Source organism: Argentina anserina, chromosome 2 (genome assembly GCF_933775445.1).
Source record: "Argentina anserina chromosome 2, drPotAnse1.1, whole genome shotgun sequence".
NCBI classification, from domain to species: domain Eukaryota; kingdom Viridiplantae; phylum Streptophyta; class Magnoliopsida; order Rosales; family Rosaceae; genus Argentina; species Argentina anserina.
In genome coordinates, this window is record NC_065873.1 from 15,188,845 (window position 1) to 15,246,573 (window position 57,729).

The window sequence follows — 57,729 nt, forward strand, 5'->3', positions numbered from 1 at the left end:
CTGTAAGGAATTAGTTATGTGAATAGGTGACCCAGAATCAATCCACCAAGATTGTGGATTGATATTAACAAGATTAACTTCTAAAGAAAAAACTGTATTAGAAATAATCTTACCCTTTTTAGCTAGCCAAGCCTTATAGTCAGTACAATCCTTTTTCATGTGTCCTACTTTCTTACAAAAGTAGCACTTGAATCTGAATGGTTTGTTATCCTTTGGCCATGTGGTTGCTGATGTCTTAGAGATAATCTTGTTAGGGTTAAGCTTGTTCTGTGGATGTGACTTCCTTTTCTTAGGCTTTTCAAGCAGGTAAATAGTTGGAGTTTGCTTCTTAATCCTCTCCTCCTCATCAGAACAGATGGCTATTAGTTCATCTAGAGTCCAGTTTTCCTTTTGAGCATTATAGCTAGTCCTGAGATGGTCAAAACTGCTTGGGAGTGTGTCCAGTGCATGATGCACCAGCAAGGTGTCTTGTACTCCCACCATCATCTCTTTAAGCCTATTGTTGATATTAATCAACTTTAATAAATGCTCACTGACTCCTCCAGTTCCTGAGTATTGCAGGCTATGATATTGCTTGTTTAGCCTAGCTATCTCAACTTTCTCACTCTCCTTGAACTTAGCTGACACGGCCTCCAGGAAATCAGTAGCAAATTCCGGCTCAGCCACACATCCTCTAATGCTTTTAGACATAGACTGCCTAATAACATTCTTAGCCATCATGTTTGAATGCATCTACTTCTTATAGTTAGCTTTGACTGTGGTTTTATCATCTTCTGCTGGGGTTTCAGGTCTATCCTCTTGAAAACAATAGCCTATCTTATCATTCATGGTGATATAGGTTTCTACAGAATCCTTTCAAGCTCTAAAGTTTGACCCAGTAAGCATTAAAACACTGTTGAAGGTGAGGTGTGTGCTACCTAAAGAGCAAAAGAAAATTTTGTGAGTTCTTAGCTTTTAGTGTTTGATGTTTTGTCCTACAATGCCAATCAAGACAAGCATAAAACAAAAATACCATAAAACAACACAGTCATATACTGGCATGTAATTCAATCCATAACTTTAATCAACATTAAGCAATACCTTTTGAGCAATTACTTAACATTCTGTAATTCTTTTCAATAAGCCACACAAGATAAAAACATGTTATCCAAAGAATCAAATCAACATCTTTAGACAAAAGATCTAATTCCAAGTATCCGAATTTATTTTCATCAAATATGCTTATTGTTGTCTGTATTCTAAAATCATATTTTAACCACTTCTTTGGAAGAATAAAATATGAATTTAAAAACACATAACACAACTTTTCAGTTTGTTATCTTGAAAATTCCCTGCAGATATAAAAGAAGAATGCTTTGTGCAATATGTTCAATTATACCAACAGGAAACCACAAACCAATTTTGAGCTTAGAACTTTGTTTTCAACCCAGATAATCTTTATAAGAAAACTAAGCTCTGTGCCATGTAAACCTTTTACAATGTATAAAATTGGGAGATTTTAAACTTCTGCATACATTGTCCATCAATTACAGCACACACATAGAATGCAATCATTCAATTCATTCAATTCAACCATAGAGTATATATTTGCATAGAAAATTAAATTTCTAAGCCATACAGGAACCACACGTCAACCACAATCCAAGTCTCTAAGCTACTCTTATATGCACGCTGGGTGTGCTCTAGGGTTCTTATGTATATTCATATACATATATAAATATATACTTCATATAATCTGCTTAAATTGAAATAAGAAAACCTTTAAGAAAAACCTGTTTTGCTTTTTCCCCAAATTTGCTGCAGTTTTTGAGCGGAAGCATAGAACAAATTTTTGAATCAGCAGCAATTCCCTTTGGGTTATGGATCCAGTAAGAGACGTAGAGGCCTCAATCGCTTCCGATCCAGTCGTCTTCCCAAATTCAGAAACTCAACGTTGTGAAAAACACAACGGCTAAAAATTTTCTGGGTTGTTGTTCTTGAGTTCGGATTTGGTTGAGACCGGATCCGTGTGTTTGCAACCGGTTCGACCCGTAAAGCAAAATTCCTCAGTAGTAACACTCGCGACCAGCAGTAACGCTCGCGACCCTTCGTGACGCTCGCGATCCTCAGTGACGCTCGCGATCATCAGTGATGCTTGCGACCATCAAGTAACGCTCGCGACCATCAAGTACACTACTTTTTTTTGTTAAAATCTAAAACCGATTTTTAGTTATGCAAAACTGAAATTTTTTGTGCTCATAATTGCTCTGATACCATATGTAAATTAAATTACATGATATGAGTACACAACCAAAGATCATATACATAACAACTAATCGTTAATTTAGTGAATGAGATTATCTTACCATCTTCATGAACAACGACACCATGATCCATTGTGCCTTAATCCGAAGTCACAAGGTACTAGGCAAGGTCTTCCGTTAGTCACTACTCTTTGCTTTCTCAATGGACAGAAACTCACACAAATAACTCGTAGTGATAACATGGACGTTTACCATCTATATATAGAGAATCTTTAACTCTTAAGAGTCCTTCCATTAAAGACATCTTGTAAGTTAAGTCATCTTATTTAGATTCCTGATTCAATACTGATTTGTAGTCTTGCTTCTAAACTTAAATTAGGATTCCTTACCATAATGATATAATACACGAAATCCTTAGGAACTAGATTTGATACTATCTTTGTTTCCATGTAGAAATAGATTATGACATTAAACATGATAATCATATAATATATGATATGTCCAAAATTGATCTAACAGAAAACTGGAGAAAAACGACTCTAATTTTTACTTATGTTTACTTTGTTGCATCAGGATTATGGTTCATAGGTTAGTTTAGCTGTATTTGCTATAAATATGTTGGTCCAAACTGAGTATTGATCAGAGTTGAACGAAGCTTGTGATATTTTTCATAGGGATCTTCCTTAAAAGTGTGGACAAGTTTGAAGAAGATGATGAAGATGGTGAAGTCTCTACAATAGTGCAAACCAACAAAGAACCCTTGTTTGAAGAGCACACAAGTAAGGGCGGGCTAGACTCTGGTGAACTATGATAATTAAGTTTTCGTTAGTCTATGCCTTCAGGTATTTTGCTTCATCTCTGAGGTGATACCGATTAAATAACTTGTTTGCATGTTTGTTTTACTGCTCATTTAAGCTGGAAGTTCCTAGTTTACAGTTGCATGTTTGTCGGGTTGCTTCAGTGAAAAAAGAAAGAAAAAAGATTTAAATTACATTTTCCAGCTTATTTCAGTCAAACAGACATGCAAGCAATTTATGAAAATCAGCACCAGAGAGCACAGAATCGTTACATGTTGTTAATGTTAGGATGCGATTTCAAATTTCCAACAGTATAGTGTTGTACAGCGATGTATATAGTTGTTCCCAAAATGTCTAATGGAAAATTTAGGCCAGATTTCCATATCTCTCTCTCTCTCTCTGAATCGAACATGCTTTAAATCCTATTTGGCTACGCAACTCTTGATCAGCTGTTCTTTTCCCTGGAATCAAAACCCCTTAGAATCTGATGTATAGAAGGGATAGATATATTATATTTGATTTCTCATGTATTGCCTCAAAATTGCAATCCAGTTTTTATTGGCAAACTAGATGGAAAGAAGTTGGTCATGCCGGAATCTGGAGATGAATCTAGTTATTTTACCTGCAGAATGACTACAGTTTTACTTTGTCATTTCTCTTTGTTTTATCAATTCTTAGGAGAAGTGCTCTAGAACTAACCGCCGGATAGCTTCATATTGAAGGGCTCATCATCTTAAGACCCTTCCTATTAGCTATAGAGCGCTTCTCCAACTGTTTCAAGTTCCAGTTCATCCCTTCGAATTTCTCCAAGATTGTAAGAATACTTTACAAACCACTCGCAACAATAAAACTGTACGTAACTGGAAATCAGACTTTTCTGGACAGCTAAAAACCTGTCTATGATAACAAGACGTAGCTTTCTTGAGCCAAAAGTCAAGTATAATTCACTACACGTGTCCCACCCCTTCACCTCAAAATTAGACACGTAGAAAAATCAAACTGGATAAGCATAGTTGTAATCTTGGTGTGCTAAGGAACAGACATCAGGTCATAGAGTTCGGCAATGGCTAGTAGTGGTGAAGAGGAGGTGAGGAACAAGCAGGTGATATTCAGGGACTATGTGACCGGCAACCCGAAAGAGTCGGACATGTATGTGACAACCAGTAGTACCATCAAGCTCAAGGTTCCACAAGGCTCAGCTGCAGTGCTGATCAAGAACCTCTACTTGTCCTGTGATCCTTATTTGAGGATCCGGATGGGGCGAATTGAGGGATCTAATAATGTCTTCACTTCCTTCACCCCTGGCTCTGTAAGTTCTGATACCCTTACCATGCTTTGGATTTCTCCAGCTTTTCTTAGTCTCCAGCTAGGAATATCCATGAAATTGGGGTCTTCTTCCGCTGTCTAAACGCTCTTCGTCTTTGTATATATTTTGGTGATAAATTGTAGTTTCCGTAAAGATCTAATCATTATATGTATGGTGTAAAAAGAATTACTTATTGACTGAACAGTACCTAAGAGTTTTTCTTCATCAAGCACATTTTACGTGACTGAAAAGGGTTTGATACACTTTTTAGTGTATCATCTATTGAGAGAATGAAAGAATGTTAATCTAGTAGTAAAGTTGGATACCGAAGCTTGAACACAGTAATTACTGATGCACTAATTTCTGCAGCCATTGAGTGGGATTGGAGTGGCAAAAATTTTGGATTCGGGGCATCCTGAGTTTAAGGAAGGTGACTTTGTTTGGGGAACAACCGGATGGGAAGAGTATAGTCTCATCACAGAACCAGAACAACTCTTCAAGATCCATAACACCGATGTGCCCCTTTCCTACTACACTGGACTTCTTGGTAACTTAATATACACTGTTGGATTCAGGATCATTAGACATTACCGTGTGTTTCACTGTGAATAACTCTAAGCATTTTCCTTATCTGATTAGGAACGCCGGGTATGACTGCCTATGCTGGTCTCCATGAAGTGTGCTCGCCTAAAACTGGTGATTATGTGTTCATTTCATCAGCAGCTGGTGCAGTTGGTCAGCTTGTTGGGCAATTTGCAAAGATGATGGGGTGCTATGTTGTTGGGAGTGTTGGAAGCAAAGAGAAGGTGATCCTAGCTCCAATATCAACTACTTTGAGATATATATGTGTGTGTGATCTTATACAATAAAGTACATTTTAGCTTTTATATATTTGCCTTTTGTGATTGTTTTCAGAGCCAGAGTGACTTTTCAAGGTTTCATTATGGTTTCGGTTATTATAGGTCGATCTATTAAAGAACAAGCTAGGGTTTGATGAGGCTTTCAACTATAAGGAAGAGCATGATCTTGATGCTGCTTTAAAAAGGTCGGTATTTCCCTACACCCCGGCCCAAAGCGACAAAGTTCGATCTATTTGGAGATAATAGTCTTGCTTGATCAATTGTGACCCTGCAGGTACTTCCCAAAAGGCATTGATATTTACTTCGAAAATGTTGGAGGGAAAATGCTGGATGCAGTGCTTCTTAACATGAAACCTCATGGCCATATTGCTGTGTGTGGAATGACCTCACATTACAATCTGAGTCAACCACAAGGGTTTAGCAATCTCATATCTCTCATCTACAATCGAATTCGTATGGAAGGCTTCAATGTTTTCGACTACTTCCATCTCTATCCCAAGTTCTTCGAAATGATGTTAGCTTACATCAAGGAAGGAAAAATAGTGTATCCGGAAGATATAGTCGAAGGCCTCGAGAGTGCTCCGGCTGCTCTAGTAGGGCTTTTTAGTGGTCGTAATGTCGGGAAACAAGTAATTTTGGTTGCTCCGGCCAGTTGAATGAGTTTGATGTATCGTCTTTTCAGGGTGGCTTGTTCATCGTATTCTCCTTGTGCCTATAGTGCCGGACGGCGGCATATATAATTGGCGATTACGCGTGTAGTTAGGATTGAATCTTGTGTTCAATGTGACAATTAATGTTTTGGATTTCATGATTGAAGCTGTATATGTGCTTAACTGCAACTCAAAGAATATGATGAGCGTGTACTAGTTAATGATTACCGTATACTTACAATAGTATAGTAATTAAAGGTGTTATAGTAAACCACTTGTCTAAAACTCATAAACTCAAATTTGTGAACTGAGTAATGTGCTTAGTTCTTCGTGTTTTTTTTTATGATAGTTTATTAACTTGGAATGAGATAGAAGAATTGACATATAAACTCACTTTCACATGTCATTATTAGACTGTATAAGAGACTAACTTTCAACTTTATATACTTTCTCACCTACATTAGGTTCTTTATGGCTAGTATCTTATTATTTGGTAAAATTTCGTAATATTTCGTAGAGTTTCGTAATGTTTTGTAGCATTTTGTAGTGTTTCGTAACGTTGCGCAAAAATTATTATAATTTGTATACTAGGACTAACTTTTGAGTTTTATACACTTTATGACTTAGAGTATGTTCATTTTGGGTATTGTCGTACTATTTTGTATAATTTCATAACATTTTGTAGAATTTCGTAGTAATATTTTATAATGTTTCGTAATATTTTACGCAAAGATTCTAGTATTTTGTACACCAAGACTATTTTAAGACTTTTAAAACACTTTCTCACCTACATAAGGTAGGTTCATTATGACTACTATTGTATTATTTGGTTGAATTTCGTTAGAATTTTCCCCGAAGGACTAATAAGTTAGGATTTTGCTTAACATATTCTCTCGTTACTTTTGTTCTAGAATTATGGTAATTTTGTGCGGTTCACTACTTATGTAGTCTGGCATTTCAATGGCTCAAAAGCCCCTTAAAAAAAAATTGCTCGATACAGTTAAAAACGCCTTTCAAAAAAGCTTAATAAACGTTATTAACCCATAAAAACTAGTTTTCCACTTTTCCTAGCGATGGGTTGGGTACTTAATCTAAACGGTGCACGTAAGCTAGATAACTGAGAACCGTAACCGCATCTATTTATTTATTCTCTAGTCCGATTAAAAACACATCCTTCCTTATTGAAAGAGCACACAGAGAGAAACGGCGAATATCACCACCGTTGGAACCCCAATATGCCGCCGAAGAAGATGGGAGTGAACAGCAAGGCGGAGGCCGCTAGGGCACGGCGGAGCGCCACTGAAGCCGAGCGGAAAGAGACCGATGCTCGCCAGAAGGAGGAGCAGTACTGGCGCGAAGCCGAGGGCAGCAAATCACGCGCCGCCAAGAAGAGGGAGGAAGAGGCCGAGAAGCGAGCCGAGGCCGCCACTCGCAAGGCCGAAGCGCGGCGGCTGGCCGAGCTGGAGGAGAAGGAGCTGGAGAAGATGGCGAAGAAGCCGGACAAGAAGGTCAGCCGCGTCGCGATCCCGGTGCCGAAGGTGACGGAGGCCGAGCTGAGGAAGCGGCGGGAGGAGGAGGGGGCGGCGATGGAGAAGAAGTCGGAGGAGTCGAAGAAGAAGCAGACGCGTACGGCGGCGGAGGAGGAGTACGAGAGGATGGTGCTGGTGTCGAACACCAATCGTGATGATTCGGTTATTGAGGCCAGGACGGTGGAGGATGCCATTGCTCAGATGGCAGTGGCGGAGCCCTTGCTGGTGGATCGCCACCCCGAGAGGAGGCTCAAGGCTTCGTTTAAGGTCCGTTTCGGCATTGTTCTTAATCAAAGTTATGGCTTAATTTGGTTGAGGTTATGGTTTACATGGTTCATTGCATTGATTTTATTGCTTGTGTATATTTTGGTAGAGTTAGGATATGCTTTAGCCTAGTTTACATGAATAGAATTGCTGCCTTTGATAGAAGAGAGAGTGAGCTTCAGGAATTCAAAATGAAAAGTAACTGAGTTGAACAATGGAATAGGTAATGGCTACTCTAGAGGAAGAACTTGGTGTGGGAGTGTGACAGAGTTTACACACATGCTTGTTTTTGTTGGCCCGTATATCTTTGCTGTATGGAATGTTATGTATTTTGAACCCTTTGGTCACGGTGGTGAACAGATTCTGCTTCATTTTGTTTTTCCTGGGTACATGTTATGATGAATTCATATGACAAAGTGCTTTCTCATGAAGAATATAATATATGGCCTTCTATCGGTGTGAGTTATCCACACTAGTAGTGGAATGGAATTCTCATTTGTAAACTAATTATATTGGTTTATGTGTGCAATGTCCGAATATCTTATGCTTAGTGCCTCTTGTAGTTGAATAATTTGTATTATATGTCATTACTGCTGCTGGTTTAAATATTAAGCTGGTCGTTATTTTTAAAAATTGGCAGGTTCATATAGTTGAAATTGCTGACAAAGTACAACTACATGGCTATTGCTAGAAGCTTTATTTCTTAAAGACTGTCTTATTACCCAGTTGGCCAGTTCTATATTACTTTTTATCTGTTGATAATTGTTAATGTGACGAATTGTTGTAAACATTGCAGGCATTTGAAGAAGCTGAGCTCCCCAGGTTGAAGGAAGAGAAACCAGGACTTACTCACAATCAATACAAGGACATGATATGGAAGCTATGGAAGAAGTCTCCCGATAATCCTCTTAATCAGGTACATTGCTATTAATTTCACCAATAGTGTTTTTGTTTCTCTATTTCTCTTTTTTTTTTTTAAGTACCTTGGCTCTTTATACGGAAGGGACTTTTTTATGGTCTGGTGCATCAATAACCTAAACTAAGAGGATATCTTTTTGAACTCGAACCCTGATAGTTTCCATGTTTACATATTCAGGTTGCTGCTGAGTGATCGCTGAGCATGTTCAGTTGTTCACTTTCCAATGGCGGGTAGGCTTCTCCTGAGCTTATTTTGTTGATTTCATTATGTCATCTCGCTTGCATATTTAGTTTTATATGCATATATTGTTTATACTATAGGTAAGTGCTATGCCTGTATAATAAAGCAATGAGTCTCTTATCTTCTAGCCCTTGTGAAGAAGTGGTTTGGCATATAGCACATAAACAAATTTTGTCTTCACTAAATTTTGTTTTTGACTCCTAGTATCAAGACGCCAAACTTATTCACAGAAGAACATGATTCTCTGAAACAAGTTCTTGTAGTTTAACTCTTTTAATTTTTGGTTGACAACCTTAGGTGCAGAATTTTTTTCCAACCTTGTGTTCTGTATGTGTGGACACGTGTCATATTTTCTCAACGGGAACCTTGTATGCTATGAGGCACGGATATGGACACAAGTGTCCATATTGGACACAATACGATATGTAAACACGTCAAATGTAAAAATATTTTACACACGGATATGTGATAGACACGTTAAATTAAATATTAATTTAATATATATTGTGTATAAATATCTATTTTTCTTTGGCCAATTAGAGAAAGAAAGAGAGCCGTTAGATCTTCTTTTAGTTATTTTGTACGATTGAGATTAAAAGAAGGAACTAGCTCACACCCTTACTAACATATACATCCATGCGCGTGAGTCTTTCTAGTCCATATTCAGATCTCCCTACCTCCACCACAACTTCTCTATCCAGAACCCAGAAACGGGCTGATATCATTCATATATCAGAAGCTATTCAAGCTATCAGCACCAGAAATCCAAAACCCCCCATTTAAATTCTCTCACTAGTCACCACCATAACCAACCATATTTTTATTCATCTTAATTCCTTGATGGATTGAAAACTAGATTTGACTGATAAATCATCCGAGTAACTTGGGTGAATAACCTTGAATCCATTCAATGAAATCAACCAAAAATAGTTTGGCAGAGAAACACGAAGAAGAGGGTGTCCATATTGAAATTGTGCAGCTTATGAGAGCAGGTCACCGTGTTGAAATAGCACACATATTTGGCCGTGTCCAGCCGTATCATGTCCATGTCCGACACAGGATACGCTGCCTCCTTAGCGTGTCCATGCTTCATAGCTTGTATGATTTCTGTAGTTCTGAGGAGTGAATAAACGATCAGCACCCTCTTTTGAGTGGACATAAACATGTTCCTCCTTTTGTGTGCGAGTAGCGTCACCCTTCTCCTTTATAATTTTATTAGTCTTATTTCTGCAACTCAACTAAAATGATGACATTGGCTTAGTTATGTAGGTTGGGGGTTATCTTGTAGAAGTTGGGGTTGGACATACTTCACATTTAACAAGTTGCAGCAATCTAGAAGTTCAATCATGTGAGGTTTGACTAAGAAGGCGTTTTATAAATTCGGAGGAAGTTCATACTTTTATAGCCAGTTCACAAGTGGTTGCAGCAATATGGAAATACTGTTTGGCTTGGCCAATTTCATCAGCCTTACTGATCAATAAAGTTTTGTACAATTAGTTGCTTCTGCTGGATCAGAGCTTAAGGTTGCTCCATAAAAAATTTAAAGCACTGGTTTGCTTTGTTTTTATCAACTTGTATTTTCTATTGCATAAAATTAGGAGAAAACGCTAGCTGTTTTGTTAGATATCATCACGATATAAGTCTATAATGACACTGACATTATTATGGAAGTAGTTCATATTCCATTAAGCATTTTCAATTTCCGTACTTTAGCTTGATTGCTTTAGTTGTAGTTTCATCCTGTTAATAGCTTGTAGTTCAGTGTTTGCTACAATCAGTCCCTAGGTTAATCTTCGAGATTAACAAGGGGCTTATTACAAACTCTAAACTATAGGTTTGTTCCTTGAAATTACATGGACCGATGGACGAAAGTGAAATTTCGCAAAAAAATCTCTTTTATCATTATGTTTAGGGACGACACTTTTCTTCTGTATCTGCATCAGTAAGGGTGGGGTGGGCTATTAACACAAGTTAACACCTCAGGTGGCCATTTCACCATAGTACCGGAGGAACTCGAGTCCTCAAATGATGGAAAGATATGCCATTTCTGCTCTCGGGCACGATTGGACTCGGATAAATCTGGTTCCAGCCATCCACTCACCCTAACTTTTTTCTTCCCGTAGAAGCTATGCAAAGTATGTTCAGTGCTACATTCGGACCTTGTAGGGGGCCATTTTTGGGGCATGTAAATGCAACACCAGACAATCACGGCCACTGAATCTCATATTAACTGATGCAATCGAATTTGTTCAAACAAATGATCCTGATATGAAAGGCATGCCTAACCATCCCACTTGCCACTGGTACAGTGTTTAAAACATCAACTAATGCAGTTCATGAAAACAAAAGAACAGTTTCTCCCTATAGATGATACCCAGCCAATGAGTTTAAGGTTTGAAAAACTATACCCAGCCAAATACTTTCCACATTCATGAAGATATCTGCAAATCCAAGAAGGTAGAATCTTTCAATCTCCTTAGAATTATTTTAAAGAAATTTGGAGCTTATGGTTTTTGCGTGCAGGTAGATTTCTAAGTAAAGGTCTGCATGGGAGATTCATACATTTCTGAATTGACTTACCAAGTCAGGGTCAGTTATGCTACAATCCTGACACTTGGTTGCAGCTCTTCAGGGTAATGAAACTATAACATCATCATCATCATCTCTCTCTCTCTCTCTCTCATGTATGTGCTAATTGTGATTTACTATGCAGGCTCAATGTTTCAGCAATCAGTGCTTGCCTGAAAGGACTACCTCCTTCATGCACACTTCTGGTTATAAATAGTGTTGGAAGAATCTTGTTTCAGAGGGAGGGAATTTGTCAACAAGGTTCTGTAAAGGTGGCCCTGCCCCTGCAATATTCTCAGTCATTTTCTTCAGTGTACACCAGTTATGATCAGTCAAATACGGGACAATTGCAAAAGTCATTGACAATACCCTCTGCTCCTCCCATATCATCAGTGCGGCGAATTACTAGAAGGGCACTGTCTGCTGCACATAAAACAGTGGAGGTTTCTGACTTTGTGGCTCAAATGCTGTTTCATAGATTGGCACTACTAGAGGCAAAAGGATCCATCAGGCATTTTGCCTCCCAAGTGCGTCGCCATGCAACTAAAAATTTCAGCCCTGACATGGTCATTGGAGAAGGTGGACACAGCAAGGTGTACCGAGCCATTCTTGAAGATGGTTGAGCCGCAGCTGTTAAAGTTCTCAAAACCACACACCATTCAGTTAATGATCTTTCCGTGAAGTGGATTTTCTATCTAGTTTGAAACACAAGAACATAGTTCAGATAATCGGGTTTTGTGATTGTGGAGAGATGCTAGCGATTGTGTATGACCTTGTACATGGAAGCTTGAGGAGTAATTTGAGACAACTGCGGTGGAGTGAGAGGATGAAAGTTGCAATTGGTGCAGCAAAAGCTTTGGAGTAACTTCATCATTCTCACAACCCTCCCGTCATTCATAGGGATGTCAAGTCTTCTAACATTCTTCTCTCCCATGATTGTGAACCCATAGTGAGTTCTAGAATAACATCTTGAATTTTCTATAACCTTCCAACGTATATTAGTTTTACTTTCATAGATGAGATATTGATATGTGCTGTTACTTCTGATTTTGATGCTCAGTTGTCCGATTTTGGAGCAGCAATGGTACTTCGTCAATCTCAGCATACAGATGTGCCATGTGATGTTGTTGGGACGTTTGGATACTTAGCTCCAGAGTATGTGATGTGTGGCAAGGTTGATGAGAAGATAGATGTGTACTCATACGGGGTGGTGCTTCTAGAACTCATTACTGGGAAAGAGGCTATTCAAACTGACCAGGAGATTCAAGAAAGCTTAGTACTTTGGGTAATGGAAGAACTTGTTGAGCGTTATGACTAACTTCCTGAAAATGGTCAGTTCACCTGAAGCTGCTGTAGTCTTTGCTCATTGACTTGCAGGCAAGGTCCCTACTAAGCTGTGGCATATGCGAACGTCTATTTGACCCTTACTTGTCTGAGGAATATAACAAGGAATAGATGGAAGTGATGATGATAGCTGCGCGCCTCTGCCTGATGCATTCATCTTCTGGAAGACCAACCATGACATCAGTAAGTTCAACACTTCATTTGCATGCTACCTTTAGATCATAAATCAAAATTTTGTTTCATTTTGAGTATACAGATGCGTTCCCTGAAACATTGAGACATATTGTTTTAACAGATACTAAGACTATTTGAGGAGCCAGATCACTGGTTAAGGATGCAGAGAGAAAGAGATGAGTTTCTGAAAGGGACTAATTCAAAAGATGAAACAGTTACCTGAATCTTACCCCAAAAAAGAAAACAGTTACCTGAATCTTACCCCAAAAAAGAAAACAGTTTCTTGTAAGCTCGCTTACGTACCACAGAGACTTCACCGTGTGATCAACATCCTGCAACATCGCCCGTATATACACACAGAAATGTAGTGGAAATCTATTGTTGAAAAATTGTAGAATGACTAAGTCAAGCATAAATTGTCTGCTCGGTCTCCTGATATTTGAAACCATTATCGGATGCGTTTGCAGGGATTTTGGCTAGCTTTGTTAAAATAAAAATTGTTCAGTTTCTGGTAAATATCTTGCCTTTGTAAACTGATATCTGGTATCTCATGCAAAATGTTCAGTTTGATATCATCTATCCACGCCAGTTCAATTTTACTTGCTTTGTTGTTTCAAGATTCTATGATCAGTGTCTCATTCAACTTATACAACAAGTTTAAGCTGAAAATTGGGCAGGTGCTTATACTCGTGATAGTTGTACCTATAGAACTGAACTTTTTAGAAACATAGAATCAAGAGTTGTTGAGATAAAAGTTGATTCAATTTGTGAGCCTTACATTAATAAAGAACAGATATAATTTTAAGGTAGAAGTAAAACTAATGTTTGTTTCTGTTGACAGAATTGATCATTGTATAAAGGGCAATGGTTTGCTGTTGTTTAAGCCTTAGCCAACTGAGCAAAATTAATTGGGGTTACAAACTGTGGCCCTCCACCATAGAGGGTTACAGCAGCCAACTTATAAGCAGCCTGTGTTGGATGAAACCGATCCCAGAACAAGTATTGATCGCGATTTGTACAGAGATTTGCATCTGGTTTGCAGAAGTTTTCAGCATTGAGCTTTCCAGTTCCACAACATGCAGTGTCCACTTGTGTAAAATCTGAAGAAGAATAAAAAATACATTATAATTTATTAGTTATTCTATACCTCATGCTTAACTGCAGTTGTACCATTAACAAGAAAGAATTGCTTACTGAATGCAAGAGGGTTCTGTATGACATTTATGGTCATTTCGAATGCATTTCCAAGTGAGTACTTCAAGCCCTCAAATTCTGAGCTGAGCTTGTTCATGAGCACAGCCAGCTTTGAATGGAAAGCTTTTGCATGATCATTCAGCTCCTCGATACAGCCGCCAGTGGCATTAAGAACTCTCAGAGATGGGCAGCAGCCAATCGGGGCAACACTGATAATTCCTAACTTCCTTGCTCCAAGATTGAGTAAAGTCTGCAAATTAATATAGTGCTTGGCTTAACTATAAGACTTCTAAAACTATAAAATGTTCTCTTGGTAGACAATCTCACAACATAAGACCAATCTGTGAAAATAGACCAACATTAGGTGGATTGTAGGCTTAATCTGAGTCTGATTGACAAGTTCCCCAAAATTCATTACCACATTTTTTACATATGATGAGGCTGTTCTTCTGTAAGTAGTGTTTCAGTAGCTCTGAAGTTTCATAAAATATTTTCAGGTTTAGTTTATATTCCTACTGCAGGAAGCACTTAGAGAGCTTCATGTCAAGTAATTTCTTCAAAGTGCTTCCTCAAAAGCACTTAAACAAAATACCTCTTTAACCCTGAAAGCAGTTTCAACAATTTTCTTCCGACAGACATCAGTCAAGCATTTTTCATTATCTGATTGGGTTTGGGAGCAACATCAAATCAGCTAAATATTCTTTTTAAACCTTTATTTTTAAAATTCAAGAAACTTAGAGCTAAGAAGAGTATGTTACCTTCAAGTGATTCTCATAAGTAGCTACTAAAGAGGACAAGAACTGTTCCTTAGGAATTGAACTGTTTGAGCTGTAGTATTCAAACATGTCATTGCTACCAATGCTGATGAAAAATAAGGACTTCGAAAGATATGTCTCAGTTGCTACAGGGCCCATTAAGGCACTTAAATTGCTCCTGACTAAAGAAAATTGTTGTATCTGCTCTGCTAATGGAATACAATTTTTATTTATTCTTTGACCAGTGGTATCAAAAATGCCAGACCCTCCAGAAGCAAAGCTGAAGCCTCCAAACCACTTGAAAAGAGAAGATGAGTTGAGGGAAAGAAAGGGCTTTGGACTTTCCTCATAACCTAATAGATTGGCTACATAAGATCACAAGATTATATGTTAAGCTAGTTCCAAGATGCAGCAATGCTGCTAAATATTCTTGCAGAAATGGAATAATTTCAACTAACCAAGAAAATCAGCTGTGTTAAGACCATTGCTGAACCTTCCGGTGGGTGTTGAGTTAGAAAAGTCGATTCCATTGTAGGGGAAATCAGCCCTGGACATGCTACTTGGCAAGAAGTTATTGGTGCCAACATCAGCAGTAGAGTCACCTAGGATAAATATTGCTGGCACATCTGCTTCTGCTCCATTAACAGCTAATACCAAGGATAGAAAAACTAATGGAAACCTCCATTTGATTGCCATGAGAGAAATATAGAGAGGTGCGAAAAAGTCAGTACCAAAATGTGTTGCATGAAAGAGTTACCTGTAATGGGATTTTTATATGGCTCTACGTTATAGAATTTCATATAGTTCTACTCACTTGCTTCCAAGAATTCACTCAGAGACATATACAAGGGGTTGATTTCTCAGTAGGCAAATTGGTCTAGTGATTGTCTATCTGATATGGCCGGACGACCATTGACCAAAATAATTACCATTGCAAATCACCTTAGCTTTCTCTGCTAGAATTAGTGAGCTTATAGTTAATATGTTAGAATGTAGGAACCAGTCCTACTGGTTTTGTGGTTCTCCGCCCTTTGTTAGAGTTTAGCTGGTGTGCGACCCTCACTCATAACATTATAATCACAGCTTTCATCACTGTTAATCACCTTAGCTTTCTCAAATTGGTTTACCACGTATAAGAGTTCAGCTCGGGTGGAACATCCTTTTGTAACATCATCGAAACTCACAGAGAACAAATTGACTAGGTGTTGTAGACCTTCTAAGGATTTCATTTCCAGACCGGATTATATGACCATGAGGTAACAATATAGATGTATTAACTAACACTGTATGCAGTCCTTTAGAGGAGGTTACTTTGTCATCCATTTTTTATAAACACAAGATACTGAGACTATTTCCTAAGACAGAAACAAGGAGACAAGTGGCCGGTTTATTTGTCCTCATGGGGTTTAACTTTCTTCTTCATCTTTCTTGGATCCAAACAAACTACACACAGGTGACACAGCAATTGTAAGTTTTCATAACTAACCTAAATTAACATGTAAACAATTGTTCAAATTATTGAACTTTCATGTTGGTTAACTAACCCTCCAGCAGTGTTCTAAATATCGGGATATATCGGGGATATATCGGCGATATTTAGAAACCGATAGGATAAATGCCATATCGCCTCAATATATCGGTTAACTCAAAATATCGGGTCAACATGCAATATATCGATATTTCGGTTTGATCCGATATTTCGGTGGATTTTTTTTTTCGTTTGACTTTTTTTTCGGTGACTTTTTTTCGTTGACTTTTGTTTTCAGTGACATTTTTTTGTTGACTTTTTTTTTCTTGTTACTTTTTTTTCAGTGAATTTTTTTTAAGGAGACGATGTCGTTTTGAGGAATTTCAACGCAAATAAGCAAAATGTGATTTATGAAGATGATTTTATCTCAGAAGATGAGGATGAAGATAATGGAGAAGATGAGTTTGACTTTGATTCTAATGATGAGAGAGTTTATAATGCATGAATGTATAATCAATATCTCAATCTATCTTTTGTGCACCTATTTTTGTTCAATTAGTACTTAGTAGTTAATATTATTTGGTATATTTTGAAGTATATGTTTATAAATATATTAAATTTAAATTAAAAATTAATAAAAATGATAAATCCGATATAATCCGATATATCCCCGTTATATGCTTATTTTACAAAACCGATACGATGCCGATAACCACTATTTAGACCATTGCCCTCCAGATGATCAATGTTTGCTTACATAGCTACTATACACTGCAGTTTTTTTGGATTCATTATTTGATATAATCACCTAATTATCTTCTTCTAGCTATATGTACAGTCGTAGCCATATATCTGATTACTGATCCAAATTGCATAGTTTAGTTTGGTAGTTTATAGTTAAACAACAAAGTGAAGCTGAATGTATCATTTATCTCTGTGAAACTGCTTTTTAGCTAATATTCAAATTGAACGCTTCGTTACAGTTTGAACTTTGCAAATTTGGAATCAACATGTATCTGCTTATTATGAACTAAATTTCTAATGCATGCTTAATTGATTATTATTAAAGGAAATTGGAAAAAGTAGAGTGAAAACTAAAACAGTATGCAACTACAGATATGATGTTGAGTCATCACCAAATAGCTAAGCCATGGCCAACTGATAAAAATTAACTGGGGATACAAATGGTTGTCCACCACTGAAGAGGGTGATGGCAGCCAACTTGGAAGCAGCTTGTGATGGATGGAATCGATCCCAGAATAAATACTGGTTGCGATCTGAACAAAGATTAGAACCTTGTTTGCAGAATGATTCAGCATTTAACTTCCCAGATCCACAACAAGCAGATTCCACTTCTGTAAAATCTGAAAAAAAAAAAAAAACTATGAAGGTAAGCATTTTGTTTACCATTTTGTGCTCATGTTTAAGTATACCAAATTAGTAAATATAGTAAAATGTATCAGATTGACAATTGTGAGCATTATGCTACTAACTATTGATGGAGATAATTTGCTTACTGAATAGAAGAGGGTTCTGTATGACATTTATTGTCATTTCATATGAATTTCCAAGGGAGTACATAAAGTCTTCGTATTCGGTGCTGAGCTTGCACAAGAGGGCTTCCAGTTTTAAATGGAAGGCAATTGCATACTCATTCAACTCCTCCAAACAACCTTCAGTAGCATTGAAAATTTTCTGAGATGGACAGCAGCCAATTGGCGCAACGCTGATGATCCCGAACTTCCTTGCTCCAAGATCGTATAGAGTCTGGCATTTGAAACACAAACGATTATCACTCCTCCAAATGTTGTCATATACAATCAAGTTGAATTATCTATATATCTACAATACTGCATGAATAATGACATACACAAGACAGTGTTGTGCTTAACATAAAATTAAAGAAAAAGTGTGTCACCTTCAAGTGGTTCTCATAAGCCAGTTCCAAAGAGCACAAGAAGTCTTCCTTCGGAATGGAACTCTTTGAATGGTAGTATGCAAAAAGGTCATTGCTGCCAATGCTGATGAAGATCAAAGACCCTTTAAGATACTTTTCAGTTGGTTTCACACCCATCAAGGTCGTAAGGTTGTTCTTGACAGATGAAAATTGATGCATCTGATCTGTTAATGAGATGACATGTTTTTGCTGGTTTCTGAATGATACACCAAGTGGAATATTTCCAGTTCCAAACTTCATCAATGTCAGCTGAAATAAAAAAAGAGTAAGAGTAAGAGTAAGAGTAAGAGGAAGAGGAAAAATAAATCATCTTCTTCTTTCATGTAATTCTTTTTCCGGATTGAACATTATATTGACAAAGAGCCATCTTTTGCTTAAAGACCAAGAAAGTGACTTACCATAGTCCGACCAGTTATATCAAGAAGACCAGACCCTCCAGAAGCAAAGTTGATACCATTAAACATCTTCTTTTGAAGAGAAGAATATTTAAAGGAAAGAAAGGGGCTTGGACTTCTTTTGTAACCAAAAAGCCGCGCTATATCGCCAAAACAAGCAAAATCAAATGTTAACTGTTAAGCCTAACAATGAGCTTTCCCACATTTTTTTTCTTATGAAAGAGAAACTATGGGAGTAAATACAGCATATAAACTAACCAAGGAAATCAGCACTGTTGAGGCCATTGCTGAACCTTCCAGTGGGGTTTGGACCGCCAGGAAAGTCAATGCCATTTGGGGGAAAGTCAGCTCTTGCCATGCTATGCGGCAAGAAGTTATTGGTGCCAACATCTGCAGTTGAATCACCAAATATGAAGACTGGTGGCAGTGCTGGCTTAGCTGCTGCAGCTAAGCTAAGAAGAGTTATAATCAAGGAGACAAATAGAGGAAGAATCCATTTGTTCTCCATGAAAAAAGAGTAACTCATTTTTAGAGAACAAATAAATCCCCAAAAAATATGCTAGTCTACTCCGGCAAATGTTGGTGTATGTTGCAAGAAAGATCAATTCTAGCTGAACTGATGAGGGAAAAAATGGATGTTTTAGAAAGTATATATAGTCTTGGTTAGGCGGTCACTTGCAGCAAGAATATACACTTACAAATATAAGAGGTTCACAAGGCGGACTGGCCTAGTGATTCATATTCTACTGCCGGATTAAGCAGTCACCAAATTATATTGTTAATCAAAGTTTCCCTTTAGCCTTTTAGATTAGGACTTAGGAGAGTAGACATAATGTGTTTGACATCACAAATGATAGGATCAACAGTCTCATGAATCACATGCATGTACTCATGACATTACGAATACATCTATCAGATAAATGCATCTGAGACCATTTAGACAGAACTGGCCGCAGCCAGGCATGCCAAGCAACTCCAATACTTGCGTTTCATGCCATTGATTCGATCTGGAGTAACTCGCAAGTTTTTTCGGACTACACTTAGAATTTTGTTTTACTGATGACAAAAAGTGTTCGATGAAATGCAACCATGACTTGCTCATGAAAATAGGACGGTCTAGAATCATATATGTACTGTCACTTTGTACAAACACACAAATTGACAATTTTACATTATTTTCTTTGACAGAAACAAAGGAACCAATGGCCGGTTTAATTTGTCCTGATTGTGGTAACTTTCTCCGTTTCACCTTTTTAGAAAGGTCCCAAACTCCCAATTATTTTACCAAAAGTGAGCTTCTGTGCCAGTATTGCATTGATGTGTACACATTAAGATTCTGTGATCTGATCAATGCTTTTGAAATGCGCAAATGTAAACTTTTGATGAGTAATGATATATAAGGATAGTTGCATGATTAGTTTATATTTAGGCATTCATGCTTCAATTTTAGTCTCAATGAAATCTCTCTTGAAATATTGAAGGGAATTAAATATTGTTTTATGTTGGAACCTGTGCATTTGAACGTATCGAGAGTGAAGAGGTTGATAAAGTAGCATGATAGATAGTCACCATGATAGTTAATTAGTCACCACAAATAATATCTGATAGCCTATTTCTTATTTGTTACCAGGTGTATTTGCTCATTGTTTTCTATTTAATATCCATAATAGTTTAAATATTTTGTAAGAATCATAACCTTAGTCCACCTAAACATCAAATAAATAAGATGCATGAGATAATTTGATGCATCATATGAAACTGAACATTAATTATTTGACTTGATCCACAATCTAATAATTAAATTGCAGCTGGCGTAAAATGAACACATCCTCATCGTGTGATAACATTTGCCATTAACCTCTGTCACATTCTTCTTTAAAATTTTGAATTTCCTCTTCAAAGAAAAATCATCATTCTAAAGTTTCATGCTACATTTGAGTCTTACGGAATGTAATTTTCCTAATGCCATATATAAACCTACATTTCAATGCACGATCTCCACAATATCAAGCAACAGACCATGGCTCATGAGAAATTATATAGAGTTGTGTCAACTTTTACAGTTTCACATCTTATATAAAAAACAATATTTGATTTTCGGTTAATACAATGGCCTAGTTCCTATTCAACATTCATAGTTTTTTTTTAGAAAATATTCAACATTCATAGTTAGAACAAGGGAGAAGCTGAAAAATTATCTACTGTATGTGCAATTTTGTTTTGGCTGATATTATTGATTAAAATTAAGCTCTAGAGACTGTATTTTGCAAACCAGAAATGAATACTGACTGCATAAATGCCAAATTTTAGTATAATAAAGCTTGCAATAAACTTAAAACATAGAAGACAATCTGATTTTGCTACTGCAGACACAATTAATTTGTCTAGCTAGAGGTAATGGTTAGTTTTGCTGCTAAGCCTCGGCTAACTGAGCGAAGTTAATTGGGGATACATACTGTGATCCTCCCCTGTAGAGGGTCACAGCTGCCAACTTAGAAGCCGCCTGTGATGGATGGAATAGATCCCAAAACAAGTATTCATCGCGGTTTGAACAAAGATTAGCATCTGATGTGCAGTAGGTTTCACCATTGAGCTTCCCAGCTCCACAACATGCAGCTTCCACTTGTGTAAAATCTGAAAAACGAGACAATCGGAATTAGAATTTAGATGGCTGACATTTCCCTTGACAACATGTTATACACATGCATGACAAAGTGTCAAGCATATCATGACTTCATCAAGTACTAATTGCTTACTGAATGGAAGAGGATTCTGTACGACATTTAATATCATTTCATATGAATTTCCAAGGGAGTACTTGAAGCCGTCGTATTCGGTACTGAATTTGCACAAGAGAGCATCCAGATTAGCATGGAAGGCTACTGCATGATTATTCAACTCCTCCAAACATCCCGCAGTATCATTAAAAATCCTCTGAGATGGGCAGCAGCCGATTGGAGGGACGCTAATGATGCCAAACTTCCTTGCTCCGAGAGTGTATAAAGTCTGTCATTTGTAAAACAAGGTTCAGGTTATGAATGATGATATTTTAGAAATTTTCTCCTACAAAACAGTCTGACAATATATCATGTTTATCTAGCTACACGGTAAATCTGTTTAGGTTGAACTTAGACTATTTTTTTGCTTGGATTAATGCAAGAACAGTAATTGTTCTTCCGAAGTTGTTGTTGTCGTTGTTTTTTTTTTTTTTTTTTTTCAGATTCTCAGTGTCACACTGGCCGGCCAATGTGGTATAGCATAATAAAGAGAAGTTTGTCGATCACCTTCAAGTGGTTCTTATAAGCAAGTACTAAAGATGACAAGAACTCTTCTTTGGGAATGGAACTGTTTGAATGGTAATATCCAAAAAGGTCATTGCTCCCAATGCTGATGAAGATCATAGACTTCAAAAGAAACTTCTTAGTTGCTGCCGCACCCATTAAGGCTGTGAGATTGTTCTTGACGAATGAAAATTGCTGTATCTGCTCTGTTAATGGGACTACATTCTTTTGGTTGTTGAATGAGGCACCAAGTGGAACATTCAAGGTTAGCAGAAATTGAAATGAAAAATAAGACTACTAGTCATGGTTTTAGCCATCTCTTTTCAAAATTCGACATCCGAATGACGAAAAGCCAATCTATGCATTAAATAACTTGTTATCAAGAAAATGAATTACCAATGTCTGTCCAGTTGAATCAAGAAGACCAGACCCTCCAGAAGCAAAGTTAATACCTCTGAACTTCTTCTTTCGAAGAGCAGTAGCATTGAGAGAAAGAAAGGGCCTTGGACTTCTCTTGTAACCAAATTGCTGGGCTATATATAACACCAAAAGAAGCACTATGTTAACCTTCAGAACAGGCAAAAATTCAAAATTTTTGACATGGAGTTTTAAACTCGAAAGTGAGCTCTTCCAAATTAACTAGTACCAACCTAGAAAATCAGCACTGTTGAGGCCATTGCTGAATCTTCCAGTGGGTCTTAATGAGTTAGGAAAGTCGATGCCATTGTGGGGAAAGTTTGCCCTTGCCTTGCTATCTGGCACGAAGTTATTAGTTCCTATATCAGCAATTGAATCACCTAGTATGAAAACTGGTGGCAATACTGTCTTAGCTGCTGCTGCTAAACTAAGAACAGCTATAAACAAAGGTAGGAGTACAGAAAGAACACAGTTGTCATCCATGAGAGAAGAAAATAATGAACAAATTAAACCTAATTAGAAAATGTGTTAGTACACAATTATGTATTTCAAGAAAAGCCTATAGTGTGATTGATGTTGGATACCGAATGCCTTGCAACTATATATAGTCCCAGTGAGCAAGCCGATCACTTCTGGTGAGAATATACACTTACAAATATAAGAGGTTCATTAAGAGATTTGTCATAGTTATTATCTTCTTCTGATCATTGGCCAAAATCTAGAATAGCTTTGCTAGATAGAGACTAGGATGCACTCTTACTAATTCAATTATATTAAGATCATGTATTACATTTGCTGATTACTTTTTTCAGAAACGAGACACAAGTAGATAGTGACCTCAATAACTTTGTTCCATCATTCCATCACTTTCGAGCAAGGAGACTTGGCCGGTTTATTTTTCTATTCTTTTTTTTTTTTTGAAAGGGAAATAACCCCAGGGGATGTATAACCTGAACCTCGAAAACTTTTACATGCATCTTAAAAAGTACATCCTCAATAATAGAAGGTGTCTCTCCACAGTTTAAAGTTTAAACCAAAGATCAGACTGTAATGAAGGTAAAAGCACTCATGTACTACCTGCAATCATCCAAGACCTAACCAATAATCCAATATCAGAGTAGTCTTCATCCAGGTTACCAAGGGCCATAGCAATCTCAGTACAGTCAGTCTATTTTTCCTCATGGAGTTGCTTGTCTAGTTCACCTTTGTAGTTAGTTCAACAGCTAAACTTTCTATTATTCTTTTCATTGATTTAAAAAAATTGTACAACACGTTTATGCACATTTTTCCTTCTAATTGCTCAATTACAATCGACAGAACTAATTGATATTTCTTCACCTTATTGAGGAACTATAAAATGTTTCTTACAAAAGAATGGACACTCAATTTGAATGGTTAATGTTGTATATAATAGTCTTCAGCAGCTAGGTCTCTTATAACTATCTACTTGTTCTGCCAGCAGCTCTGCCACAAAGAAGAGCATTCCTTGGAAGAGGGTACTCGTCTCTAACAGACCCCACCGGTGAGTAAACTCGTAGATAAAACTGTTGTCCGAGGTATTGTCGAGTCCAAAACTGACTCCTCACGTTCCACATACCTACATTGTCCAATGCTACATAAACTGCAGTCCATGACTTGGGATACACCTGTTGCATCAAACCAGAAACTTGTAAACTTGAGTACTAAATGATCAAAGTGACAGTTTCATATGATTGTATGTTCTATTTAGGAGGGTGTTCAAACTTAGAATCTTAATAACTAGGTTGAAAACTGACCTGTGTAGTATGTCTTGAAACTGCATCTACAAGATTGTACTCTTTTCTACTATCTGGTGACCATTTTCCTCCATCCATTCTGGAAATTCAAGTAAATATGTGAGTTATAGTGAAGGGAATATGTAAATTACTGGTGGTACATATCATTGAGATGCTTACCCAACAACCCAGAAGTAGTATCCATCAAGGTGCCAGCTCTGAACAATATTCTCAGGGTTCTCAAACACAATCTCTACAAAGGCTCTGAAGTCAGCACCCATAACTGCAGTGTCAAGGTACAAGCTCTTTAGGCCAGTGGGATTATCTTGAATGCTTCCAACTTTGAACACTCCATCAATCTTGAAGTGGTCTGCAAGCTTCAGTGGAGTGTCAGCAGGGATGAACGACACACCGTTCACTCCATATCTCTGCTTCCCATTTACTTGAGCAGCTGAGCTAGATAGTCTGATGGTTCTGCTTACAGGTACAAGACCATAGTGGTATGAGCCTTGTGGATTTGGTCTAGGTCCACTGGCTGTTAGATTAGTCCTGAAATGTACAATTTATAGAGATAACGGTCAGATCAATCGGTGGAACAACATTCTGAACAAAAAAAAAAAAACTACTTGCATTGCTCCAGCCTCCAGATGCAGATAAACTTCGGTGGGTGATTTGCTTCTAGCCTTCTACTTATGTGAGACAAAAATATAGTACATGTAGCATTACTTTGATGAATTAGGTTAACTGGCGGAAAACATACCTAATGGTACGAGCCTGGCTAAGAGACCAGCCCGTTTGGATAGTAGGCCCGCCGGGAATGGGACCGGAAACTTGACGCCCTGAGTTGCTGTAGTGAAGGACGGCGGTGGAGGTGAGGACCTTGGAGGTGAAACGGGTTGAGGTGACAATGTAGTAGTCCTGAGGAGCCTGATCGGCTGTGACCAGCACAGAGAGTGATTGGCCAACATGGATATCCAGCGATTCATAGGAGGTCTGGACAGTGTGAGTTCCTTCAACTTCAACCAGCTTCATTTGGTGACCCTGGATCCGGAAGTTGAGTGAGTTCTGCATACCCACATTTGATATCCTAAGCCTGTAAGTTTTGCCTGCAGGAGTAAAAAGATGAAGTGAGCCTCGAAACTTAAAGAAGTAATTTTGGCGGCTATAGCTAATCACATTGTCTGGAAATTACCTTGTTCAACTGTGAACCATGTATCATTGCCTCCGCGGCCATTGATCAAAAGACCGTGTGGGTTAGGAAGGCGATGACCATAATCAAGAACAGCTTGTAGTCTCTGCAATATTCCGAACAAACATATAACTCGTTAATAAATTACAGAAGAAATCTTACATGGATCACATTAGTGAATCATATATAATACAATGCAGGAAATGTTATATCAGTGGATGATAGCACATAGTGAAGTTGTTACCTTGTGATCAAGAGTGTACCAATCTCCGATTAGAACAGAGTAGTCAGCAGCTGGTTCTGGGAATGGGACTGGAATTCTAGGCCTGCTGAGGATCTTAATGGCACCGAAGCCACCAGCAGCCTTGTGAAATGCGAGAGATGGGAAGTAGTAGAAACTGCCAATTTGATCCTTCACTTGGAGTGTGTAGGTAAAGTTCTTGCCTGGTGGTATAGGGCATGTTGTCCCATACACTCCATCTTGGTATGAATTTCTCCTCTGTTGAACTCCATTCCTGTTTTGGTTTCCCCATATTTAGATTTAGTTAATCACATGAAAGATGTGACACAAATGTATCAAAGCTTGGAATCTTAACTGAAAATGCTAAGTAATTGAATAGGGCCACGAATCAAATTATATATCTTGAATAACACATATCGGTCATATAACCGGACTCATCTAAACAAGACATGACATAACACAATCTATCTTAACATGTACTCGTTGCACAATATTGTTTCATACCAAAGTTCATAACCGACTTTCACATCCTTAATCGAAGGTCCAAAATAGGCCAGACAAAAGAATTTGTATATGATTATATCCAGGAAGTAATGAGCTTTGAGAGACTAAGAAATGGGATAGATTTGGAAATAATTAAAGAAACTTTTTTCTTTAACATGAAATTTGGATGAACATTAATTTCTTCTATTGCTGAATTAGTCATAAATTTGAATGTGTAAATGCGTGTGACAATTTCTTGGTTTTGGCACCTATCCATTCGGCAAAAAATCTGAAATAGTCACATTGGCATGGGCGACCAATTCACATGTAAGAAATTTGGAGTCAATTTTGTGTTGCTTCTGTATGAGCTGTTTGGAATCTGACTATATATGAAGGCAACCCGTTCTAATTGGAATGCCGTCTAGATTGGGATGTACAAAATCATTATATTAATAACACCAAAGATTTAGTCACATTTTACGTACGCGTCTCCATTTGTACGTCATACTCTATATGGAAAACTAATTCATTATGTAACCTTTGAGGAAATATAAAGGCATATATCCTCATATCTGAGAAAATAGATCATTTAGTGATAAATATACATTGTATTTTCCCTTGTAAATACAATGTGTGACAGAAACGAAGAGCTAATTACCATAAATTTATTTTTTTAACAGATGTCATTCAATTCATTGATAAAAAAAACAAATGTAATGCTTCGAATAACTAAGCAAAAATGTTTCTTATGAAAAGAAGGTGATGAATATAGTGATCGGGAAAAAAAATACGAGAAAAATAAAGGTTGAAAGAAAAGAACGGACCATGTAAGAAGGAAAGGCTCTGGCAAGCTATTGTGAACGTTAATAATGAGATTGTCATTGGTGACGGAGTATATTTCCGGCCCCGGAAATTGTCCGTTTATTAGAATCCCCTGTAAAAAAAAAAAAACCAAAATGCCTTCAATTTCCCAATCCAGAAATCACAGAAAACGAACGATCAAAACCATCACAATATCTCCACACTCATCACGAGTCGAAATACGAACCCGTTGTTTGACGCCGAGAGGGTATATATCACCATAGGTCACATTCCACTCAAAAAACTTATAAGGGTCTTCACCATTCACAAGTGTGACGAGAGCAAGAGCCAGAACGATGGCAACGAAATGCCACGTAAAACCCATGACGGAAGACAGGAATCAAGCCGGTGATTTCAGATAAACTCCGAGGTGAGATGATCGGAAATGAGATAATGGAACAGTAGTGAGGAAGACTCAGATGTATAGGTTTTGGGTGTGGGGAGAGGTATAACTGACCAGGACTCGTATTTAAAGAGTGATCGATCGGAGTATTAGACCAGGTAGCGGTGGGCTGACCACGTGTCGAGGAGAGACTAGCTCGTCTGGTTATTCTCTGCGGACGAGTTAGCATGAGGGCAAGTGTTGGCGAATGGGAATGGAGGAAGGGGGTAGGAAAATGACGAGAATGGCCTCGGGTTGGTGGCGGGCTAACCGCGTAAAAGCATTTTGCAAACTAATGCATGGCTGGAGATAGCGAGTGGGAAAATGGCCGTGATTTTGGACGCCGAACACGGTTTTTTCATGTGCCCTTCCTTCTATTTTCTAACCAATCAAACACGCCCACTTTTTTTTCTACAAAAGCTTGCGGCCTTTATCGGTGCTTTAAACAAAAATTGAATAATGTTGTGGGGGGTACGAGAAAATGAGCAAAAATAATAATTCAAGATGAAATTATTGGAGTTTTTTTCGATGCTCATGTACATTTTTCGGGTATGGAATTCTCTTGTTCGTGTTTAGATGTACGTCGTGAGAGAGATAGGTAATAGTCGTTTAGGGAATAGATTTTGTAGGACGACTATCTGTTAATCGAAGTATGCAACTTTTTATCGCCAAATAGTTGTTTGCCTATTAGTCGTTTGACGGAGACACTGAGTGTAGGAAAGTTTGCGGCATTTATTCGGTGCATGAAACAAAATTAAGGGCAAGGTTGGTGGACATCAGAAAAAGACAGAAATGGAATTATGAGAAAAGACAGATTTATTAGTAGAATTAGTATTAAGTGATTGCCAATAAGGGAGAGCGATTTGCGTACGCGCAAACAATAATAGGTTTGCTCTTGTATTTGCTTGTAAGAGAACGCGACATTATATTCTTAATCATATATGATCATACTCGATCTCCTCGGCTCCTTTTTGGTTCTTTGCTTGTGAAAGGAATTAAGAGCCACCAATCTCACCATGCATGAAGCTTCGTGGCTTTTTGTTTAATATAAATGAGAGATTGTGTTAGGATGCTGGGCTGGAAATCAGTAATGCTCTAAAATTTAGCAGTCATATTTATTTCAGAGAAAAATACGGCAGTCATGCAAAAGAAATGGGGTTAATTTATGCGATCATTCTCCATGCTAGTTTGATACGAAGGCATGGATTGAGTTGACTATGAACGTAGTAGTGACAGCTAGTCAGCTAGTTTATTTGGCTAAAATGAAATGCATGGCAAGTGTAGAATGTGCATATTGTAATTCATGGAAATACAAAGGTATTTTGTATATAAATATCAGGTTAAATTATAATAGATAGGAAATCACATGGGCGAGTCTTTGTTCTATAACACATGACACATGGAAAATATGTACTTCTTCTCTGTTTTTCTGGAAGTTGTACGTGATTCAGTGATTGATTACGTTGAGAGAATATAATCATCATACAACATTGAAATAATTCATATGTGGCGGACTAGACCATACTAATACCTAACTTTAATTTTGATGATTAATACAATTAATTTTTTTTATTAGTACAATTAATTTTTTAATTTTTATTAATTAGTAAAATTAATTTTAATTTTTATACGATTTAATACAATTAATTTTATTTTATTTTATTAATTGTATTAATTTGAATTTTAATTAGTTAATACAATACATAATTATTTTCAGGATTAAAAATAGGAATGGATTAAAGAAAATAATCTCGTGTGTGTGTATCAACCTCCTTATATATCTCTATTTGACAACACACTTGATTAATCATTTTTACATTAAAGTTATTTAACATAAGAAAATAGATGAATTCACAATGTCATTGTTTCATTTCTTTTTATTTTGTTAAATATATGATATCACGTCAAATATGGTTGAATGTGAGTAGTGAGAGGAAATAATAATTTCAATTAAAATATATAATAAAATGTCAACTAATTTCTTAATTATGAAAATAACTTATTTACTTTAAATAATAATATAATACAAAATTATATTACTTGAACATATAATAACAACCTCCAATCTTAAAAAAAATATAATTTAGGGCTAAACATTTAGCCATATGAGTTGGAAACAGTTAATGTTACATCTATAAATATTAGTTTAACTTTTCAGGACTAAAATTTTAGCCTTGAGGTTATTTTAGCATTTTGGGTTGGAGATGGCCTAAAAACATTAGGTGAGGGCTAAAAGACATTGTTAAGGGTTAAAATTGCCTTTAACAATGCCTTTTAGCCATTTGAGTATATTTTTATTCTCATTTGTTTATTCAATATGTCCCCCACATTTTATCAACTACAATTTTTATTTTTATTTTTAATAAAATTAATTTTTATTTTGATGATTAATACAATTATTTTTTATTTGGATGATTAATACAATTAGTTTCAATCTTTGTTCATTAGTAAAATTAATTTTAATTTTGATTCTTTTTTTGGGAGGGATAATGCGGCCACTCTCAAGCATTCATTAATAAAACTGTCGAATACAAGGGGGGACGTGAAGTATAAACCTCTAATTACAAAAACCTGGCATAATATCAAAGATCTCTAGAAACAAGTACTCAACAAAACACCAGCTAGCGAAGAGTACTACTCTAATGACGACTCTATTATCTTTGAAACAACAGTGACATACTAGAGAGGACGATAGATATGAGACCCTAACAACAATGAAACAGAAATTACATATCCAATTATAATACAATAAATTTTAATTTTAATAATTAGTGCAACTAATTTTAATTTTTATTGGCTAGTAAAATCATTTTTGATTTTAATAATCAATATAATTAATTTTACTTTTAATAATTAAAATTAAGAATGGTCTCAACTTGTTTGATTAAAGAAAATAGTCTATATGAGGTAGAACAACTTGCAATGTGACTGCTTCAATCCTTTTTATATTATACTATCACGTTAAATATGGTTTAATGAGGTATACTCTAAAATTTGAAAGTGAGAAAATATAATTATTATAATTAAAATATTCAAACTAACTTCATAATTATAAAAATAATCTTAATTATTAAAAATAAGAATCTAATACAAAATTATAATACGTAAACATATAATAATATATTCAAAATCATAAAATATAATTTAAGGTTAAATTTTAGCCATAACATGTTGGAGACTATTGATGTCATATCGATAAATAGTTCAATTTTACGAGGCTAAAATTTTAGCCTAAAACTTTTTTAACCTTTTGAGTTTGAGATGACTTAGCAACAACCGTAATTCACTATTGGCAAATTTTTTGCCACGAAACTCATGCCATCCTTCTTGCTTCTCCTGAGGGCATTCTAGAGCTATAATTATTTAGGTCATCGGAATATGAAATGAAAATTCGAGACGCATACCAATTTTTTTTCTTGTGAGGAGACATTCAACAAGCCTTTTTTTCCAACATGAGAATTACATCAGCATAAACGGAACTCTCTCTCGCATCCAGTGTTGTAATGGCAAACAAGAGCACTGTACGCATTACACTTGAAACAAAGTCACTTTAAGTTACACTATTAGTACGTTTATGACCTAACAAAGTTCTCTTCTCTAATTAAGAACGTGTTTAAACATAATTGTCTCTATTAACTTGCCACGGTCTTGATATTCTGGATTAGGCTTTGCAATTTCAGATGAAAGCTTGCACCTCCCATTTATCTCTTGCAAAGAGAACACTATTACTTGACATATCCGAAGTTTTTCGTGACTGAGATTTCAAACAGGCCCAACTTCCCGGCCCAAGTATGCGGGCGAAAACAAAACCAGATAGAAATGGATTGGATGGGATTTTCTTATCCATAACACGATTTCTCTTCTCCCGCACTATCCCATGATACCTCATCTGTAACCCACCGTACTCCAATGGACGCCCTCTTCGTCAACCAGTACTCCATCTCCGGCGGCCTCAAACTCTCCCCCAACCTCACCGCCTCCTCTTTCCCTTCCCAACCCAACTTCATCATCATCCGTCTCAGAGCCGCCCCCAAACCCAACCCCACTTCCATCTCCGTCATCCAAAACCAACCCAACCAATTCCTCGACACCCAGAAACCCCTCTCCGACGAGTCCTACGGCGAAGTTGACAAGATCATCGGCAGCAGAGTCGTCGACGGCTGCGCCGGAATGCAGTACCTGATCCAGTGGAAAGACGGCCACGACCCTACCTGGGTCTCCTCCGACTCCATCGCCAAAGACGTCGTGGCGGAATACGATAGCCCCTGGTGGACCGCCGCCAAAAACGCCGACGATGCCGCTCTCCGAGCCCTCCTGGACGCCGAAGACGACCGCGACGTCGACGCCGTCGACTCCGACGGCCGCACAGCGCTTCTGTTCGTCGCCGGACTAGGCTCCGAGGCCTGCGTAAGTGTCCTGTCGGAAGCCGGAGCCGACCTGGATCACAGGGACAGCAACGGCGGCTTGGCAGCGCTGCATATGGCGGCAGGGTACGTGAGGCCAGGTGTCGTGAAGCTATTGGTGGAATTGGGCGCGGATGCTGAGGTGGAGGACGACAGAGGACGGAAGCCGTTGGATTTGGCGAAGGAGATACTGAGGACGACGCCGAAAGGGAACCCGGTTCAGTTCGCGAGGCGGTTGGGGCTGGAGAGCGTGATAAGGGAGCTTGAGGGGGCGGTGTTCGAGTACGCGGAGGTGCACGAGTTGCTGGAGAAGAGAGGGAAAGGGGACGCCGTTGAGTATTTGGTGAAGTGGAAGGACGGTGAGGATAACGAGTGGGTGAATGCGCGGTTCATTGGGGAGGACTTGGTGAGGGACTTTGAGGCGGGGCTGGAGTACGCGGTGGTGGAGGGGGTGGTGGGGAAGAGAGTCGGGGATGATAGGAAGATGGAGTACTTGGTTAAGTGGACGGATATTGAGGAGGCGACGTGGGAGCCGGAGGAGAATGTCGACCCTGAGTTGATCAAGGAGTTTGAGGAGAAGGAGAGTAGTAGTAGTACTGGGGTGACCAGTGTAGGATAGTTTTGATTTTCTTGTATATCTATTCACTTCAAAATTTGAAATGCTTGGCATATTTTGAATCTCTTAACCTCATAGCTACAAGGTGAACACTAATGTCAATTTGGTTTTGAATCGAAACACTGTAATGTCATTTTCTGTTTTCAAACGAAGCACCGAGTCAATAGACCAAAGGAGATTTTTGAAGCATTCTAGTGTTTGAAATAACACCTAACATGAAATTCGATGATGAATGCCGATGCAGGACAGTTTGATGCAAGTTTTGGATTTATGTTAAGCTCAACTATATACCTACTTTCTAACGTTCTTTCCGCACAATCAATATATACCGTATAACATAATGGAAAAGATGCGTATCATATTTAGAAGAAATTATGCTAACACAATACGGTATATCACATATTACAACTAAATTATTACACGAAGATTTCTATGGATTGATATAAATGGTTGATAATCTGATATGTGATATGGTCATATGGAGCCATATAATTTCGTCCAAGCTAAAAGAGGGGGATTCTCCAATTGAACCAACCCTCGCGGGAACCTAGTAGGAGCACCATAATTGATCTTGAAAGAACCCAACAAATTGTAACTAGAGGCGCAAACTTCCCAACGACGCTTTTGCCTTCAAAATTTGCACTAGAAAAACCTTGTTAACGCAAAAGAAATGTGTTTCCTATTTCACATAGGAGAGCTATATATTCTTTTTCATTTTAATGATGTGTTTTTATCAAGTCAAATGCACCATGTGAATGGTAAATGCACCCTATTGTATGGAAGCAAATTTGTTGCTCACCCCTATTATACTCATCTCATACCCACCACCCTAAGTAAATACCAAGTGCATTTTTCTCAACAAATTTATAATTATAATATTATAAAAGACACTTGTCATTTATTTAAGATATGCTAGTGCCTAGTTATTTGGTTATGAGCACCTCACATAGGCCGTCTTAACAAGGGTCATGCTGACTCCGGACACTCATTGATTGTCATGTACTTTTAGGGGATTATAAGCCATAATAGTCGTGTATCAACCTTATCCAAGATGATACAAGTCAATTTTCATGAGATCTCACAAATTCAAAGGAGAGAGATGATGTTCCTTGCATGTACAAACACACCATTTCTAGTGAGACGCATTTGAGTTGAGAACCTAAGAACAAAAGAGTGAGTACATGACCGCAATTAGGTAATATCTCTCTTTACAAGATGTCACAAATGGTATCAGAGCCACTCAGCCACTACATGGCCAGAATTATGCAAACAAGGAGGAAGAACCCATAGCGCCTCGGAGAGAGAGAGAGAGAGGTGATGTACCTTATATGTACACACATTTCCCCATTAAGATTTGTTATGAGTTGTGAACACAACAACAAAACCCCCATGAGGGTAAAGCCCAAAGCCAACAATATTTTGGAGCTGTTATATTTTACATTTATTTATTTATAATTTCAGAAATTGAGGCTAAATTTGTAACAACCTTCTATTATTGCAAATTTCCGCTTGACACACACTAGACGAGATTGATACTAGATTGCGTCCTCTAGGCAAAGACAGTGATCGTCACCAAGGTTTTGGTATGTAAAGTTCCGAGTTTTTAGGAGCTCTTTCTTCTAATTAACTTTTTTTTTTGTAAATATTTAGATTTAGTTGGTATTTTTATCTACAAATTATATGAAACAATTTTGGTGTCCTAAGTTTTTGTGTAGTTCGTACAAAGAAAATAGCTGTATTAAGAATAAGAGATAATTAGACATAAACTCAATTCTAAAGCACCCATTTAAATCTAAACCCACACCCAAAAGTTTTTTCAATCTAAACTCAAATTAATTATTTTAACCTAATATTTTTATAACAAATATTTTTCATTTAGAATGGTTTCACCTTTTTACCCTCTAAGTTGAGAAATTAAAACCCCTCCTTAAAATTAGGTTTGACCAACTTTCTAATTTAGTTAACATTTAATTATATCTATCATAAATGAAAATTGCAAGTTCATTTTGGAGAAATTTGAGAAAATCGAGTATCAGCATTAATTTAGAGAATTATAGAATATACAAGAGTGATTTTTTTTCTTATTTAAGACGATTAATTATTTGAATTTGTCATAATGATTCCTAATTATTTAAGACATCTTGTAAGTTAAGTCATCTTATTTAGATTCCTGATTCAATACTGATTTTTAGTCTTACTTCTAGACTTAAATTATGATTCCTTACCATAATGATATAATACACGAAATCATTAGGAACTAGATTTGATACTATCTTTGTTTCCATGTAGAAATAGATTATGACATTAAACATGATAATCATATAATATGTGATAAGTCCAAAATTGATCTAACAATCTCCCACTTGGACAATCACTTCCGGTTTATGAAAATCAAGTTCCTGTAATGTCAAAAACTATACTACCTACTGTAGTGCGCGCCAGAAACAATTGAATCAAAAATCACATCACAACATGGTCACCTTGCAGTTACTTATGTAGAACAAGAAACGAGTTACACTTTAACAAAAATGCAGAGTTTCTTTACTACAACATAAGCTCCTGCAAAATACATATGTCCAAACCCTCAGTATTGAGATATATGTATAATGTGTATTAACAAGTATAGAATACATATTCATCAAGTCCTACTGTATGTTCTAAAACCAGAACTTCAAGCAATAAACTGGACACCAATGACTTTATAACTTGCTTGAACCATATCATCATGCTAGACATGATTAAAGTCATCTGATATGCAAGTATATATACAACTGTAACTTATTTGTGTAAGTTTTTTAGAAACTAATGTAAAGCTGCAGCATGACATAACAATTCTGAAATACCTCAAGACTTTATTTAAAAAAAGGAAAACTTTTATCACAAAGATAATTAAAATAAGAACTCGAAACTTGTAAATTTTAGTTTGCTCCTACTGGACTTAGCTCCCACTGACCTCAAGCATCTAAGTTAGGCAAAATGCATATGCTCTCTATGTGTTTCTTGAACACTTTAACTGGTAATGCTTTTGTGAAAGGATCAGCTAGTTGTGAGTTTGTATCTATGCTTAGAACCACTAACTCAACCCTATTTACCCTCTCCCTAACATTATAATACTTTAAATCTATATGCTTGGAATTGCTAGATCTCTTATTGTTCTTGCAGAAGTACACAGCTGCCTCATTGTCACAAAAAACTTCCAATTTGTCTTCCACAATGTGACTGAGTACTTGAGTCTGCTGTAGAAAATTCCTTATCCATACCCCTTCACACACTGCTTCATATACTGCTATGTACTCAGCTTGCATGGTTGAGGTTGTGATCAATGCATGCTTCATGGTTTTCCAAGCAATAGCTCCTCCTGCTAGCATGTACACGTATCCACAAGTGGACATCTTTGAATCAGGATAATTCCCTGCAAAATCGGAATCTGAAAATCCAATAACCTTCAAATCCTTGACTTTTCTGTAAACTAGCATGTGATTCTTTGTCTTCTGTAAATACCTCAACACCTTTTTCCCTGCAACCCAATGTTCATAACCTGGATTAGATTGAAACCTTGATAACATCCCAACTACAAAAGCTAAGTCAGGTCTTGTGCAAACTTGAGCATACATGAGGCTTCTAACTAATCTTGCATAAGGCTTTGACTTCATGTTCTCCTTCTCAGTTTCAGTTTGTGGCTGTTGACCTTTTGTGAGCTTGTCACCTTTAGACATTGGAACTTCTCCTCCAGAGCACTGTTTCATACTAAATCTCTTCAGAACTTTAGAAATGTAATTTTCTTGGGACAATCCCAACAGTTTATGTGCTCTATCTCTTTTAATCTCAATCCCTAGTACATATGATGCTTCACTTAGATCTTTCATGTCAAAATTCTTTGACAGAAAACTTTTGGTATCTTTTAGCAGTTTTAGATTGCTGCTAGCCAAAAGTATATCATCAACATATAGTACTAATAAAATAAATTGATCTCCAACTGTTTTTAAATAAACACACTCATCAACTAGATTTTCAGTGAAGCCAAAAGAGGAAATCACTGAGTCAAATTTCTTGTACCACTGCCTGGAAGCTTGCTTGAGTCCATAAATTGATTTCTTCAGCTTGCAGACCAAATTCTCATTCCCTGCTTCAATAAATCATTCTAGTTGTTTCATATAGATCACTTCATCAAGCTCTCCATTTAAGAAGGCTGTCTTGACATCCATCTGGTGAAGCTCCATATCATAGTGTGCAACTAACGCCATAATAATCCTAAAAGAATCTTTACAAGAAACTGGAGAAAAAGTCTCAGTGTAGTCTATGCCTTCTTTCTGCGTAAATCCTTTTGCAACTAACCTTGCCTTGTGTCTTTCAGTGTTTCCTGTTGCATCTTTCTTGGTTTTGTAAACCCACTTGCAGCCAATTGCTTTTTGACTTGGATCAGCTTCAACTAATTCCCAAACTTCATTTTTCTCCATTGACTCAATTTCAGATTTCATAGCTTCTTGCCACTTCTCTGACTCAACATATTATGTAGCTTGAACAAAATTTGTTGGATCATTGTCTTCTGCACAATCTTCTACTAAGTCTGCCTCAGTTAGATAACTCACAATATAAGGACAATTCCCCCCCCCCCAACTTTGCATTTCTAACTCTTTCGGATCTTCTAAGCATAGGATTTTGAGGAAGAGCTGGAATTGGATTATTTTGAGGTTGTTGAGGTTGTGGAATTAGATTAGGTTCTACTACAGGTGCCACTGCAGCAATGGGAGGATTCTGAACAACTATATTGTTTTCTGGATTGTCAATTTGCATTCCTTGATCAATTTCTTGATCATTTTCATCTTGATTTTCTCTATTGATGTCATCTACTAATTCATTATCTAAAGGTAATGTATTTGCTAAATCCTCATCCATCACAAGTTTTTCAAAGTCTGAGGATAAATCCTCATAAATTGTATTGTGAATTTTCTCATTTATGAATTTTACTTGATGAGTTTCAAAAATTCTAGGTGAGTGTTTAGCAGAATATAGCTTGTAACCTTTAGATTTATCTGGATAACCTATGAAATAGCAGCTAACAGACTTTTCATCAAGCTTGCTCATTTTTGGATTATAAATCCGAGCTTCTGCTTGACAACCCCATACATGACAATGAAAAAGACTTGGTTTTCTACCACACCATAATTCAAAAGAAGTTTTCTCTATAGCTTTACTTGGTGTTCTGTTGCAAATATAATTTGCAGTTTTTAAAGCCTCTCCCCATAAGAATTTTGGCAACCCAGTGGTACACATCATACACCTAACCATATTTAGAAGGGTTCTATTCTTTCTCTCTGCAACACCATTTTGTTGGGGATTATAGGGTGTTGTATATTGAGCTTTAATTCCTTGCTCTTGCAGATACAAGGCAAAAGGACCCTTTTGTTGACCTTTTTCTGTATATTTTCCATAAAATTCCCCACCTCTATCTGATCTTACTGTTTTGATATTTCTCTCTAGTTGATTCTCTACCTCAGCCTTATAGATTTGAAAGGCTTTAAGTGCCTGTGATTTTTCTGAGAGTAGAGAAACATAACCGTATCTAGAGAAATCATCAAGGAATGTAATGAAATACACGTATCCACAGATAGTTTGGTGTTTAAATAGACCACAGATATCAGTGTGTATGAGTTCCAACACTTCTTTACTTCTTACTGCAGTCTTTTTCCGTTTGTTTGTCATCTTACCCTTAAAACATTCAATACAATCATGAAGGTCTGAAAAGTCTAATGCGTTTAAAATGTTGTTCTTTACTAATAGTTTCAGTCTCTCTTTTACTAAACCCTAAACCCTAATCTTCTATGCCATAAATATGCAGATTTTTCATTGTTCCTGGTTCTCTTAACACCAGTTAAGGTGCTAGTACTTTTAGTGTTATCTGTTTCAACAAAAGAAATATCTTGTTGAGATATTGAATAATTTAACTTTATATGATCATCCAATATCACACCAGAACCAATTTGCTCTTTATTTTGAAAAATAAGAATTCCTTTATTGTCAATCAAAAAACTACATCCATATTTAACCAATTGAGAAATTGAAACTAAATTCCTTCTCATGGAAGGTACATAATAAACGTTATTCAAGACTAGAAATTTTCCAGATCCTAAATCAAGCCTAAGAAATCCTGCAGCTTTTACTGCCACCTTCATCCCGTTTCCAACACGCAAGCTAACATCCTCACTTCTTGGAGTCCTGGTCCTTTTGAACCCCTGTAAGGAATTAGTTATGTGAATAGGTGACCCGGAATCAATCCACCAAGATTGTGGATTGACATTAACAAGATTAACTTCTAAAGAAAAAACTGTATTAGAAATAATCTTACCCTTTTTAGCTAGCCAAGCTTTATAGCTAGTACAATCCTTTTTCATGTGTCCTACTTTCTTACAAAAGTAGTACTTGAATCTGAATGGTTTGTTATCTTTTGGCCCTGTGGTTACTGATGTCTTAGAGATTATCTTGTTAGGCTTAAGCTTGTTCTGTTGATGTGACTTCCTTTTCTTAGGCTTTTCAAGCAGGTAGATAGTTGGGGTTTGCTTCTTAATCCTCTCCTCCTCATTAGAACAGATAGCTATTAGTTCATCTAGAGTCCAGTTTTCCTTTTGAGCATTATAGCTAGTCCTGAGATGGTCAAAACTGCTTGGGAGTGTGTCCAATGCATGATGCACCAGCAAGGTATCCTGTACTCCCACCATTATCTCTTTAAGCCTATTGTTGATATTAATCAACTTTAATAAATGCTCCATGACTCCTCCAGTTCCTGAGTATTGCAGGCTATGATATTCCTTGTTTAGCCTAGCTATCTCAGCTTTCTCACTCTCCTTGAACTTAGCTGACACGTCCTCCAGAAAATCAGTAGCAAATTCCGGCTCAGCCACGCATCCTCTAATGCTTTTAGACATAGACTGCCTAATAACATTCTTAGCCATCATGTTTGAATGCATCCACTTCTTATAGTTAGCTTTGACTGTGGTTTTATCATCTTCTGCTGGGGTTTCAGGTCTATCCTCTTGAAAACAATAGCCTATCTTATCATTCATGGTGATATAGGTTTCTACAGAATCCTTCCAAGCTCTAAAGTTTGACCCAGTAAGCATTAAAACACTGTTGAAGGTGAGGTAGGTGCTACCTAAAGAGCAAAAGAAAATTTTATGAGTTCTTAGTTTTCAGTGTTTTCTGTTTTGTCATACAATGCCAATCAAGACAAGCATAAAACAACACAGTCATATACTTGCATGTAATTCAGTCCTAACTTTAATCAACATTAAGCAATACTTTTGAGCAATTACTTAACATCTTGCACTTTTCAATAAGCCACACAAGATAAAAACATGTTATCCAAAGAATTAAATCAACATCTTTAGACAGAAGATTTAATTCCAAATATCCGAATTTATTTTCATCAAATATGCTTATTGTTGTCTGTATTCTAAAATCATATTTTAACCACTTCTTTGGAAGAATAAAATATGAATTTAAAAACACAGAACACAACTTTTCAGTTTGTTATCTTGAAAATTCCCTGCAGATATCAAAGAAGAATGCTTTGTGCAATATGTTCAATTATACCAACATGAAACCACAAACCAATTTTGAGCTTATAACTTTGTTTTCTACCCAGATAATCTTTATAAGAAAACTAAGCTCTGTGCCTTGTAAACCTTTTACAATGTATAAAATTGGGAGATTTTAAACTTCTGTATACATTGTCCATCAATTACAGCACACACATAGAATGCAATCATTCAATTCATTCAATTCAACCATAGAGTATATATTTGCATAGAAAATTAAATTTCTCAGTCATATTGGAACCACATGTCAACCACAATCCAAGTCTCTAAGCTACTCTTATATGCACGCTGGGTGTGCTCTACGGTTATTATGTATATACATATATATATATATATATATACTTCATATAATCTGCTTAAATTGAAATCGGAAAAACTTTAAGAAAAAACCTGTTTTGCTTTTTCCCCAAATTTGCTGCAGTTTTTGTAGCGGAAGCATAGAACAAATTTTTGAATCAGCAGCAATTTCCTTTGGTCTTCGTAATCCGTAGCAATTTGGGTTATGAATCCCGTAAGAGACATAAAGGTCTCAATCGCTTCCGATCCAGTCGTCTTTCCAAATCCAGAAGCTCAACGTTTTGAAAAACACAACGGCTAAAATTTTTCTTGAGTTGTTGTTCTTGAGTTCGGATTGGGTTGAGACCGGATCCGCGTGTTTGCAACCGGTTCGACCCGTAAAGCAAAATTCCTCAGTAGTAACGTTCGCGACCAGCAGTAACGCTCGCGACTCTTCGTGACGCTCGTGATCCTCAGTGACGCTCGCGATCATCAGTGACGCTAACGATCATCAAGTAACACTCGCGATCATCAAGTACACCACTTTTTTTTTTGTTAAAAACTAAAACCGATTTTTAGTTATGCAAAACTGAAAATTTTGTGCTCATAATTGCTCTGATACCATATGTAAATCAAATTACATGATATGAGTACGAAACCAAAGATCATATGCATAACAACTAATCGTTAACTTAGTGAATACGATTAACTTACCATCTTCATAAACGACGACACCGTGATCCATTGTGCCTTAATCCGAAATCACAAGGTGCTAGGAAAAGTCTTCTGTTAGTCACTACTCTCTGCTTTCTCAATGGACAGAAACTCACGCAAATAACTCGTAGTGATAACAGGGACGTTTACCATCTATATATAGAGAATCTTTAACCCTTAAGAGTCCTTCCATTAAAGACATCTTGTAAGTTAAGTCATCTTATTTAGATTCCTGATTCAATACTGATTTTTAGTCTTGCTTCTAGACTTAAATTAGGATTTCTTACCATAATGATATAATACACGAAATCATTAGGAACTAGATTTGATACTATCTTTGTTTCCATGTAGAAATAGATTATGACATTAAACATGATAATCATATAATATGTGATATGTCCAAAATTGATCTAACAAATGAGTCTTAATTTTGCCTTAGTTTTTGTTTCTCCATCTTTTGACGTCTATTTAGCTTCCTATCACTTTATTTTATCAAATATTTTTTCATGTACTTAGAATATATATTTTACTCTCCCACCTGATTTAGCAAATACACACATACACTGAAAACATAGAATAACAAAAATACGTACTCTAAGGTAGTACTTGGGCAAGAGATTTGGAGGTGACAAGAAATTTCAAAAATAAAAAGATTTCAAGATGAATGGATTAATATGAAGTGATAAGATATTAAATTGAAACTACAATTAAGCAATACCGATACATAACAAATATATTTGTACTAGTGGCAAAGAAAATAATTTTCATCAAGAATACATTTTATTTCTTATAGCAAATATTTTTTTTATTTCTTATTAAACCTAACTGAAAGTGTTTTAAACGTGAGTTTAAATTAAAAATAGTGTTGATTTTTGGTTCTATAATCAATTACCCCTAACAATAATATGATAATGAATAAACCAAAAACACGTTGGTCTTCGCATAGTTGAATATGTTGTAAAAGAAAACCGATAAGCTTGAACATTTCAAACATTCTGATCTGCATTGCACAAACTCCAGATCCCACTGCACCCAGCATTTATAACAAAATGTACATCAGAATCATCTCTTCCTGGCCGTTGATCAAGCGTTTCTCTCTTTCCTTGAAATGAAAAACAAAACAAACAAAGAAGCCGCAGCTTCTTAATAAACCCTCTGCACTTTCTTCTTCGTCGTTTTCGTTTCAGTTTCAGTTTCACACCAACACCAACACACCCAACAAACAAACAACCCAAAACAAAGCACCCCTCTCTTTCCCTTCAATCACATCAGAAAGTGGCGACTGACGAGAATGCACGCCAAGTCGGACTCGGAGGTGACCATGAGCGTGGAGCAGTCGACTCCGCCGCGGTCGCCTCGGCGGCCCCTCTACTACGTACAAAGTCCGTCCAACCACGACGTCGAGAAAATGTCGTACGGCTCAAGCCCTATGGGCTCCCCTGGCCACCCTAATGCTTACTACCACTGCTCCCCCATCCACCACTCCCGCGAGTCCTCCACCTCCCGCTTCTCCGCCTCTTTCAAAAACCCCCGCAACAGCAACAACCACCTCTCATGGAAACGCCTCCACCGCCCAAACCCAGACGAAGACTCCGACGCAGATGACCTAAACGACGCCGCGCCCTCTCCCGGCCACAACGTCAGGCTCTACCTCTGCTTTCTTCTCTTGTTCTTCGCCTTTTTCACTCTCTTCTCCCTCATCCTCTGGGGCGCCAGCAAGTCCTACAAGCCCCACGTCGTCGTCAAGGTAACGCCGTCCCTCCCCCACTCCCTTCTCCGTTCTCCTTTCCTTCCCCATTTTAACGCCGTTAGGTTTTCCGGTTTGTTACAGAATATTAAGTTCGAGAGCTTCAACATTCAGGCGGGGGTGGACAACTCGGGGGTGCCGACGGACATGTTGTCGTTAAACTCAACTGTCAGGATCCACTACAGGAATCCGGGGACATTCTTCGGCGTCCACGTCACGTCCACTCCTCTCGAGCTCCACTACTACCAGCTCAAGGTCGCCTCCGGTCAGGTAAAAGCCTCTGCCAAGGGGGTTAGTATTGTCATTTACTTAAGGTCGTTGGGAGGTGGGATAGACATAGGAGATGGAAGTTTGAATCATATTTTAGAGTGATGGCTCGTCTGGGCAGTGGCGAATCTAGTCCCTACCTAGGTGAGGAAAAATAATTCACGGACAATAAATGATAAACTTATATAAGTCAAAATATAATTTATATATAATATTTATCAATATGTCAAAAGAGATATAATAATTATAAATAAAAAAAAGTTAATTGATACTTATCAAAATACATAATCTCATTACAAATATTATATGTTCTATATTCGATATAATTAAATACAGTATTCATATCTCAATTTATAATTTCATAAATAAATCACACATCACAGAATATATAAAATAAATATTAGATTTGGGAATTCAAATTATAAAACACAAATTTTTCTTAAGTTTGAGACTTGAGATTGTTTAATATGTAATGAGATTTGGAAACTGAGGTTCATTATAAAACGTATTTTCAGATTAAATAAGTAAAAACAATTCAATACTAAAAATTAAAGAAAAAAAACGAAAAAAATTGCACAAAGAAAACTCTAATTCTAAATCCCTAATTAAGTTAAGAGGAGACTTGGGTTTAGAGGTTTTGAGAGCTAAGAGGTCTCATTCCATCGGTGGATATGTATTGGAGCCGAGTTGGACATTACAGAGAAAAAGACGATCGAGAGCAGGGAATGTGCAACGACCAACTTTGATCTTCGGCTAAAGGGTTGTGGGTTTCTGATTTTACCCCAGCAGGATTTATTTTTTTGAACGTGACCCCATTTTTCCTGCTGGGCCTGCATACTGCTAGGTCCGCCTCTGCGTCTGGGTCATCGTCTTTATTGGGGAAGTGAATGCCTGCAAAAGCTTGGCCTGAACCAACCACAAAATACGTATTAGAGAGTCAGACATCTTTGTTGGGATGCGTGTATAGGAGTTTTGAAAAGGGTTAATATTAAAAAGCTCACCCCTTTGGTGCTCATCATGTTATTGTTGCATAGGGGATTACCCAAGAGAGGCTTTCCCTTTAGGCATTGGAAAATTGCTCATTCATTTTTCTGGGCTAAAGCTTGTTTATTGCTAATTGGTATTAAAGCTTTAATCTTTGATAGCTGGTAATTGCTAACTTCTTAATATGGGAGGAACAACTTGGTCACAAATGGGGAAGGGGACCATTGTCCTTGTAGACATTTTCCTTATTCCAGTCTATTTCAAATTGTTTTCTTGGGTTTGTTGACATGGAGTTGTGACCGTTTACAAGGGTGTAGTTATTGATTCCCAGAACTTGATGGATACCCCCTATAGAGAGAGAACCATATTTTAGCAATGTCTCTTTCACTTTAATGGGACAAGGTTCCTAGATAGAATCGAAGGTGGGATGGGTTTTTCTTCAAGTGTATAAGTTTTTGATTCTTTCATTAGTTTGGACCAGGCTGGAAATGTATATGTAGAAGAAATTGAGAACCCTTAGAATTGTTAATAGTTTGCTGTCAAGAAGCTTTTATCAATGGAGCTGACATCAACAACAATATAAAGCAATTTTAGGTTTATTTTATGATATTGTTTTGTCTTTATTTCAATAAGTTTATGTTACTGTTTTTGTAATGATCAAATCAAACAGATTAAAAAGTTTTACCAAGCAAGGAAGACTCATCGGACTATATCGACAGTGGTGCTAGGGTCCCAAGTGGCTCTCTATGGTACAATGTCAGTTCTTGATGTTAGAGGAAATCACGAGAAGGTTGCAGTGCCGCTGAATCTGACATTCGTAGTGCGTTCCAGAGCCTACATTCTGGGAAAACTAGTGAAGTCAAAGTTTTATAGGAGGGTTAGATGCTCTGTTACTCTGAGGGGCAGCAATCTAGGCAAGCATTCTAATTTGACGGATTTTTGTGTCTATCTCTGAATCACATACTCTGTTCGTTTACCGTCAGCTAAGTTTTCTCAGATCCTCATTGTTCATTCATTGTTTTTACCACGGCTGTTTAAGATTTCATGCTGTTCACTCCATCAGCCTACAATTTATTCCTACACGATTTTTTTTGGTTTGGCCTCTTGGTCGATTTGCCTTGCATTTACATTTGTAAAACTTCCGTAGTTGTAAAGAGTAGACTGGGGAAGGAAGCAAGTATTTGTAGCCTCCCATTCATCTGTAGAACTGATTTGTATAAATCATCATCATTGATCAATTTGTTTCATGAATTTTTTTAAGGAGTATTTATGTGATGAATCTAGGATACTCTGTTTCAAAATATGTTAAGACAGAAAATGTGGAGCACAATGTTGAGCTATTTTAGCTAATGTGCTGACATAATTTGGTATACTTCGATATTAGGTTTCATTAGTGAGAGGTTAAGGGCCTCACGTCAAAGGCAGTGAAGTTTTGGCCTTAGAAAATGTGGGTAAACAATAGGAAGAGAAGACTTGCAGGACTACATGCATAAGAGTACATAAAAATTTTCACAGGTACATAGGACAATAAACAAAACTAGATAATAAACAAACACACTTGAACAAGTAGATAAAGGAAATCAAGCAAAGACATTACAAGCAAATAACATAGCTAGCCACTGCTACCAACATCTAAACATCTATTTGGCTCCATCCATCTCCTGCCAGTTAGTACTCCTTGGGCTTCTCCTCTTCATTCTTGTTACCACCAGGGAGCTTCTCCTTAATCTTCTCCATGATTCATTTCTTCTCCTCTGGCTCACCTTCATGTGGAGCATGATACTCGGGAGGAGCACCAACTTCAGCTTCCTTGTGCTGTCCAGGAAGCTTTTCTTTGATCTTCTCTATGAATCCCTTCTCCTCACCATTCGAAACTCCACTCTCGATATCATTGCCCTTTGCAGCCGGAATGGGTGCATGGTAAGCAACTTCCTCTTCCTTTTTGCGGGTGATCTTCTCCTTCATCTTACCCTTCAGTCCCTTCTTTTTCTTCTCCCCGCCTTCTTCATCACTGCTAGACTGTCAGAAACACAAATTTAATCAGATCAAACGCCGCTTCTGAGGTTTATATACCAAGTTAGGATCAAATAATGATCAAATGGAAGACAGCTTACCGAGCTAGAGGCACTACCATCATGGTGGTGGAGCTTTTCAGCAAAGGTGTGCTTCTGTTCTTCAGGTTGGGGGTTGTCATTTTCCTTCTTCAAGAAATCAAACATTCCACAGCCAGTAGCAGGCTCTTCTTCCACCTTCGTTGCTGCATGGTTCTCTTTGATCTCTTTTGGGTACTGATCTGCCATAATGCTAGTGCTAAGTGAAAACAGAATGAAAGCTTCAATCGACTATGTGATTTAATATCAGTGTTTTGATACTCAAGACTCAAGAGTGATGGTTCAAGCTAGTCTGAAGTGCTGGTATTTATAGTGATTTTGAGCACAGATTGCTGGCAAGGCAATGCATTATCATATGACAACATTCATACATGGGCTCTCGTATCGATCAATGGGGAAGAGAAAAGTAAGAAGGGTCGGTGTGGACGGTCTGCAGAATCTACAGTTATCAAGAGGTTTCAGTAGAGTTGCCAAGCTATGTTTAAGCAACACTTCGAGATGAGGAGCTTGCCAAGATTTCAATGGTACGGTTGGATGGACTAGGCCGGTGCTCGGAATGTTTAACTTTGATGAATAGATTAGTCATAAAATAGTTTGATGGCCTTTAATTAATCAAACCACATAGGAGAACTGGTTCCAAGATAAACAACAACATGATGTTTTTTTTTTTCGTGAATAAAACTTGTCTGGTTTTAGAGGCCAAATGAGAAAAATAATTGTCTTGAGTAGGTTAGACTTGGTTATTAGATATGATGTTGATTTTGTTTAACTCAGATAACCTCGGCGTAAATTTGTATGTATTTCTTAGAAAGATGTAATAGGATGTTACAGAATTACTTGCAAGCATGTGTGACTTCTAGGCCGAAGTGAGTTTCTGAATCTAGCAAAATTGATGAGCTCTTATCATCCTATTACATGAGGAGTTACTTGAAACATTATTTGCCGTTGTTGGGAACTTCATTCATCATTCCTAGGCTATTAGCTTGGTAAAATTTCCCAGTCACTAACAACTTGAAGTTTTCAGGTCTATCTCGCGAAGCTCTGGTCATAGATGATCTTGAGCTTGAAACTTCGAAATTTCCAATCCAAATTTATGACATCTGGGATACTTTATAAGTTCCTAGGTGCTGATTGCATCCTTGTGCTTTCCTCTGTCACTTTTGCAACAAAGTTTCTAGGTTCCGGTGGTTGTCTTAACAATTACGGGTTGAAGAAGGTTGCATCCAAGCCTTTGTCAGCCAAATTCCAAGTTGCTGCAACAACAAAAAGAACACTCAAAGCCACTCCCAATCATCCTAGCCCCATATTCGTATACCAAATAACACCTTTTGGCTTTGGTTTTGTCAGGACCCCAAAATTTCGAGCATGAAACTCGAATTTCGACGTCAGGAAAGACTCTAAAACAATCTCAATAAATCGAAATCGTTTTAATGTTTCAGTGGATCATTATTGAGTTCACAATACAACTCAAACAAACCAATTATTACAAACCAAATTTATAAATTAACATTACATCAAATGGAAATGTAATAATCCTCACAAATTCTCACACAAATCCACACAAATCCTCACCACAAGATGGAATATGAACGATTTCGAATCTTCAGAATTATCCTTCAATTTCCACTAATCGACACCTGCGGAATTATCCCCTACACCATCGACTAGGTGCACCGGGATTGTAAACACAAACCCGGTAAGCTTTAAAGCTCGTATGAGTAAAATAACAAATACCACTCGCATATCAATATATACGAAAATCCACAAATCAACAAATATAAATGCACTCATGATAAATTAGACGGCCCATCTGGCTGTCTAATAATGTGAAAATATATGTACTCATGAGAATTGGGCAACCCCTCTGTTTACCCAAATGCATTTATAATACGGGTACTAATGAATGCTGGTACACCTCTGTTACCCCTCACGTAGTACACCGCTGATATTGGACGACCATATGTCATCCAATATCAAAATATATGGGTACTCATAAGCCGATAACCCATATGTTACCTCATATGCAGTACCCCGGCAGACAGACTAGAGCTCTAACTGTATCGTAACTTTCGCTCGGCCAAAGGCTAGGTTCCGACATGCCAAACACGTCCGAAGACTGGTTCGAAGACATAAACACGTCCGAAGACAAAACTTGTCCGAAGACATCAATCACGTCCGAAGAAAAAAATCACGTCCGAAGACAAAAACTCGTCCGAAGACATCAATCACGTCCGAAGACAAAAATTCACGTCCGAAGACAACACGTTTTAACAAAACTCAATATTAAAACCACATACAATAATCATCATGTCATATTGTACAAATCAAATCACATGCTCGATATATAAATCTCATCACCAACGTGATCATATTCACAACGAAATCCAGACAGTATATAATATAGCAAACTATATATATGTACCTATTTACCATTTATACAAATATATATATTCCACTATATCATATACATGTCATATTTCATTCTTTAAAATTCTGCATAATCTTGAATCTCCGTAATGGTAGATTCGTAAATAAGTGAGATTTTACTCACCTTATAAATTCGAGCGTAATTCCACAATTCTGACAGTAATTCCTTTCCTTGAATTATTGATCACCTTGAAAAGATAAGAAAAAATTTAGATTCGTTACGTAAACCTTAAATGCCGAAACAGTAATAATAAGTTACTGTTCAGCATTTTCGGGTTTTACGAAATTATTATTCATGTATTTCTGTACAAATACACATCCATTATGTATTCCTGTACGTATACATACTGTTTATGTATTTCTGTACACATACATACTATTCACATGTAAATACTGTCTTAGTAAAAAATAATTACCGATTTACCCTTCCGAAAATTATTTTTTATATTTACTGCAACTAATTTAAATTTACCGTACGTAAAATAAATGTACATTTACAGTACATAAATCCCTTTTTACATTCACCATCGTAAAAATAATTTTTTACAAATTTACTGTTTCAAAAACACTGGTCACGCACAGCCGCACATGACGGTGCGTAGGGCCCACGCGCCAAGCCTAAGGCCGGCGCGTAGCACGCCACCACCGCCCTATTTCTCCTCCTCTTTTCCCCTTCTTCCTCCCCACGGCCTCACGCCGCCTCTAAGCTACCTCACTGCCCCTCACGCGCCGCCTAAGGCGGCGGTATCCCCCCTCACCCTCTCCTCCCCCGATCTACACCAAATCGATCCAATTCCAACAAAATCACACCAAACAACCACACAATCAATCAATTCAACTCACCCTTACCTATTTCACGCCTTGAAGTCATCGGAGCTCGTCGGAGTGAAACACGACAGCAGCGGAGGGATTTGCAGACCTCAGGTTGGAGTGTAGAGATTCACACTGGTGCTGGACGGAGCGGCGAGCTCGAGGGTTGCTGCGGAAGTCCTTGCGATGTTGCAGAGCCGGGTGGTGAGAGCCACGACGGCCCAGGGAAGCAGATCGCCGAAGGCGATTTTTTTGAGGCGAGAGAGAGAGAGAGTTCGGGGAGAGAGAAGAGAGGGAGGCGGAGAGAGAGAGAGAGAGAGAGGTTTCCAATTTTGGATACCCTAAATTGAAACATTTCCTTTTTTAACTCGTTTCCAAAATCGGAAACTAACTTCCGTCATTAATAACTTTCACGTACGACGTCCGATTCGAACGCGTGATGCATCCACGAACTTGTATCGACGAGCTCTACGACTTTCATGAAGGAAGTTTTCGCAAACGAGCGACGGAATAAAAGTCGATATTCACGTTGTGGAAATGTAACGTTTTTCTAAATAAACGTTCCGAGAACGTGTCCGTTCTTGTTTCGTAATGTCGTAAACAACCAAATTTCGTTTTAAATGAATTTCACAACTTTATAAAAATTAAATCAAACTAAAAATCGTTCAGAAAAATCCGGTTATTACATTCTACCCCCCTTAAAGGAATTTTGTCCCGAAATTCAAGTTCACTCAACAAACAACTGTGGATATCTCGCCTTTATATCCGACTCTAACTCCCAAGATGCATCGCCTTCACATGATGGCTCCACAATACCTTGACTAGCTCTACTTCTTTCCTCCGAAACTTCTTTGTGGATCTATCTAGAATACGAACCGGTTCAACAACAAAGGTAGCATTTTCCTTCACCTCAATGGTGCTATGATCGATCACATGTGACTCATCTGGTACATACTTCCTCAACTTGGAAATGTGGAAGACGTTGTGAATGCCCGATGTGCTAGTAGGCAAGACTAGTCGATATGCTAGTTCTCCCACCTTCTGAAGGATCTCAAAGGGCCCAACATACCTCGGAGCCAACTTTCCTTTCTTGCCAAATCTCACTACACCCCTCATAGGTGAAACTTTTAATAACACATGATCACTGACCTCAAATTCGACATGTCTCCTCTTTAAGTCTGCATAGCTCTTCTGTCTACTCTGTGCAGTTCGGATTCTATCTCGAATAATAGAGATATTCTCTGTGGTTTCCTGAACCACCTCTGGACCCATCAGTGCTTCATCACCTACTTCGGCCCAACAGATAGGTGAACGACATGGTCTACCATAAAGAGCCTCATAAGGTGCCATGCCGATGCTAGAATGGTAACTGTTGTTGTAGGCAAACTCAATCAATCTCAAATGATCTTCCCAGCTACCTTTAAAATCCAGCACACAAGCTCTCAACATATCTTCCATCACCTGATTCACCTGTTTCGTCTGTCCATCAGTCTGAGGATGAAATGCAGTACTCATATCCAAGGTAGTACCCATCGCCTTCTGTAAACCACCCCAGATCTTCGAAGTGAAACGTGCATCTCGATCAGAAATAATAGAAACTGGAGCTCCATGAAGTCTCACTACCTCATCCACATATAGTTTCCCTAGCACGTCCACTGAGTACTTCATTGACACTGGAAGAAAATGAGCCAACTTCGTCAACCGATCGACAATCACCCATATAGCATCGTGACCCTTCTTGGATCTAGGCAGTCCAGTCACAAAATCCATAGATATCTGCTCCCACTTCCAAAGAGGAATAATGAATGGCTTCAACATGCCAGCTGGTCATTGATGTTCTGCTTTTACTTGCTGACACGTAAGGCATTTCGATACAAACTCCGCTACATCTTTCTTCATACCGTTCTACCAGAATTGCCTGCATAAGTCCTTGTACATCTTGGTTTTCCCTGGATGAACGGTATAACGTGATCGATGTGTCGTATGAAGGACCTCCTCCTTGAGATCATCACAATCCGGGACACACAATCTTGCCCCAAACCTCAACCCTCAATCGGGTCCAACTCTCCACTCGGAAGGGCATTCATCAAGCGTATCCACCACAAGATCTGCCAACTTAGCTTGTGAGAATTTATCTTGCGCCTGACCCTGTATGATCCTCGTGATTAATGTGGGTTGCACCGTGACGCTACCAAGAAAGACCCTTGGTTCTCCTCTCGATGGTATCAAGTCAAACTCTGATGCAGTTTCGAGCATGAACCATTCCTGAACCATAAGTGAAGCCACCACACCTCTCGGTTTCCTGCTCAAAGCATCGGCCACCACATTTGCCTTCCCCGGGTGATACTCCAATGTGAAGTCATAATCCTTGATGAGTTCCATCCATCTCCTCTGCCTCATATTCAGTTCCTTCTGTGAGAATAAATACTTCAAACTCTTATGATCTGAAAAGAGTTGAAATTTGTCACCATACAAGTAATGTCTCCAAATCTTTAAGGAAAAAACAACTGCCGCAAGCTCTAGATCGTGAGTGGGGTAGTTTTTCTCATGGATCTTTAACTGTCTAGATCCATAAGCAGCAACTCCTCCATGCTGCATCAACACACAACCCAACCCTTGGAGCGAAGCATCACTGTAAATGACATAACCGCCCCCACTCGAAGGGATCGTCAACACTGGAGCTGTGCTTAAACTGTTCTTTAGTTTGTTGAATGCTTCCTCACATGCTTCTGTCCACACAAATGGAGCATCTTTCTTGGTCAACTTTGTCAATGACGATGAAATACTAGAAAACCCTTCGATAAATCTCCTGAAGTAACCTGCCAAACCGAGGAAACTACGAATCTCTGTAGGGTTCTTTGGACGACTCCAATTCTTTACTGCCTCTACCTTTGACGGGTCCACTAGTACTCTATCTTTAGAGATGACATGACCGAGAAACTTGACCTCTTCCTTCCAGAACTCACACTTCTCAAGTTTGGCATACAATTTTTCTTCCTTCAAGGTCTGCAACACCGTTCTCAGGTGCACTACATGCTCTTCCTATGACTTTGAGTATATCAGAATGTCATCCACAAATACAACCACAAACTCGTCCAAGTACGGGCTAAAGACTTGGTTCATCAAACTCATAAAGACAGCTGGTGCATTTGTTAGACCAAAGGGCATGACAACAAACTCATAATGTCCATATCGGGTCCTGAAGGCTGTCTTCAATATATCTTCCTCCTTTACTCTGAGTTGATGATAACCGGATCTCAAATCAATATTAGAGAACACCGTAGCTTCTTTAAGCTGATCGAACAAATCATCAATCCTAGGTAAGGGATACCTATTCTTGATTATCACCTTGTTCAGCTCTCTGTAGTCCACACATAACCGCAGAGAACCATCTTTCTTTTTCACGAACAAAACCGGTACTCCCCAAGGTGAAACACTAGGCCTAATGAACCCTTGGTCCAATAGCTCATCGATCTGCACCTTCAACTCCTTAAGTTCGTTTTGCCCCATTCTATAGGGAGCCTTTGACTCAGGTGTCGTACCAGGTACTACATCAATGCAGAAATTGACCACTATTCGAGGAGGTAGCCCTGGTATTTCTTGGAACACCTCACTATACTCAGATACTACCACAATGTATGCAATAGTTACTTTCTGATCCACCGATTCCACATGTACCAAAACTCTTGTTCTCATGGCATTATCTGACTTGAGGCAACTATAACGAAACACTGGCTCCTCGGGTCTATGAAAGGACACTACCATGTCAAAACAATCAATCAACGCATGATGCGGCCTTAACCAATCAATTCCCAAGATCACATCATAGGTGTGGTCCGGAATAACAATCAACGAAGCAGAGAACTCTCTACTTCCAATCATAATAGGACAAGCCTTGCAGATTATCTCCAACTCAAGGGACACTCCAAGAGGTGAAGTGACAGATAAAGAATTTCCAAGAGGTGTAGAAATCAATCCTAACATCTCCACTACCGAACTAGCAATAAATGAATGTGATGCTTCGGTATCAAACAGTACTCTAGCAAGGTAGTCAAAAAGTGATAAAATACCTTCCACTCCGGTGTCTCGCTGACCCACTGCAAACACCCTAGCTTGACCCGCTCGTAGCTGTCTCTGTTGATGTTCCTGTCTACCCTGAAGGGGTCGGGTACAATCTATAGCCATGTGTCCCACTTGCCCGCACTTGTAGCAGCCTGCTCTCTTCGGTTTTGGACATGCTGTGGCGTAGTGCCCCATCTCGTTGCAGACAAAACACCTCACCGATGCCAATGTCTAACAGGTGCAGTCATGACAGATGGAGATGCTGCCTTAGCCGGAATCTGGTAGTAGAGTCTTGACCTCTTCCATGATCTACCCTTCGGCCCTGAGTGCTCGCTGCCTGAACAGTTTGCCTTACCTTTTCCTTTAGCATTTCTATCACTCGTATCTCCTCCTCTAGTCTTATCTACCTGCTTCAAACTCATGACACTCTCATACATCAACTCCTTGGTAGACATACAAAGAGCTGATATGATGGTCTTGTACTCTTGTTTAAGCCCTCGTAGAAACTTCTGGGCTAAGGAGGTCGCACCCATCGGCCTGACGTACCGGTACAGCTGTGAAAAATGAGCATCATACTCTCTAACAGTCATGTCCCCCTGTGCTAGTGCAAGGAACTCAAGCTCTAAATTCTCCTGTACTGAAGCTGGAAAGTACTTCTCTCGGAAGAGAGCCGTGAAACCATCCCAGGTGAAGGTAGACACATCCACTGTCTGTCTCATACTCTTCCACCAATCTAGAGCATCATCTTTCAGAAAGAATGTAGCTATCTTTCTCTTCTCTATCTCTGAGCACTCTATCATCTCAAAATAAGTTTCCATGCTCTCGATCTAATGTTCAGCTACCATGTGATCCAGGCCTCCATGAAATAACGGCACTGACAGTCCACTGATATCCTTGATCAGCTTTAGCACTCGTCCATCATCTCTAACAATAGTAGCAGGCTCAACCTTTTCTTCCTGTGGAGCAGCTTCCTCATAAAGGTTCTCCACGGTATTTTATTGTATGTGGTTTTAACATTGAGTTTTGTTAAAAAGTTTTATGTCTTCGGACGTGTGTTATGTATTCGGACGTGTATTTTCTGTCTTCGGACGTGTTGGCATGTCGGAACCTAACCTTGGCTGAGCGAAAGTTACGATGTAGTTAGAGCTCTAGTCTGTATGCCGGTGTACTGGCATGAGGGGTAACAGATGGGTTACCGGCTTATGAGTACCCATATTTTTGGATATTAGGTAACAGATGGGTTGCCCAATGTCTGGCGGCGTACTGCATGAGGGGTAACAGATGAGTACCTGGGTCTCTTGAGTACCCGTATTATAAATGTATTTGGGTAAACAGATGGGTTGCCCGATTTCTCATGAGCACTTATATTTTCAGATATTATTGGACAACCAGATGGGTCGTCCTGTGACTCATGAGTACATTTATAATTAAATATTTTCAGTATTTTTCTCTTGTATCCTATTTGTGTTATACTGTTGGTTTACTCACACGAGCTGCAAAGCTTACCGGGTTGTGTTTACAATCCTGGTGCACCTATTCGATGGTGTAGGGGATAGTTCTGCAGGTGTGGATTAGCAGAATTGGAGGGCTTTCGCTGAAGATTTTCGAAGATTTCTTTCTGCTGTTTGTGGTGAGGATTGAGTGAATTTTACATTTCCATTGGTTGTGTATTATTCAAGTTGACTGAGTCATGATATGGACTCAGTTTCGATACACTGTTATGATAAGATGATTTCAATATATTTGAGATTGGTTTAAAGTTTTCATGGCTTCGAATTCGAATTTTTATCATTAGAAATTCGGGGTCGTGACATAAAGTTAGACATGGCTAGACTTTTTTCCTGTGTTTTGTCATTGACATAATCATTTGGAATAATGTTGACAACTACATGCAAGAGACTGTTATTCTTGATCGATGATACATTCAAACAACAAAATTAAGATATCATGTCATTATTCTCTGGCAGGATCAAACACTTACCTGTATCTCAAGCACAACATTCTGACCTCGGAATGCAAGGAAAATGATGCCAACTGAGTTCAGTACATCGCTGAAGGACTCTATGGCAGACACCGTAGCTGGTGGCTCATACGATACATCATTAAGCCTGCCCTTGCCGATTGAAAGAGCCCATATCATGGTACAATATACAACTGCTGTAATGGTACCAATCACAGAGACTCCAGATACGGAGTTCAGGTTGGGAAATGACTCAGCTAGACAGATAGCCATGAACATAAACACAAAGAAGCACAATATACCATGCATTGAATTTGGATCACAGGATGCACCATCCTTGCACACTGTTCTGACTAGAAGCCTTATGATACTACCTCCTATTATGATTAGCTGAAACAGGTACCCCCAGAAAGATACATTGCTGGGAACAAAGCTAGCAACTTCCCTAGCTTTGGACCTGAACAAAATAAAAGAGTCAATACATTACTAGCCATTTACTCAATTGGATAAAAAAGAAAAGCTTGTGGTGGTGTTAACCAAAGGCAGTTACTGCAAGGTGGACATATCTACTATACCGAACTCCAGATTCTGATTCGTGTAATCGTACAACCAGTGACATTGTGTAGAGCTTCCATGAACATACCACTGATAAGCATATGATTCTCCATGCCCTGCAACAATTGAAAAGTGTTATGAGAAGTCAGAAGTGGACTCTAATCATAGTAGTGATAGTACCATACATTATTTGCAGTTTCCTTGCATGTATCGACATCATCTAGCGATTAGTTTTACTGTACTACACAAGATTGTTAGTTTTTCGTATGTCTTACAAAATCAATTGAATGTGCCTACAGAACTTGCTTTCTGCATGGTAAATTTTGTTTCCAAGTACTGCAACCTTTTAAAAGAACTAAGATGGAATCTATAGGCTATTTTATACCAGGATTATCATCAACAGCTCAACGTATCAATTCAACATTTTAGAGGTAGGATCACTAGGATGGTTGCAATAAATTGTCATGTAAAACTCAACCGGTATTGTACTCAATTATCCATCAAAATTAAACCAAAAAAAATTAACAACTTGTTACTTACCATCCAAGAGAAGAAAAGGCAACGGGCAGTAAAAGGGCTTGAATTCCAAGTCCTGAAGACAGAAGATGAATTGTGGCAGATAGGTAGTCCCCTTTCTGGACTCTGTGAGGGGTAGCCAAGCATCTAGTGGATTAAGCTCACCACCTGCCCTGTTTGTAGTAGTAGTACTATCTATGTTCTTGGGGCTCATTGTGACTGTTGTGTCTTGAGCATATTGTTGGCCACTATTGTCCATGTAGGAAAAGTCTTGAGCAAAACCTTGCCTTAAATTTGGTTCAACATTCTCCTGATCTCCATGCCTCCCAATTTAAGCTTTGGGTTTTCAACTTTGTCAAAAAATATTTGCAATGCCAGTACTTAGCACTATTTATATTGCTGATTCTGGTGATGGAACATAAGCTAGCTAGAGTCATCACAAGAAGGAAAGAAGAAAAGAACCACTTTTCTTCGAAATCTTCTTGTTTGTTGGTATATAAACCTGCGAAGTTTTAATTTGCATAGGATGTTAGTAAACAAAAAAAAAACAGAATAAGAATGTCTCTTCAGTAGTTTCAAAGGCACTAGGAGTCTAGGAAAGTGAGGTAGAACAGACCAGAGATAAAACAGAGCAAAGATATGACTTTTAAGAAAATGACAGAGACGACACTTGAATAATTTGATTATATTACTTGATCACTTAATGAATGTATACAACATCAAACTGGCCTATATAAGCTAACTAAAGTACTTTTGGTGACAAGTGCTTCTTTGATTTCCTCCGTGAATCACTCCCGTGATTTCCGGAGTTAATCATGCTAAAGCTAAAGTGAATCGCACTAACACTCCCCCTCAAATTGGCGCATATACATCAACTATGCCCAACTTGCTAAGTGCGTCATAAAAAGCTTGTTTAGACACTCCTTTTGTGAGCATATCGGCAAGTTGCTCTTCTGTAGGAACAAAAGGAAAACTAATGATCTTCGCTTCTAGCTTCTCCTTTTTAAAGTGACGATCAACCTCCACATGTTTTGTACGATCATGTTGCACATGATTATGTGAAATATCAATAGCTGCCTTGTTGTCACAGTACAACTGCATAGCACTTTTAGGCTTAATACCCAAATCTTGTAGCAAATTTCTAAGCCATAATAATTCACACTTCCTGAGCCATACCTTTGTATTTTGCTTCAGCACTAGATCGAGCTACCACATTTTGTTTCTTACTCTTCCACGTAACAAGATTGCCTCCAACAAAGGTAAAATACCCTGATGTGGACCTCCGATCGGTAATATTTCTAGCCCAGTCTGCATCTGTGAAGCCACAAATCTCAAGGATATTGTTGTGATTAGAAATGTAATAACCCGAATTTTTAGAAACTAAATGTTGAGTATTTTCAAAGTGTTAAACTTGT

The 57,729-nt window shown here is 38.0% G+C and overlaps 9 protein-coding genes and 1 pseudogene across 9 annotated transcripts; 5 read left to right on the forward strand and 5 right to left on the reverse strand.

The window, feature by feature from the left end:
- The first annotated feature begins 4,061 nt into the window (after positions 1-4,061).
- Positions 4,062-6,014, forward strand: LOC126782700 (2-alkenal reductase (NADP(+)-dependent)-like). The gene is made up of 5 exons (XM_050507998.1): positions 4,062-4,349; positions 4,716-4,893; positions 4,986-5,152; positions 5,309-5,391; positions 5,481-6,014. Exons 1-5 carry the CDS (start codon positions 4,104-4,106, stop codon positions 5,860-5,862), a joined length of 1,056 nt encoding a protein of 351 aa, XP_050363955.1. The 5' UTR covers positions 4,062-4,103; the 3' UTR covers positions 5,863-6,014.
- A 1,010-nt stretch (positions 6,015-7,024) lies between these two features.
- LOC126782709 (uncharacterized) lies at positions 7,025-8,935 on the forward strand. The gene is made up of 3 exons (XM_050508007.1): positions 7,025-7,652; positions 8,446-8,565; positions 8,746-8,935. Exons 1-3 carry the CDS (start codon positions 7,092-7,094, stop codon positions 8,758-8,760), a joined length of 696 nt encoding a protein of 231 aa, XP_050363964.1. The 5' UTR covers positions 7,025-7,091; the 3' UTR covers positions 8,761-8,935.
- On the forward strand, positions 8,755-13,473 carry LOC126782687 (protein kinase STUNTED-like; annotated as a pseudogene).
- Positions 13,474-13,749: 276 nt separating this feature from the next.
- On the reverse strand, positions 13,750-15,539 carry LOC126784020 (GDSL esterase/lipase At5g55050-like). Its single transcript, XM_050509530.1, has 4 exons — positions 15,302-15,539; positions 14,847-15,208; positions 14,089-14,338; positions 13,750-13,994 (listed from the first exon to the last, which is right to left on the reverse strand). The coding sequence occupies exons 1-4, from the start codon at positions 15,537-15,539 to the stop codon at positions 13,774-13,776; spliced, it is 1,071 nt and encodes a 356-aa protein (XP_050365487.1). The 3' UTR covers positions 13,750-13,773.
- A 1,915-nt stretch (positions 15,540-17,454) lies between these two features.
- Positions 17,455-19,189, reverse strand: LOC126784021 (GDSL esterase/lipase At5g37690-like). Its single transcript, XM_050509531.1, has 5 exons — positions 18,922-19,189; positions 18,667-18,803; positions 18,230-18,517; positions 17,829-18,078; positions 17,455-17,675 (listed from the first exon to the last, which is right to left on the reverse strand). The coding sequence occupies exons 1-5, from the start codon at positions 19,187-19,189 to the stop codon at positions 17,455-17,457; spliced, it is 1,164 nt and encodes a 387-aa protein (XP_050365488.1).
- Positions 19,190-21,076: 1,887 nt separating this feature from the next.
- LOC126784022 (GDSL esterase/lipase At5g55050-like) lies at positions 21,077-22,844 on the reverse strand. The gene is made up of 5 exons (XM_050509532.1): positions 22,595-22,844; positions 22,347-22,477; positions 21,948-22,187; positions 21,420-21,669; positions 21,077-21,297 (listed from the first exon to the last, which is right to left on the reverse strand). Exons 1-5 carry the CDS (start codon positions 22,842-22,844, stop codon positions 21,077-21,079), a joined length of 1,092 nt encoding a protein of 363 aa, XP_050365489.1.
- A 711-nt stretch (positions 22,845-23,555) lies between these two features.
- LOC126782678 (L-ascorbate oxidase homolog) lies at positions 23,556-27,317 on the reverse strand. Its single transcript, XM_050507976.1, has 8 exons — positions 27,077-27,317; positions 26,853-26,962; positions 25,549-25,819; positions 25,308-25,410; positions 24,876-25,221; positions 24,296-24,664; positions 24,137-24,215; positions 23,556-24,007 (listed from the first exon to the last, which is right to left on the reverse strand). Exons 1-8 carry the CDS (start codon positions 27,212-27,214, stop codon positions 23,801-23,803), a joined length of 1,623 nt encoding a protein of 540 aa, XP_050363933.1. The 5' UTR covers positions 27,215-27,317; the 3' UTR covers positions 23,556-23,800.
- Positions 27,318-30,748: 3,431 nt separating this feature from the next.
- LOC126782696 (signal recognition particle 43 kDa protein, chloroplastic) lies at positions 30,749-32,477 on the forward strand. The gene has a single exon (XM_050507996.1). It carries the CDS (start codon positions 31,181-31,183, stop codon positions 32,291-32,293), a length of 1,113 nt encoding a protein of 370 aa, XP_050363953.1. The 5' UTR covers positions 30,749-31,180; the 3' UTR covers positions 32,294-32,477.
- Positions 32,478-42,166: 9,689 nt separating this feature from the next.
- LOC126782704 (uncharacterized) lies at positions 42,167-44,933 on the forward strand. Its single transcript, XM_050508002.1, has 3 exons — positions 42,167-42,622; positions 42,707-42,892; positions 44,544-44,933. Exons 1-3 carry the CDS (start codon positions 42,167-42,169, stop codon positions 44,826-44,828), a joined length of 927 nt encoding a protein of 308 aa, XP_050363959.1. The 3' UTR covers positions 44,829-44,933.
- Positions 44,934-45,522: 589 nt separating this feature from the next.
- On the reverse strand, positions 45,523-46,234 carry LOC126782711 (phosphoprotein ECPP44-like). Its single transcript, XM_050508009.1, has 2 exons — positions 45,988-46,234; positions 45,523-45,892 (listed from the first exon to the last, which is right to left on the reverse strand). The coding sequence occupies exons 1-2, from the start codon at positions 46,171-46,173 to the stop codon at positions 45,614-45,616; spliced, it is 465 nt and encodes a 154-aa protein (XP_050363966.1). The 5' UTR covers positions 46,174-46,234; the 3' UTR covers positions 45,523-45,613.
- Positions 46,235-57,729: the final 11,495 nt, after the last annotated feature.

Bases quoted from the DNA above. Each gene is read 5' to 3' on its own strand.
- LOC126782700 (XM_050507998.1), top strand. From the start codon at position 4,104: ATGGCTAGTAGTGGTGAAGAGGAGGTGAGGAACAAGCAGGTGATATTC. The intron at 5,153-5,308 runs GTGATCCTAGCT...CGGTTATTATAG, and splicing joins GTGTTGGAAGCAAAGAGAAG to GTCGATCTATTAAAGAACAA. The intron at 5,392-5,480 runs GTCGGTATTTCC...GTGACCCTGCAG, and splicing joins CTTGATGCTGCTTTAAAAAG to GTACTTCCCAAAAGGCATTG.
- LOC126782709 (XM_050508007.1), top strand. From the start codon at position 7,092: ATGCCGCCGAAGAAGATGGGAGTGAACAGCAAGGCGGAGGCCGCTAGG. The intron at 7,653-8,445 runs GTCCGTTTCGGC...TAAACATTGCAG, and splicing joins GGCTCAAGGCTTCGTTTAAG to GCATTTGAAGAAGCTGAGCT.
- LOC126784020 (XM_050509530.1), bottom strand. From the start codon at position 15,539: ATGGCAATCAAATGGAGGTTTCCATTAGTTTTTCTATCCTTGGTATTA. The intron at 15,209-15,301 runs GTTAGTTGAAAT...GATCTTATGTAG, and splicing joins TAACACAGCTGATTTTCTTG to CCAATCTATTAGGTTATGAG. The intron at 13,995-14,088 runs GTAAGCAATTCT...ATTCTTCTTCAG, and splicing joins ACAGAACCCTCTTGCATTCA to ATTTTACACAAGTGGACACT.
- LOC126784021 (XM_050509531.1), bottom strand. From the start codon at position 19,189: ATGAGTTACTCTTTTTTCATGGAGAACAAATGGATTCTTCCTCTATTT. The intron at 18,804-18,921 runs GTTAGTTTATAT...TTGGCGATATAG, and splicing joins CAACAGTGCTGATTTCCTTG to CGCGGCTTTTTGGTTACAAA. The intron at 18,079-18,229 runs GTGACACACTTT...TTCAAATGCCAG, and splicing joins CTTATGAGAACCACTTGAAG to ACTCTATACGATCTTGGAGC.
- LOC126784022 (XM_050509532.1), bottom strand. From the start codon at position 22,844: ATGGATGACAACTGTGTTCTTTCTGTACTCCTACCTTTGTTTATAGCT. The intron at 22,478-22,594 runs GTTGGTACTAGT...TGTTATATATAG, and splicing joins CAACAGTGCTGATTTTCTAG to CCCAGCAATTTGGTTACAAG. The intron at 21,298-21,419 runs GTAAGCAATTAG...CTCGTTTTTCAG, and splicing joins ACAGAATCCTCTTCCATTCA to ATTTTACACAAGTGGAAGCT.
- LOC126782678 (XM_050507976.1), bottom strand. From the start codon at position 27,214: ATGGGTTTTACGTGGCATTTCGTTGCCATCGTTCTGGCTCTTGCTCTC. The intron at 26,963-27,076 runs GTTCGTATTTCG...TTTTTTTTACAG, and splicing joins CTCTCGGCGTCAAACAACGG to GGGATTCTAATAAACGGACA. The intron at 25,411-25,548 runs GTAACAACTTCA...GGAATATTGCAG, and splicing joins GGTACACTCTTGATCACAAG to AGACTACAAGCTGTTCTTGA.
- LOC126782696 (XM_050507996.1), top strand. From the start codon at position 31,181: ATGGACGCCCTCTTCGTCAACCAGTACTCCATCTCCGGCGGCCTCAAA.
- LOC126782704 (XM_050508002.1), top strand. From the start codon at position 42,167: ATGCACGCCAAGTCGGACTCGGAGGTGACCATGAGCGTGGAGCAGTCG. The intron at 42,623-42,706 runs GTAACGCCGTCC...GGTTTGTTACAG, and splicing joins AGCCCCACGTCGTCGTCAAG to AATATTAAGTTCGAGAGCTT. The intron at 42,893-44,543 runs GTAAAAGCCTCT...CAAATCAAACAG, and splicing joins TCAAGGTCGCCTCCGGTCAG to ATTAAAAAGTTTTACCAAGC.
- LOC126782711 (XM_050508009.1), bottom strand. From the start codon at position 46,173: ATGGCAGATCAGTACCCAAAAGAGATCAAAGAGAACCATGCAGCAACG. The intron at 45,893-45,987 runs GTAAGCTGTCTT...TGTTTCTGACAG, and splicing joins ATGGTAGTGCCTCTAGCTCG to TCTAGCAGTGATGAAGAAGG.